This window comes from Hetaerina americana, unplaced genomic scaffold, assembly GCF_022747635.1.
Source record: "Hetaerina americana unplaced genomic scaffold, ioHetAmer1.1.p SCAF_2, whole genome shotgun sequence".
NCBI lineage: Eukaryota > Metazoa > Arthropoda > Insecta > Odonata > Calopterygidae > Hetaerina > Hetaerina americana.
The window spans coordinates 79865573-79937661 of NW_027286763.1; the positions used below are offsets into that span (position 1 = coordinate 79865573).

Here is a 72089-nt window from a genome sequence, read left to right on the forward strand (position 1 = left end):
GGGAATATTACCCGCACCCTTAAGGGGTAAGAGAGTGTGGAAGAGGGGAAAACATTACCGCTCAAAACCCTACTTTCCAAAACACGTTTCCTTCCAGCAACCCTCTTCCCCCCGTTCCCTCCCTCTTTCGACACTCATTCCTCCACACTTCTTCGCGTCCCGTCCGACTTCCACGCCTTTCGTTCATTATAATTTTTGCAAATTCCCGCGGATGATCAAAACGCGACAACCCCATGCACACCACCCCTTTAAAAAAACAACAAAACACACCATATACACGCCGCGGCACGCTCCGTGTTGGAGCGAGGCATGTGTGAGATGTAGATGAGATAAAAAAGTAAGAGGTTTTAGCAATTAGAAACATTTTTTTTCCTCTAGTTGAATAGATTTCAAAGGGACGCACACGCGCCACACACGAAAACAGAAAACTGCTTTCCGCGCGGCGGACGGCACGACAGTCCCACCCCTCACACAACTGACCACTCCGTGTCCGCCCAGCAGTGAGCCTGCCGTCCACGCCCCCGGAGGACCTGCTTACCCGCAGCGGAGCGAGCGGGGAGGGCCCCGGCCGGAGGGGAAGCCGCGAGGGGACACGAGGACCCAACAACCAGAGGCTCCGGAGGAGTCGCAGCGGAGTGGTCGTGCCCGCCGGGAGGTCGAACCACGAGGACGCGGCGGGCCCTCGCCGGAGGCCGATGGCCACGCTCTCTGACTCCGGTATGCGGAGAATCGGTAAACACACGAGCCCCCCCCCCCCGGCCATTACCCCCTGCCCGTTACATCCACGACACCCCCCCCCCCCTTTCTCTCTCTCCACCAGTGCCCCACCACCTTCACACACAAGCACCAACGGGAGTGGCAGGGGAGATTTCATACGCCCTCCTCCCGCGTAAAGGGGGCAGTCCCCCCTGGATTGATGGTGCATAGTGTTTCCGTGTTGGTGTGGTGTTGGAGCTCTCTATTTTGGGATTACCTTTATGGATTCAGGCTTCATTTCGTGTAAGTGTGTGCATTGATAAGGTAAAGCGTACTTTTCCGCAAAGGTTTATTACTTGATTCTCGGTTGTTTCACCGTGGTCAGGTGTTGATGATATCAATAATGCTTTATATCAATGAAACGTTATGCTAAATAGTAAAATTCAATGGAATAGTACGCTTTCCCCTCCATTGTTATGAATATCTTTTGGGAGTGTACTCTTCCTCCGAGATCGCTATGGCTGTCCGTGAGTGTATTTCTCGGAGCTAGAGCGACACTGACAAGCATGGACATAAAAAATTACAGTGGCATATTTTTAAGGTTCTGTATGGCTATTGCTAGACACGGTTGCAACTCCTTGTCCTTCACTTTCAAATTCAGGCAAACAGCCGGATAAACAATTGGCACATTCAAATTTATTGCTATTTGCTATTACAAACTTCACTATTAGTAGTTATTTTATGTGCATCAGGGGTTAAGGTAGTAAATAACACGCCTGACAATCTGGTCAGAATAATCCATTGCATAGACAACAGGACTCGGTATGCATGCCCGAGGAGATATTTGAATTTGCCACATAAAGGTTGCCCTATGAGTTCATTTATTGTTTCCACACTGTCTCCAATAATGATTACATGTAGGAGATCACTAGTTAAATTCCCGCGGTCGGGGGTAGTTTGCTGCCAACAACTACACGCCTTAGGCCTATTGCTATATTTTATCAGTATTATGTATTTGATTTATATTTTACATATTTTAAATACAATCCTATCGTTGTTTGGATGTATTCCACGTCGATGTTGAAAACCAACGAGTTCATTTTAAAACCGTGTATATATTTTTCTCCTGAAATGTCTGCAAACTCGTCTACGTAGCACCCGGCCGTCAATTCTCTTCCCAAGCTTCGCGGAATGGTCTCAGGCCCAAATATTTGAAATAACTGAAAGCTTATAAACACGCTCTGAACCTCTGCTTTACGTAGATTTATTACTGTTCCATTCAGAAAAATTGAAAAAAATAAATAATATCCATAATTTAGATTTCTACAAGTAAACAATGGAGCTCACACGTTGGCGCATTGAAAAGTTGGCCAAAAAATCCACAACACTGCTTTTCTTCGCAGTGTGTTCGATAGTGATTTTCTCCTCAGGGTGCAGAATTGAGCGATCCTGGCAGGAGTTTCATGCAGCGCCCACCATTGTCACCACCACGCTGAACCCTGGTTTTGATTTTTTCAATACGTTTCTCACTTGCTTTTTCATTTGCCCCCACGAAGAATATTCCCCCGAGAAAAACTTGAGCGCTCCGTTGGAAACATCTTAGAATTGGGGCAGGTGAACGTGGTGAATTTGCGTCCGTGGAAATGTAACGTTTTTTTCTTTACCGAGGAATGTGTTCTGTTTTAATCGGCGTAGGATGGGCGACAGACAATGTGAACGGACGTTTAAGAGGTGACTCAAGCGTTGGTTGACTCGAGTGCCGAAGCTGACGCCGACTGGCGCCGACTGCCAACAGCCTCGAGTGTAGGCGTCGCTTTACGTAAAGATAACATTTGTAGGAAATGGCCTGGTCAATGATATCACATAAAAAATCCGGGACGAATCAAATTGACAATTCGGGTAAATTTTTTCTTAATCTAATAGTTGGGCAAATGGCCTTGCCACATTGACACACCGGTTCCCGTTTTATCACCGAAGTTATGGAACGTTGGGCCCGGAAGGAGTTAGAACGGGTGGATTCCATATCTATATTACCGTCCTCTTGTCCCCTGTCTGTATGTGGCGAGCATGTGTTGAGCATAGTTTGGTACAGTAGATGAAGAAGTTTAAGTACCCGGATCTCCTGTGGAAGACTCTCCCAAATCGACAGTATTCAACCCTCTTTTTGTTTGCCAAGAGGACAGCGAAACAAGATGCATCATGAATAGCGTTAACAGGTGCATATATTGTAGATTGAGTCGCGCTGTTGTGGAATCAGAACACTGCCCAAGCTTTCACCCGTGTATTTCACCTAATACGATACTTTCATGTGTGAAGATGGTTGGAAAATTTCCTAGCACTTTCGGACGTGAACTCGTTTAGTTTTCATTGAAAACAATTCATTGAAGTTGAACCATGTTCAGCTGGAACGACCACAAATGCTGTTTTTTTAGTGTGATGTATTTCCCTTTGACGCCTTGCCCAGCTGCGAAGGGAATCAATGAGAGCACTTGGCCGAGTGTAAAAAATCAGTGCCATCAATCCTTTGAGTGTTAATCAAATTAGAGGCCGCGGACCGCCGGAGCACAGCGAGGACTTGACCAAGCCTGAACTCCCTCCAAGGCGCTTTCGTGTGTAAATTATTGTTTTCATCCAATCGATTCTGTCGGTAAAAGTTTTATTTTTATTCGTCCAAAGTTTGTCATATCAATGATGAGACGAAGGTGTTGAAATTTGATATAAACCGACACATTCATTCTTCAGCAGAAGTTCGTAAGTAATTGAAAACCAATGAAAACTCAGTCTTAGAAAGCAAATGCACATTATGGGAATGTTTTGTTTATAATATCTGCAGAAATTCTTCGTGGTTTTACACTTCAACATGATTTCAATAGTTCAGTTGTGTAATAAATTATCAGAAACTTGTTTTTTCCAAAAGGGAGCTCTGAGTGATTTTTTTTAGTTTCTTGAATATTTGTTCTCTCAGTGTTTCATTTATATATCAAATGTTCAACTACAACCTATCACTTTTGCATATAACGAAAGTTACTTAGTTACAAGGAAAGAATTAAAATGTATGTACTTTACGCTGAACATTTTGGGATAATACTAATTTCCATGCGTACTTTTTAGTGCATGAACGTCTTTCTATCTTGTTGATGTTTTATACCCTTCCATTTTAGTGTTCGCGAAATTTAATTAGTTTTTTTATAACGGCCACTGTTTTTGTTCTATCTTTTTGGGACAAGTGCAGTGCCCTGTAATGAATCCCGATATGCATTGCAGGATGTAGTATGCGGTTTGTTATTATCTTTGCAGTTTATGATGTAAATTGAATATTATATTGGAGTGAGGAATGGTTACCCCACTTAGTTTTTGTTATTCAAGTGGTAAATTAATTGAAGCAAGTGCATATTCTGCCAAGACAATTTAAATGAACTAATTTTCAAATTTAAATGAAAGGGAAATAATTCCTCTTAATCCTTATAAATGCATATATGCACGCACTGTCAGATATATGTACTTCGATCCATATGTTTATGGGAACTACAGTTGAGGTTTAATGATAGGGAATTAAAGTGGAATTTCTTTCAGGAAATAACAGTGTGCGGCGAAATCATTAAGACAATCATTAAGACAAGTGATCAAACAATAGTGAGTCATACAGCTAAGGAGTAGCAGTTATTACTGAGTATTGAGAGGAAAAATGCGAAGAGTGCAGGATGTAAATTAACCACAAAAAAGTAAAAGTAATGATATTCTCCAGAAGTACGGAATCTAAGTTAAATATTTAAAAAGGGGGGAATAAACTAGAGTAGGTGGAGCACTTTATTGTATTTGAGAAGTATTTTATAGGAGGGCATAGTAGAGGCGTCATTGGGAGAAGAAACTCATTAGAGAAAGATGTATTTACAACAAGAAGAGAATCGCTGATGAGTACACTGAGTAAAGATGTGGATAAAAGAATAGTTAAGACTTCAACATGCATCGTAGCGCTGTATACATATGAAACCCGATCTTTAAGGCTAGGTGTAGGGGATGAGCATATACAGGGGTTAGTCTGTAGAGGGGTTTTTTGGGATGTAGATATAGCGGAGAATGGAGAAAATAAGTTGTTCAGAAAGGAAGACAAACATAAAAAAATTAAATAGAGTGGGAAAAGAAAGCAAGTTACTATGGAAAATCTGGAAAACCTGAAAAAGTGGATGATGAATATTAAAATTTGCTGGGATGTTGAAGGCCATCACGGAAGGGTAAGCTAGGTAGAGGAAGGAAGATAGTAGTCTTCCCATCTTCATACTGTCTAAAAAGGATAAAAGTAAGTGGAAGCTACGTAAAACTGAAGAAAGAAACAAAGCAGGGCAAAGAAAGAGGAAGCTCTCCTGATACTTATAAGTTAATAGTCGTTGGGGAACGCTTAAAACCTAGCTTTAAGTAGAATACATCGAAGGAGTACATTTATATTCGTGACGATATCACTTAAGAAACGATGATTGTTTTCACACAAAATATATTAGACATACTTTTTGTTATGAGCGTTTCAAAAACGTGTTTTCCCTGCATATTTTTATGATTGACCAAAGGATTTTTTATAATCTGGGCTATCAGAGTTTATTTTATACAGAAAAAATATTTCGGTAGCCTTCTCAAAAAGGAGTCCAATAAGCGATTATGGTGGCAGATTAAAGTGTTGGAGAATTTTGAGTGAAATAAATATCGTTTTATCACATAGATCTCATTGATTTTTAAAAGGGAATCAAATCCGCTGACTGGATTTCCTTTTGAAAGAATTAAATGGAGTACATTATTTATGATTCATACACTCGGGCACTTGTCGTAAGATTGGCCACCTTTGCCCGGTTTTGTAAGTATCGCACTTTTAATGTATTTGCGCAGATTTATAATTGCCATGCAATGCGGTAATTTCAATCTTAATTTGGAAAAAAAATATTTAAGGTCAAGTTTAATGATAATAATGCCAAAGTTTTCGGATTTGAAACAGAGGATTATGAATCGTATATTATAATTTTCTTCTTCCACATTTACTTTTTTTCTTTGTAAAAGAAATATGATGCATACTTGTATTAAACTACTCAAGTAATCAACCGAACGGTTAAAAGAAGTGTTTAGTATATTTCCTTCCCATTGTTCTTTCCTCACAGCCAGAATCGCCGTGCTACTCTGAATTTAGGCCGCAGAAATGAATTTTAAATAGCGCGGTACGAGAAACCGGAGACATGGCAGGCAACGCACTAAGTTTCGAGGTACTAAGTTCAACTCGAAATAAGTTAAAATCCTAGACTTCTATCGATTTAGGTGATGACATTGAAGTAAATCAGTATATGTCCAGCTTGTATGAAAGCTCAATACATTAAAATTTCATATATTAAATTGCTTTAAATATATTTTCATCTTACAAAGCAATATTTACTTAATTAATAATGAAGCAGAATCAGTAGCAGGTCGGATTAGGAAAACAACTATATTTTCACGCGTGGATTTTTTTATTCAAATAATAGTGATATATTGATTTTATTTTATCAATTGTGTCTTCGCGAAAAGAAAAACGATCAAAAAGATTTCTTGTTGTAGCGGACGCAGAGTGATGAGAAACTATTATTTTGGCTCCCTGTTTCGGAAATTAAAGGTCATCCCGAAATAGCACTTCAATGGCACTTCGTTCAAGTGGGTAATGAGGAATACTAATAGTAGAAAGATGAGCGGGAGTGTAAGAAAGGTGCAGGTTGCGATTTGAAAATCTTAAAATCGAATTAGTATATTCACTGAAAGGGTCCCGGACCAGTAATGGCTGATTGTAAATATCTTCTCTGCAGCACTCGTTCTGGAAAAATCACGTAAGTGCCTTGTACTCGTTCAAAACAATATACTGTTCTGTTATTAACTGTTTGAGATATTTACTACTAAGTTTGAGAAATGACATGCTAATGAGTTTACCTATACAATCTAAAGCTCGCCCCCAGAAGTTCGTGTAGCGAAGATTAATTCCTTAATTCAAAATATGCCAAATTTTGGGAAGGTTGGGTTGATCTTCGGACCTGATGAATTCATGGCTCCGTATTCTCAAACTTGGTGTCGTATCAGTTAACTGAATTATATAGTGAGTAGGAGTATTGTTTGGAGGGAAAGGAGAATACAAGGTTGACGTTGATTGCCGCACCTTTCTTTTTGAGGTACATAACCGCAAGCATATTAAAATACCATGTACATTGGAAACAACTAATCTGCATCTATGGTGGAATTTAAGAGCTGTGAGTCCTATGCATTTTTATGTGATCATGCCATTAGTTCATTCTGAAATATTATACAAACATAGATAAATAAAATATACATATGCGTGGTATAGTATTTATTGTCTATTGCTAAATTAATTGCTTCTTCTATTTTTATTCGCCTCGTGGTTTGATAAAATTTTACTTATTTTTTTCCGAATAATATTTGAAAGAATGCCACTAATTCTGTAGTTTGCTGGATTTATTGTTACCACATGTTGTCAATTGAAACGTTAAATATGGACCACTTTCCTTTTCAGATGACACGATGGATGATATTGACAGTGTCCTCACTGTGGCTGATGTGGCAGACCTTCTACGTGGACAGTTTGCCATTATTTCAGGTACATTTTTCCTAATGTTTTATCAATTTGTTTTCTTCTTAAAAGATCCATGTTGGTGTCAAGGTGATTAATAATAGTGATATTTACATGGAGCGTACTTTCTTTCTTCAGGTGGAAAATCAAAAGAGGGCCGGCCAATTATAACATTTCCTGATCTGGGAAATTTCTGTAGTCTTGCCGATGAAGGGTATCAAAAGCTGATTCTCTATCTTACATCTGTTCCCTCGTAAGTTTACAATGGAAATTTTGGGTTATGTTCCATTAGATGTTACTGAAAAAAGCGAGCTGCATCACATTCATGGAATTAGTGCTACGGTCTTTTTAGTTAGTTATTTCATTATCCAGCTTTAATAATTGACACCAAGGCTCAGTAACTTGCTAAAAATGTAGTTGGTGTAACTGATACATTCTCACATGTTGTCCTTGAGTCACAAATGTCAAGTTCAAGCTAAATCACAAATTGATATTCTTGACACTTTAAACAAAGTTTTAATTCCCATTAGCTACTTTCCATGCCGAGTTCCAAGCCATTTAATTATGAGAGAGGATAAAGTTTTCTGCCATGTAACTATTGCCTTTAGTGGCTCATTGAGAAGGACTTCATAGAGAATGTTATGCTTAGGGAGGCTGTAAAGTTGCCTTCCACATTTGGACTGATATGATTATTAAGTGCCTGTATTTGAAGCAACTGTTTTACATTTTTTTACCCAGTCCATATGATATAATCAGTGTGTCTAAAATCTCATGTCAGTGCCCATAAATATTCCATTGATCATGAAGCCTCTTATACTTTTATGGAATGTCAGAACATTTATATATGTACCAGTGTGCATACATGTTTTTATCGTAGACCAATGACAATCTTTGACCATAGTTATAATTTTTAAATGAGTTGATAGGTTCTTTAGGATGGCGATGTGGTATTAAATGTGTATCTAGAGAATAACATACTTATAACTAATGAACTTTTTGTCACTTATGGAAAAAAATATTTATCCAGGTTAGATGAGGCAGATGTTGGGTTTGTCTTAGTAATTGATAGAAGAAATGATAAGTGGAATTCTGTGAAGACCGTTTTACTTAAACTTTCGGTAAGAGTTAATATTCTTTGACAATGCACTTGCTCAATTTCTCAATGTTTTCCATTTTCACTGATACAGTTCTTCTTTTTGTAGGGGTTCTTTCCTGGTATCATTCATGTAGCATATGTTCTAAGACCTGCAGGTTTCTTGCAGAAAGCAATATCTGAAGTTAGCAGTAAACTTTTCCGTGAGGAGTTCAGGTTTAAGGTTGGTATATCTATGCCTTGTATATTCAATTGTTTCGGTGTTATTAATTACAGATTCAGGTGTGATGAGGTGTAACTGTTCCATAATGACAGAGAAGAAGAGTAATACAATTTTCCACTTAATAATCACTCTTAACTCGTAATTAAGTGGAAAATGGAAATATTCTTTGTCTCTGTTCTTGTGTTCCAATGTTCTTTATTGCTCCAGAAACTTTTAAAAAGTGATAGATTTATTAATGTTAAAGTTTTAATTATACCTGCAGTTGCGATGATGATAACGGTACTAGTCCAATTTGTATGTCAATTGTATGTCCATTGTATGATACCCTACCTCATTACTGGTTAATTTCACCTTCCGTAACCCATGTAATTTTTATTTAAATAATTTTAATTATTCATGAAAGTTTTGGTGCGATCACATATCACACTGCTAAAAAAATTAGATTAATTCTGAAACAGACTGATCAAAATCTTCAAAAATTAATTATAAATTATGTTAATGGCAATTATAGTAATTGAAAGAACTCTAATACTCTTGTCATGCCATAAATCTTGCATGATATGATGCAATTTTAGGCTGCGGCATTATTATAATCTGTTAAAGGTACATATAATGTCTATCTTGAGATTGATGAATCATTACATGTTTATTTATTCAATTTATTATAATTTTTAAATATAATTTATATTATAGGTTGTTGTTTGTGATTGCATTGAGGAACTTCATGAGTATATTGAAAAGAATCAACTCACCAAGGATTTAGATGGCTGCATCCCATATAACCATGAAGAATGGATTGAGCAAAGAGTGGTGAGTGTTTTAATTTTGTTGTAGACACTGAAGATATGGAAAATCCGCAGTGAAAACCCTGGTGAATCCAGTGGGGTTATAAAAGCTACTTTAGTCATTCAACTTGCCAAGAGCCTGTTTCTGTTTATTTTTAAATTGTTCTTATATATGGATAACAATGACAGCTTTGGTTGCCTCCCTGAATGGCTGTTACTTAAACTCAGTCTGTTGATTAGCAGTAAAATTCTTTTGCTGGTTCTCCTCTAAAGATGAACTCTATGGCAACAATTGTATGCAGATGAGCAACTGACCATAACATGTTTATTCCTTGTCTAATTAGTTTTCTCTGTGGGCCATTGTCAAGAGTGTGTTTAATATAATGGGTAATATCTTAAAGTTTTTGACATATTCAGAAACTATTTAAAAATAAGGATGAACTTTGAGTTCATTTAGTTAATAGTTGATGATCACGGGTGACCACTTAAACCAATACGGATACTCATTTTTTTAATATTACTGTCCGTATTTGCAAAATAATGGATCCTTTCCCATGATAAAAGGATTTCAAAACCTTAAATTAATGCTAATAATTTATTAACTCATTCGTTAGCACCAAATATTTAAATTAAGTGATAGTGGTACTTATTCATACAAAAGAAAATGAAAATCATTTACGATTTGGTGTAGCTCTTGGAGGGATAATTAAACTTTTTGACTGTTTGCATTGTACATCGTTTTGTACTCCATTGATGCTTATCAGGTTTGTGATGAGTAGAGATGCCCAATGACATTGACAGTTTCCTCAGCAATCGTGCTGGCTTCTTCAGGGCAGCAGAGCAGAAGTTAAGGGGCTTTTGATACCCAATGGCATTGGACAATATCAGTATGTAACAGCTTGTGTTCTGAGGTGTGAATTTCATGCACTTAGGGCATAGTATGTTAGTGCTAGATGAGCTGGACCCTCACCTATCAAATATGGATTGATCACTGTGGTTTTATAGTATATCCTATCAACATTTTTAAACTACAGTTCTGTCCCTTTCTTGATGTTTATAGTAAATCATTTTGTACAGGAATTATGGTAAATGTTCTGAGGACATTTCAGAAGTTGTGATGTCGTACCACTTGGGTAATTGCTTTTACAGAATAATTAATTTGGCAGCTTTTGATAGTTTTGATGATATTTCAATCTTAAGACGGGTTTATTGTAACCATCCATTCTTTATTCAGTGTTTATTCCCTCACATCCTGATAGAGCTTCTGTTTTACGTTCTTCTTAATTTGTCCTTGTACTTGTTTCTTACTCTTCCTCATGGGATCTTCCCTTCAAGTTTCCCCTATATTATGTATCTCACTAATCCATTTTGCCTCAAGGTATGTCCAACACATCTAGTTCTTCTTTGCTCTAAAGTGTTCCTAATGGTCCTTTCCTTTTCTGTTCTTCTATATACTTTCTCATTCATCTGTTTGTCTGTCCATATAATCTTCAGTATTCTCCTCTAACATCATCTTCCAAAGGCTTCCAATCTTTGCTGGTCAGCTTCACCATTTTTCCATGTCTCTGATCTGTAGAGCGCCATGTTTCATACCTATGTCTTGATGAACAGCTTTCTTGTTTGCACCCTCAGGTTCTTTGAACATGGCAGTAACCCCTTCTTTAAGAGTTTCTTCCTGCTTTCTGATTGCCTGATTGTTTTAGAAGGGACACATTATTCTTATGTCATTCTAGTCCATTCTAAGCACTTCTGTTGTCTTGAGCATCTTGTCTCTTTTGATGATGTCGAAGGAACGCAATGTTCCTCCTCAAATTCCATGAATTCTCCCAATAATTGCTCGTACATACCAATTTTTATTTTCATCGGAGTGTTGTATACATTCATGATAAATGACCGTCTGTCTTCAAATAAATGGTGAAGCTTCACCCCAATGAGTACACTTATTCTCCAATGGACATCACATGAGTAATATCCATACTAAAAAGAAAGACTCGTACTTTTCCACAGATTTTATTATACGGTACAATGCATTTCACCGACTTGCTGCATCATCAGGTACAAATTTGCAAAACAGACAGAGCAAGAATATATACCCTCAGGACTGAGTGGGGGCAGGGAGGGTTGGAAGGACCTGAGAGGGGTGGGGGCTCGCAGGTGCGTTGATGGGTTGTTTTGACCATTTCCAGGCCAGTTTCTCGGAGAGGAGTGGGGAGGGGTATGGGTACAATTGCTCATTACAAAGTGTCGTGTTGGGGTTTACCAAGTGCCTTCTTATCTCTAATTGCTCGAGAGCGTCCACTTTTAATCCTTTTGGGAGTGTGTGTAATATCTCTGGGACAAAGTCACTGCTGTCGAATTCTAGTAAATGCTTGGCGAAGAGAGAGTTGTTATTCTGATTTTTGTGACACCTTGCGTGTTCCTTGAGTCGTAACTTGATATTCCTGCCGGTCTTACCGACATAAACGCTGTTGCAATCCTCGCATTTCAGTTTATGAATGCCTGATTTGAGAAGGCTATCCTGGGTGTCTTTTCCATTGGCTAGAAGTTTGGAGAGGGTTATGGGTGGGTAGAAGGCTGCTTTGAGTGAGGTGGGTAGGCAGTTGGAAATCCTATATGAAAGATCTCCCAGAAATGGCATCGAGCACCACTTAAAATCTTTAGATACTGCGGGCTGTGATACGAAAATGCTTTTTATGGCCATTGCTTTTTGTTTTTTCCGTAGTAATGTGTCAACTAGTTTGGGGTTGTAACCATTGTTGGTAACTATATTAGTGATATTCACGAGTTCAATGTTGAAGTTTTTGGGGGAAAGGGGAATGTGTAGGAGGCGGTGGATCATGGAGTGGAGGACTGCGTGTTTGTGAGAAAAGTGGTGTGCGGAATCATTAGAAATTATGTGGTCTGTATATGTGGGTTTCCTATAAATTGCAAATTCGTGTCTATTATCCCTAATTGTGATTGTCAAGTCGAGGAAGTTGATGGTGCCGTTGACGTCTTTTTCCATGGAGAAGGAGATATTCCGATGAAGAGTGTTTAGGAAATTAAGGAAGGAGTCTAACTGTCGGTTGGTTCTGGTCCTCACAAACACACAGCCCTCCACTCCATGATCCACCACCTCCTACACATTCCCCTTTCCCCCAAAAACTTCAACATTGAACTCGTGAATATCACTAATATAGTTACCAACAATGGTTACAACCCCAAACTAGTTGACACATTACTACGGAAAAAACAAAAAGCAATGGCCATAAAAAGCATTTTCGTATCACAGCCCGCAGTATCTAAAGATTTTAAGTGGTGCTCGATCCCATTTCTGGGTGATCTTTCATATAGGATTTCCAACTGCCTACCCACCTCACTCAAAGCAGCCTTCTACCCACCCATAACCCTCTCCAAACTTCTAGCCAATGGAAAAGACACCCAGGATAGCCTTCTCAAATCAGGCATTCATAAACTGAAATGCGAGGATTGCAACAGCGTTTATGTCGGTAAGACCGGCAGGAATATCAAGTTACGACTCAAGGAACACGCAAGGTGTCACAAAAATCAGAATAACAACTCTCTCTTCGCCAAGCATTTACTAGAATTCGACCACAGCAATGACTTTGTCCCAGAGATATTACACACACTCCCAAAAGGATTAAAAATGGACGCTCTCGAGCAATTAGAGATAAGAAGGCACTTGGTAAACCCCAACACGACACTTTGTAATGAGCAATTGTACCCATACCCCTCCCCACTCCTCTCCGAGAAACTGGCCTGGAAATGGTCAAAACAACCCATCAACGCACCTGCGAGCCCCCACCCCTCTCAGGTCCTTCCAACCCTCCCTGCCCCCACTCAGTCCTGAGGGTATATATTCTTGCTCTGTCTGTTTTGCAAATTTGTACCTGATGATGCAGCAAGTCGGTGAAACGCGTTGTACCGTATAATAAAATCTGTGGAAAAGTACGAGTCTTTCTTTTTAGTATGGATATTAAATACTTCCACAAAGTGAAGCTTGAAACAATAGAATATAATCACATGAGCAAAGTTAGAATTTTTTTAAGAGTAAAAGGGCATTTCATGATCCCCATTCCTTGCTACTCTTTCTTATTTTCATTTATCACATATGAAGTAAGTAAATCCTTAAAAAAGCATAGGAATATTCAATATCTCACTTATAGTCATTGACAGTTAATTGCCTTTGTGATATATTCCTCTATAGCTATTCCAGATAGATATTATTCCTCTGCACTTGACCCACTAAATTCTGACAAATGAAAGTTTATGAATTACTCACACCTTGCCTATTCATCAACAATAAATCTTGAAGTGTTATGGCCACAGTTCTAATTTATTGAATATGGTTAGAAAGTCTACATAGGACCCTTTCTACTGTTTTAAATGGGAAGGCAAGTCCCAATATTCTGTTATCAGCTTGTATAAATTTTCAACTTCTGTCAATAAGAGTTGTCTTGTAAGGTGAATTTAATTTTGTGCACCTTGATTACTTATCCAGGCATTGGAGAAATTTTCAAATAATACACATGAAGTGTCAACCAACCTGGATGACTTCACCCGTCGCCTTCAGGAGACAGCATTCCCAAATGACGTTGACTCTACTGAGGAACTGCTGGAGATGCAGGTGATTGCTATTGGAAATTGACATTGCTTTAAAGTTAATTGTCCTTAAAAGATGCTTTCAGAACCAACAGTTTTTAAAATAATTTTATATAACTTGTACTCAGTGTTATTTTTCTGTTTGGTAGTTTTTGTCACCATTGCAAGGATTCTCCTTGTAAGGATATGATCCTAAATCCTGATGATGTGATTTATTCTAAAATATCAGAATGGCTAATGCTAAGAATGATATGAGGCAACTTTGAAAAGTAACAGCCAATTGACTGTAAATGGCATAAACTTCAAACGTGATAGTTAGTTTTAACTGGTCTATTAGGCATGTAGCCACCATATTGTCATGATTGCATTGTTGTTTGCTTTAGCATTGTGTATTTGGGAAGATGGTGCAAATTTTAATGATGAACAGAAGAATGACAGATGTAGTATCCAGAATGACAGTCTTGTTGAGTGTGTTAATGAGAATGAGAGAAAATTGTCAATTTATGATTACTGGTACTTCCATATAATTTCCAGAAGTTTTGATGGCAGCATTGTTCAAAATTGTTGCTGACACTCTTGGGTAACATAAACTGTCTGCGTGATGGGTGCCATAAATGTTGGCAAGTGCTCACAATAACAAGAGATTCAAAGGAATCCCCAACTAACTGTGAAGTAAAATAAAAGTGGACCCAGGAAACCATTGGTCAAATGGGTCCAAAAATTAAAAAAATTAAAAATTAAATAACAAGAGAATGACGTCTGATCATACTACTTGGCACTGTTTTAATGAGGAGAGAGGCAATTGTTTTGTGGATTTTGTATTTCAATACAGTTCAAGAACTGTCTTGTGTCTCAACTATTCATGGAAATCAAAGCGTTGAAAATCCCAATGCAATATTGGCTAAAATCCTTGGAGGTAGAATTTACATGGAGGGTTTGAGGAAGCTTGTTTCAGGATATCAGAAGCGATTGGAACAAAATGGTGGCAATTTGAAAAAATGAAACTAATTTTGTATTTAATTAAGTATTTGGAAACAATAATACATTTTTATTGTTTTCAATTATTCTTTTTCTTTACTTGCTAGCCCTAGTTATCGAAATGCAAGGTGTAATAATAATAGGAATTGGCAGAATAAGTTAGCCCCAGTTTTATAATGTCTCATTAAGTCTAATCGTTGGTTAATGTGAGTGTTATAATGTGTAGATTGCCCAAAAATCTGATTTAATAAACAAATAAGAGTGCTCATGAGTGAATGTGTGCATTTTAACCAGAGTAACATTGCCTGTCAATTATTTATTTGGTTAAAGGTCAGTTTTGAACATAACTAGCAGTCATAAAACTGAGTTTTGGCCTTAACTGGAGGTTAAAGTTAACGTTCAGTCTAATGAGACATTTTAAAACCTGTCATTATTGTTGACCATTGTATGCTGTGCCAGACTTAATTTACTGAAAGTGTGCATGCATTGAATAGTTGTAAATGATTCATTACTGATGGAAGTTTGAACTTGATGACTTCTTAGTCATTGAGTTACTTTAACCACTTATTTCATTTCAGGGTCGTGAGTATCGTGTTTTGAAGGATGAGATTCTAGGAGCTGCACGCCATGGGGAAACGCTTTTAACTCAGCTCCGAGGGTGCACTACTGTGCCCAATTCATGCAATACACTTCCCAATCATTCTGAAGATGCCTTGCCTGTGGAACAGCCTGGGTTTGAGGCTTACAGGACATGCCCGGATCGTTTGCTCAATGTTACTGCTGTTGAAAGGTACTTTAATGAATGGTAATAATAGAATATTACTGAATAGCTCCAGATACTTAGATACTGATGGCTTTCCCAGTTTCTTTGGAGTAATATTATAAGTTAAAAAAATTATATATTTTTCTTCCTTTCTAAAGCATTGATAATGCGACAGATGCAATTATTTCGGGATTAACATAATTTGGAGAAAATAGGTGCTCAGATAACAAAAAATGATTGATAAACTTATTAATCTGATTGGAAATTGGCATGTTAAGTTATGTAGAAGTGTCCATGGAGACATTCAAAGCTGTTTGTGTTGGTTTCTGCAGGACCGGCGATTGAAGCATTGGAAAAAAGAAGTTTCCCATTGAGTGGGAAACTTCTTTTGTGGACCTTGCTTCTGTTGATAACCTTGACAAATGTGGAGGTGCCTCATTGAGTTATCATGAAAAGGTTTTGCCCTTTTCTTCATAAATCACTCCCTTGTCACAGAATATCAAATGTTTTGATGGCTTTTCTGTTGTATTCATTCATATGAAATACATATGTATAGGCATGAATATTTGACCAAATAAGTATTTGAATGCATTGAAAGTATACCTAATGTTCTTTCACATTGATTTGAACTCCGTAGACCTAATGTGCTATTTGTTATAGTGTTACTTAAATTACATCATTTAATTGATTGAAAATTTAGCTTAGTATAAATATTTGCCCATAATATATGTTACATTTTTAATTTTGACCATAGAAAAAAAAGATAAGGTAACATGAACCCTATTTATCAAAAATATCGATTATTTAGGATTAAATGATTGACAATGGCATTGTGTTAGCATTTTAAACTCAGGAGAATGACACAAAACCAGTGGCCCAGTAAACTGGGGAGCGTGGTGAACTTTGATGTCTCCATCTTGCAGAATAGTATTATACTCATAGGATCAGTGCAATGAGGACATTAATAAAGACGGCACATGCACATTGCAGAAATTTTCAGTGAAAACTCATAAATTATAGGATTGCTTTGCAGTACATCCTTTTATAACTGGGTTTATCCAAAATATGGTGACCACAGGTGAATTTGTATGATAATATTATTTATATTCCTTGGTAATTCCTACACAGTGATATGACTTTTGATTTGTGTATGTTTCATTTTATCTGCTTTTAAAATACACTGATGCATAGGGAATAATCCTAGTGCTACAATACATTGGTCGACTGGACCAGATTGGGAAGCTAAGAGAAACCGACTTCAGAACCATTCTGTTTAAGAAATCATTTTTCCCTTACACAGTTCTATACCATGTAAGTAGGAAATGCGACGTATGAGAAATTGAACTTCCCAAATGCAGAAGTCACCATTCAACAATCAATCTAATGGCTGGTTACCTAACACCCCCTGCTCCTTACATTTGTGGTAGCTTAAAGAGTAAGAATCATAAGTAAATGAAGAAAACCTTTTCTTGTTCATTCATTATTAAATCATATTGTTTGTATTAGTTTATGGGTTGATGTAGGAATGTTTGTTAGACAGAGATATCTGGTAGCAGGCATGGAGGGAAGAAGCAAATGAAATCAGGGTACAATGTACAAAAGTTATGATAACTTATGGTGTATTGTTTATGCATTTGGAAATCTTTGCATAAAGTTAGTTCATTGAAGTAATAATGAAAGCTTAAAACTTATTGCACTGGCACTATTTGTTACATTCTATTCTATTGAGGGATTTAATGAGGGAATAACTCACAATGCCCATTGCTAGTTCTCCGATGATAAGTCACTAGGTGTAAATTGAAGTATGAATTTTTATCGTAACTTTTCTGGTACACAGTGCATGTGCACATCATCTGAGCCCATGGTAGTGGAATCACTTATCCACTTATCGGTTCCATTTTAAATGTGAAAGATGGTGGTATTTTGGTTCATTTTTATAATGTGCTATTGCAGTCATTCATTACAAGTCAAACCTTCAATCTAAACTGCTGAAGGTGTTGGGTTTTATTAATGCACCTTTTATTATTTATTCTAGAAGGATAATATTTCTGATTTTATAAATTGAATTTTTCAATTTTCCTCAAGAAAATCATAAACTGCTCATTTTATACAGGGCTAGAATCTGAATATTCATTTCAATCCTGTGTTTGTTTACACCAGTATTTCATTATAATACATTCTATGGTCTTAGGTGATTGATCTTGCAGCATGTTCATGGGGTTATATTAATTCATAATGTTTTGATGTGCTAGTTTCTTACTTATTTGTCTAATATATGCAAATTTTAAATGTGCTTGCAAAGTTATTTCTAAAAACTCAAATCGCCTGATAAAAATCATAGTTTAATGTGGAATTCATATCCCAAGGGCATAAGAGAAACATCAGTTTTCATGTATAGTTTTTCAAATCTTTCTTTTTGCCATTACAGTTCATAGTAACTTTAAGTATAGTCTTCATAGTTCTTTAACTAACAGGTTTTAATAGTAGTTATTAGGATTTTAGTTTACATATGTTAAGAGTATGGTTTAAATTAGCCCACAAACTGCTCCCAAAACAAAAATATGGTCAACATAATATAGTGCTTTCATCATTCATGTATGATATTTACTTGCAATCATTAGAATCATTTACATCATATAAATGAAAAGTGCCACTTAAATATGTAATTAAATGCAATACACTATAAAATTTGAAACTTTTTGTTTGATAATTGCCATATTTTCATTACTAATATTAATTTTGACAGTCTTGTGGTTTGTAACCATTTTTGCAGGTCATTGGTTTAAATAATTATACTGTTTGTGATGGTGATTATTAAATTTGTCTTAGAATTTAAAATGATTCAAAAACAGTAAGAAATAAGAGGAATGTATGTGCCAATAGTATGCTGCATGGGAATTCCCTGCACTGTTGGCGCAGATTAAATGATCAGCTTGGCAGCATTTTCTCTGAACACCGAGTAGCTATTAGGAAGATAGATGCAAATCTTGTTCACAGTTGACGTAGTAGTAATTTGAGGAATGTCAAAACATGAACTTTAAATGTGTCAGATAGGCTGCACGAGTGTACTTCTGTAGAAAACATTAATTTAATTTATTAAGGCCGTGCATGCTTTGTAAAGGTTAACTTCTTACTTTTTTTAAAATCATAGGTTAAGCTTCCATAAAGTTTTAGCTGCCACAAATAAGCTTCATTTGCTCTTCGTAATTACTCACGCGCTGTAAATATCATGGCACCTTATACACATTCATTTTCTCTGCCTTTATTATTGTCAACCAAATTAGATTGCTGGTCCAACTGGAGGAGACTGAAAGAACATTTGATGACTTTTGGAGCATTCACTCAACAAGGCTGAGGCAATGCCTTGAACTTCGAAAATTTGAGTATGATTTTCGTGAGCTTCAGGTAGGATTTATTTCCAGTTCCCCATAGTCTGTATGATTCACTCATTCTTATTCCTTCTGATCGATTGCACTGGCTTTGCTTATTGAAAAAGTTGTGCATTCTAATGCATTAAGGTTGTTACTTATTGCACTGAAATTATTTTAAAGGGTACAATACTGTCACAGTTGAACTCCTCTAAACTCCATTTCTAACAACCTGGCTGATTCATTGATCCAGGTTTTGTAGAACGTGAAAGTCTTCAGGATGTAGGGATATCTCATCCTGGTATATATGATATGCATAATACCACTGAATAAGGGTGTAAAATGCTTCAACAAATTGAAATTATTGGAGCTATTAAGGAGCAGTCATAGCCAGCTGCAATTGTTAGTTTTAACCCCCGCTAATAGTGGATGCATATTCCTCTTTCAATCAGAAATTCAATGAACCTCTAATGAAATTAATAGCATATAATTTGGTGGTATAAAGTAAATTTTTAGTTCACCACTACCACTGGGGAAATTTTTCAATCATTCAGGACCCTTCGAGCTGTGATTCTCGGTTTGACTTTTATACTTAAACTGCCTCAAATTAGCTCAAATATATATATTCATTTTATATGTACTCAAAATTTAAATTGTGACAACTTCAGCATGGGAGACAGATGTTTATTTAAGAAATGTGTAAATGTTCATCCCAAGGTCTTCACCTCCAAGGACTGAAACTTGATTAGGAAATTTTCTTAAGGAAATACTTGGGAAACTGATGTAATATTTTGGAGACAAACATTGTGTAAACCCATATTGCAGTCATTTTTGAAGAACAAGTTCAGAGATTGTGGCAGTGATTGCTGTAATGATGCCTCTCATATTATTGATTAGCATGATAATTTTCAGGGATAATGGTGATAATGGGATTTGCAACCCTTGCTCGGATCCTTTAAGGGATTGTTTCATCCATTCCTGAACATTAAAAAAAGTGGTCATCGAATCAGTTCACATGCCATCTTACCATAATAAGCAATGGCTATGGTCCCAGGAATGGCTCTCGGTCAAATCAATGCAGCACAGTATGACATAAACATGAAATTGTTTCAAATATCTCAAATCATTGATAGTACAACTTCATAGACTCATAATTTTGGTTTGGTGTTATAATGTACTTAAGAATTCACCCAGTATTAGAAATAAATAGAGCAATCAGAATCTATTTAGATAAAAAACATTTCTTACATGCTATCCAATGGAGAGGCACTTAATTGAGCTTGAGAAAACAGTATGGGAAGAAGTCACATTTATAAAATGAATGGGGTGGTTTTAGCTTCCCATTATTGATGTTGCTTTAGTTGAAGGCAAAGCAACTGTCAAGCCTCCATTCACTAATATTTGATACAAATAGGTACACAAATTGCTCTAAATGGAGGAAAATAATGAAGGTAGGTTAATAAATGTGTAACTTGAAATAAATTATGGCTGCAGCAATTGTTTGCCAGGTCCGTGAGTAGTCATTGTTTAAATGTTCCTTGAAATTTCATGCAAAAAATGCTGTTTGATGCATACTTAATCCTTTAAAAGTTAAAAACTTGTTGAGTATCTTTGATTTAGAGGATTTTTTAGGAGTTGCTTTGGATGAATTGACAATATTTAGGATAGGATACCTTAAATTTGGATTACAGGGGTTCAACTGTACTTCTGTGTAACCAATATTTCTTCTTTTTCAATTGCCATTGCGTAGTTGTCATGTTTTTGGTGACAATTAGCAAATGCATTTTGAAAAAATCATGCTTTTTGTGGAGTGTGTATTGTGTGTTGATTATTACTTAATGGGTTTTCATAAGTCCTTTTCATATGCATACATAGTTATGCATTTTTTTACTTAGGCTTTTAAATGCAATAGCAAAATGTTTAACTCGTGCCTCTCCACTATTTGTTACAATTATGCTCTTTGGTCTTGTGCAGAAGTATCAATTCAGGCCAGCTTCATTATTTTGTCATAAATCGTATTGCACTGTCAATATACTTCCATTCGTTTTGCATGGCAATTATTTTAGAGTCATATAATATGAAAGTTGTGTATCACAGGTTCATATATGTATTCTTGAAGTATACTTATGCTTAAAGCCTTGCTTTACAACATTATAGTTCATTGGCTGTGTATGTTTTTGAATTTATTGACTTCACTGTTGTACATACTTATGTGTCCTGCTTATGTACAAATTGCTATGTTGCAGAAATAATTGTCTAGTTTAGGGACTAGATAATTTCATTGAGCTCAAAAAGCAAATTTGTATCCAATGAAAAATTTTTATGCCAACTATAGTATGTGGAAAATGTGGACAATTTTATTTAGCTACCATATTCCATTGCCAAATCAAATCTAGAAGGATGAAGTAGTTATTTAAAAGTTAAAATACAGTGGAACCTTGCAAAATCAACACCTTAAATTGTGATTAATTTGCATAGCGAGCAAAATATTTTTTTAAGTGACTTGCTTAATGAAGCGAGTTTTTGCATAACAAGTGACAAGGAAAGGGTAATTCCTGGAATTATTGTGTGCCTGCTGCTTCAGTTTGTGTGTTTTTTCACTCTTTCTGCCAGCATCTTAGTGTTGCTAGTGGTCACACATTTTTCTAAACTTGTGTTCTGACATAATTGGTGATTTTTTTATGCAAAGTTTAATTATGTGTGTGTGCATAATCTTTTCAAAATCTCCGGGAAGAAAAATCCACAAGAAAACTGCTCTAAGAGAATAAAAATAACCATAGAAATGAAAAGTATAATCATTTAAAAGCTAGAACAAGGTGTGAGGTTGGCTGATCTAGCATGCGTATACAGTTGGTTGATGTCAATGATTTGCCCTATCCTCAGGAATAAAATTAAGAAGATAGATGCTTAAAAGGGAGTGACAGGAATATCTACGCAAAGGTTAAGTATTCTCAACAATGTTGAAAGGTTGCTTCCCATATGGATAAACAAAAAGCAATTCCAGGGTGATGCTATTCAGGAGAACATTATATGTGAAAGGGTGGAAGGTGGTTTTTGCTGACTTTGTCAAAAAGATTCAAGGGTCATCAATTGCCAAAGAAGAAGTGTTTGAGGAAAGCCATGGGCGGTTCAAGAAGTATAAGAGAAGAATCGGCATCCACAGCATATGTGCATGGTGAAGCAGCCAGTTGCAAATCAAAAGCAGCAGTGAATTTCATTGGTGACTTCAAGAACCTTGTAGACTTTAAGGGTTATTTCCCTACCACACCAGATTTTTAATTTTGATGAAATGGGTCTCTTCTGGAAATAGATGCCAAAATCAACCTATTTAATAGCAGAGGCAAATTGATTAATTGGCCATAAGACAAAGACAGACTGCCTCACATTGCTATTTTGTGCCAATGCAAGTAGCGATATGAAAATTAAATCCTTGCAAGTTTACCATTCAGAAACTGTATGAGCCTTCAGGAAATGTAAATTCCTGAAGAGCAGCTATTTTATAACTGGGCATCGCACCCCAGCATCAAAGAAAAAAATGTGATTCATATGATAGTAATGGAAAAACATTTGTTCATTTTAGCTTGAGCATACGAGGGGGGACCCAAAAGTAATGGAAATTGGGTTGCAGTGGGGAGCGAGAGTGGGGGAAGCCTTTGTTTGGCCGGTCGTACGTCAGACTCACTCCACCTGCATCAGTATGTGCAGCGCCATCGCTGTGACTGGATCGGTCCGTCCGTGAGAGCTATTTCAGTGAATCAACTTTTTTTCATTTCGGCAAAAAATGTGGTGGCAGTTAATCAAGAGCAACGTGCTGCAGTGAAATTTTGTTTCCTGTCGGGGAAATTGGCAATGGAAACTATTGTAATGGTCAAGACTGCTTATGGGGAAGCTGCCCTAAGCAAAACCAGGGTCTACTTGTGGTTTACACGTTTTAAAAATGGTGAAATGTCAATTGAAGACCAACCCCATTCAGGCTGCCCTTCAACGTCCAGAACTGACGAAAACGTAGCGTATCAATGCCCTCATTCGTGAAGACCGTTGCCGAACCATTGATCAACTCTATGAGATGTCTGGAGTTCATGAAGTTCAATTTAGAGGATTCTAGAGCAGATCTTTGGCACACAGGCAACTGGTTCTTCCATCATGACAACTCTCAGGCTCATACCACCCTCTCCATGATGCATGATGAGTTTTTAACAAAAAACGGCATGACATCAATTGTCCACCCCCCCCTATTCACCGGATTTAGCTCACTGTGACTTCATTTTTTTCCCCAGACTCAAAAGGGACATGAAAGGAAAGCGTTTTGACACTGTGGAGGAGGTAAAACAAAAATCGCTAGAAGGCCTAGAGGACATTGCGATAAATGAATTTCAGAAATGTTTCGAACATTGGAAGCATCGTTTGGAGAAGTGAATTGTGGTCAATGGGGAATACTTTGAAGGTGAACAAAATTTAATGTAAATATATTGAGAACTAGGGAATCAATAGCAACATTCGTGTTATTTTTGGGTCTCCCCTCGTGTAGACAAGGTTGAACCAGTTGGGTGTTGTTAAACGTGTTGGCCAAATCAATGCAGTTGGTCTAAGTTTAATGATTGAGTCTTGGAAGTCATTTAATTAGAATTCATAAATTTTGAATGAATGAAATGATATGAATAGAAGTTTTCCTCTGAAGCTCTGAAATATTTAGAAATAGAAGGCAAGGGATTCAAAATCAACTATAAAAAAATTTCCATGGATTTAAAATTATTCCATGAGTCAGTCGTTAAATATGAAAGTAGTAATGCTTGCATTGCAATAGCAATGTAATGCACCAGATCAGAGAATAGTTTAGTGAAACAAGAGGAAGGTCAAGAAAATTGAAGAAAATCATTCTAAATATGTGTATCTAATTATCATATAAATGTGCATTTAACATTTTGTTTTAATTGTCATAAATTTTTATCTAAAAATCATGGAATCATATGCTGATTAGGAGTAATGAGGCAATCAGTAATGTAATATCAGGGAAATGTGAGAGATGTATGAATATAACAAAAGAAATAAGAGCTGTATGCTTGAAATAAGTGTATGTATTGTCAATGTCAATGGAGTGTTCCTTTTCTATGGAATTCCTTTAGAAACAGTAATACCATAATTAGAATATCATTGCTTGGATAAGCTGTCCCAGAAAACCTTCATTCCCTACTGAATGTTCACTTGAGGAACATATTTACAAATGAAATTTTGAAGTTTTTGGCCTATCCCAATGCAGTTGATAAGAGACCAGAAGCTCTAAAACATAAAATTAATGCAAAAATACATGTTTTTTATTTCTATAAACTGGCGGAGGGCCAGTGGTTGAATCAAAGATTACCTAAAGGCAGTTCATGGAAATAGAGACCTTATATGCATAGATACTCTTCTTTGCTAAGTTCTTATCCTCAGTTGAGAGCAATGATAAAGTTTGTCAGTACATTAGGTTTGGAGGGAGATACACTGTCCATCACAAAAAATTGAGCAAATGCCAGGCTAAATTTTCTTAAATTTGCGGACAGTAAATGATGTTAAATTTTTGATTAATTTTCATGCATTATACTGGGAATTTGATAGGTTTAGAACTGCTTAACTGATGAGTTTTCAGATTGCAAAAAATCAGACGAAGATGCTTTTGTTTATAGCTTTCAGTTGAAAGCTACAAGTATACTTCCAGTATGCAATGAAATGATTAAACTGCCTGTGAAATATGATTTGTTCAGTTTTTTTTATAAAAAGCTTGTCTTGATGTAAAATTATTGGGCTCTTTGAATGGTGCTTAAAATTGCTAACTATCACATCCTGTGTGTGGGAAACTTGAGTGCTTGAAATAAACATTACTGTTGAACCTTCTCCTTAAATTTTTATGAATATTTGACTTGATTTCATGGATACATTGCTGATTTGCTTGTTGTTTTTATTTGGGATACATTGATGTTAGCTTATCACATGAGTAAGAATTTTTTGTTGCAATAATTATTTTAGGCAAGCCTTGATGCTGCTGCTCGTCAGTTAGCGGAGACCACTGAGGTTGGGGAATCAGTTGTAAAGGTTGAAGGTCTATTACGCGAGGCTTCACTTTTGGAAGGACGCATCACGGTGAGCTCCCATATTCCTTCCTCTCATTTGGGACAAACCTCCTTACAGGTGAATTTGGAAACAAATTAGAATCTAATATGGGTGATGCCTCTTGGGATTATGTTTCTCTCTTTCATCGTTTGTGTGCCTCAGTGGAGCCAGGCGGAGGGAGGGTCTTTGCTCAAAATGTGTCATGAGTATACAGATTCTTTAGATGTCTTTTGTATGCCATCAACATGCTTAAGTGTTTATCATAAGCGTAATCATGGGTGGATGGATGACGAAAATTTCTTTTATCACTATTGCTGTAAGAGGAGCAAAATGTGTTGTGCTACTTTGTAGTGATAACATTTTGATATATTCCTTAAAAGTTCATTTAAATTGTGTTTCTGATTAATTTTTTCATCACAACGTACTCATATTTTCACTGAAGGTAAGATCTTGGATGAAAAAAGCCAGAGCATCTTATGTTTTACAAAATTATATTTCGCCATAAAAATAGCTATGTGGGCATGTATCTAATGCCATTTGTAATTACTCTGCTTGCATGCCGAATTGCTGTTGGCTTGAAGTCCTTGTACTTTTAGCTTGACTACTCAATGTGGCTTGCAGCTTGTGAAGGTAACAGTGTATTGCCAATTGATACATTTATTAAGACATTGAATTTTCATATTGCATATGTTAATAGCTCATTCGGTAGGATGATGAGCATCTCAGAGTGTCCTGATATTTGTATTTTGGAAAGTTGTGTGCCATTGAATTTGAAGAAGTTAGCCCATGTTCTTTTGCGTGCCAGACTGGTAAAAATTTCTTTGAAATAATGAAATAAGGACAGTTTGCACTTTTCCACAGTTTATTTAACGTACGACGCGTTTCAACTCACAGAGTCATCATCAGGTACAAGTACAGTCAGGTACATCAGTTTGTACCTGATGATGACTCTGTGAGTTGAAACGCGTCGTACGTTAAATAAACTGTGGAAAAGTGCAAACTGTCCATTATTTCATTATGATGAACTTCCACGACCTCAAGCCTGAATCTGTTGAAAAAATTTCTTTTTTTGCCAAAGAGGGGATGAAAGATTATTGGATTACCCCTGGCTAGGCTATCATAATAAGTGGGGTGAGGAGCATAGCCTTCGGCTATTCAGGCATCAACTTAGTTTTTACAGAAAAGCACTCTCGTGTGTGTCTTCAATGGAGGCTTTTGTAAACAGATATTCTTGCCATTATTTTTAACTGTGACTTTGTTTTTCATCTCAATCATCAGAGTTCAGGATTCTGGGGAATTAAAGTGTATCGCAGATTACATAGTGAAATGAGGTACACATTTTTCTTCAGGAAGGATTTTTTCCCACATATTGTGACCTATAATACTAAACATGGCTCTAGCAAAAATGTAGTTGGCAAAAAATGTGAAGAAATTCCTTTTCAACTTTTCCATCATCCTTTGTATCTGTAACATCTTGCCTAGTGTTACAATATAACTGCTGACTAAGATAATTGTTGTAGACTGCAGGAATTGGCTGGCAAGTAATCACAGTAAATTGTAAAAATATAATAATAGTGGTACTTACTCATTTATAACCTGGATTTTATCTTCTAAAAATATATTTTTTTCTTGCTGATGTAAATTTTTTAATTTCATTTTATAATTAATATTTTTTAAATTAACTGCAAAGGTTTTATTCTTTTGTTATATTTTGATTGCATTTAATGATGCTCTTATTATTCTTAGACCATGGCTATAGAAACAAACTTGCTTTTGACAGAAGAGGATGCAGTAATATGTGTTTTTTTACCTGATCTATAATTTAATTAAGCTAACAATATAATGTTGGGTTTGATTTGCTTATCCATTGAAGGAAGACTGTTGAGGGAATAGGGGATGAAGAACTAGTGAATGCAAGTCCCAGAGCTATCTGGAAAGTAGTACTCATTGGGGAATTGAAAAATAACCAGTACATATTTTCTTGAAAAACCACTTTATCTGTGTTAAACTATTTTTCTACACAGTCACCATGAGAATGTCTACTTATATCATAAGGTGAGATGAGTATTCCAGCTTCATATTCCTCTGTTGTGTCTATTTAGAATAGTAGTCATCCCTTCTTTCAGTTCTTTAGTAACTTTTCAGTACCTCAAACATATTTTCTCATACTTGAGATGGTCTTTGAAAATTTCCTGAATAGCTGCATGAAACATTGAGGAACTGTTAACTGATTTCAATAAGTGTAATGAACGTTATTCTTAATGAATTTGTCAACTGAACTCAGCAGTTCATTCGTAATGACTGATGGGTGTTCCAAAAGCTCATCATTATGGATGCTCTCAATTCCCAAGTTGAAGTTTAGACACCAATGCCAAACAGACAACTCATCAATAACATTGCCTCCATAAACCTCTTTTAATTGATTGTGAATATCACATGGTCACACTTTTCTTGCATTGAGAAATCTGATCACAGCCCCAACTTGACAAGTGGAGACAGTTTCAATTTACTAAAGAATTGATAAACACTCACAGAAGCAAACAAAACAATGGCTGAATTGTGGAACTTCACACAGGGTGAGTAGACAAACAATTGAAGGCATTTGATATTGAGTGGTGGCTACTTGCATTGCAAATGCTCCACACAACATGAACTGCTACTACTTTCCAGACAACCCTTGTACTTAGGTTTTGCCAAGGATTTTGGTTGTTAAATGACAAGTGGAGGGTCTGTAGAAATGTTATCATGAGTTTTATGAAGCTATAGGAAATTATGCCACTGTAACTTTAAGTGGAGTATTTTACACGCAAATGAAAGAATAATGCAGTGAAAAAAATCATTTGTCTAGACTTTAACCTGGATCTCTCTCTAATCCTCTCCCTAGATATCTCTCTAATCTAGAGATTCAGGTTTGTACTCTGGTCTAGGGATTGCTTTCTTTTACTGTGAAATTCTCGGACTTATTATAATGGTTTTCAGTTTTGGTATCTGGATTTGGTAAGCATTTTATGCTTAGGACCATTTGGTAAGGAAGAATTTCCATTCCTGGAGTAGCAAATGTTTTTGTGTTAATATAAGTGTATCATATTTTATTCACTCTGTCTTTGGAGGGGGAAATATATATATTTTTTAATTATTAGAAAGTATATCAGCTATACCAAATCCATGTAGGCAGTCATGTGGTTTATGTGGCTTGAACAACTGGTCTCGGTTTGGCCAGTGAATGCTCCCTCATTAAGCTTATTTTAATCTCCACACCTTAATGCATTCCAAGATGTACATCAGGCCTTTGTTCCTTGAAAATGCATTGTTAAATTAATTGTTGTTATGAAAGAGATATTTATACATTTATTCATATTATAAAATGATTAATGTGTTCCTAGAAAATTGCTAACCCCCGTACACATTTTTATGCATGCTTTTGAAATTTCTCAGAGTATCATGAGCTGTATAATAACTATTACAGAATACGTTTTGCTCAAGTAAATGTTTTCCCTCTGCCGCTTACTAAATTACCTATGTTGCTAATTCTCAATCAGATTTTAATGTTGTGGTTTTTGATATGATGTTGTAGTGCATTTGGAACACAGAGTTCGCTACGTAAGGTGCTGAAACAAGGTGAAGAAGAGACTGCATCACAAACGTGAACATGTTAAACCTTAAAGTTGGCTGTGTAGTAATTTACCATGGACTCGGGTTGTTCTGCTGAAATAATAATGAGATTTGGTAACTTCCCAATCTGCTTCACATGAGCTAGGTCATACTCCTACAATGTGTATAATTTCATCTTTAGGAATGATTTCAAAGAAACTTAAAAACTTCTATCCTTTGTTTACCTTGGTCTCCCCTTATCAAGTAACCTGGGGTGAATTAAAGTGAGAATATTTGTTTCGACATTTACACTGAAATTGAAACTCTTTCACTTTTTCTGAGGGAGTTTCATTTACTCCATGGCTCAAATCAGTAACAGGGGATGTGCTGCATTTTTATTCTTAAAAATCAAGTCTGTGGTATTCATGTTAATGTGTTGATAACAGAACATATTTAAAGGATCATTTATCTCTCATATGGTTCCACCATATATACAGTATATACTCACTCGTAAGTGAGGAAAGATAGTAAAATATTAGCATGATGTGAATTGCAAGGAGTGAACCCAAAATTTTTTATAAATTATACAGTGAAGGAGCATGGAAATCAGAGTGAGATAAATCAGTTTTTCATTCATCTGCATGAATGGGTATAATGGAATTTCATTCTGTTTTTGTCTCAATTTTTAATTCGGTGCATTCAGCTCAGTCATTTCTATTAATTGATATTATATGATTTCTATAATCCATGAAAGATGAGTGTTGGTATAAATTATTATAACTAAATTTTCTCTATAATATTGCTTTAATTGAGATTTGTGCAGGAGAACACTGTGTAAATAATGTCAACCTTGTTTACTGTTTTATATACGTGGGCCGCACCATGTTACTTTTTTTAATTTTTGACTCCTGGTTATTGCTAAGTGAGTAATTTGTTTTCAATCTTGTATTTTATACTAATAAATGCATTATTTTTTAACTACCTATTTCATGAAATAATGAAATCATACTTAAATCGACTACTTGTGTCATCATGCTCTGTGGGGTGTGTAGGTTGTATCATGTTAGGCTATATGAGGTTTAAATGGACAAAGAGAAAAACAGATTTTTTAAAATAAATTAGAAACATGCTTTGCGTATATCTCTAAGAATTTCGCATGTTGTTGTAGGGGTATCAGAGGGAGGGCATGCATTAAAGGGATGAGTATCTAAAACATCCAAATCCATACATCTGAAACCTATTTTGAATGATATTGTATCTTAGTTTTTTCGAGTTCATCAACTATCATAGTTAATTACGAATGAAGGAGCTGAATTGCATTTGCCTTTTTTTAAAGCATTATAATAGCACATAAATCTTTAAATAATTTTTAAAGGAATTTACAGGAAAAATATGAGAAAATGTTTCATTAATTTTATTTCTAAATTTTGATTACACAAACCTTCAACTTTTTAATATCGCTCCCATTTAACATGAAGATACAAACGTGGAAAGTATATGCTTGATAATTCCTGAGTACTATGTTCTTGTTTTGATAATGTTGGTAACACTGAAGTCACGTGCATATATCATTTTGGCCCCAATTCAAGAGTGCACAAATTATACGATGGTGTATATTTTTAAACTATCATGTAAGATAAATATTGTTAATTATAAGGGAAGTATGTGGTAAATTTGATGTGAATAATTCAGAGTAATTTCATCAGTTTATATGTGAACACCATATAATGATTCCTCAAGATAATAACCACAGGTGGCATTCTGGGATTATTAGTTCCTTAGAGCTCTAGAATAAGGAGCTGCAATTATATGGTCCTCACCACCTTATTTTAAGATCCTTGAAGAAAATACCTGTCTTTGCAGGCCAATCCATTACTTCAAGATACAGGAATAAAAAAAATAACATTATAATTTGTACCTACCCACTTCAGTCACCATATTTTTAATTATTAATATTAAAAACAGTAGTTATGAAAACTCTAAAATGACCTCATGTAACAATAAAAAATGTGTGCACATACACACACATTTGTGTGTATATTTTTTTGTTAATCATACAGGTGCATGCATTTAAATTGAGCATGCTGCCAGATTCATTATTATGGCATTGGTCTCAGATGCATCAGATATCACCATCATCCTCATAATGAGTCGAAGTCTTGTTTTCTTCGCAGAGGGAACTGGACAGGGCGGGGGAGGTATGTGCTCAAGGAGAGGCTCTGGTTGCTGGGAACCATTATGCACATGACTCCATTCTGCCTAAGTGTTTGGAGCTGGAGCGGATGGCATCAGATGTGTCCGAACGACTGGAAAAAAGACTTCGGTTACTCAGGAAATGCTTGGATCTTCAGGAGAGGGTGGAGAAGGTGAGTTCTTGGGATCTGTCCTACTTGTGAAAATCTCTCTTTTGTTAAAAACCCAGGCATTAAGCTTCAATGACCTAATTGTTAACTGCATTTTTATGGAGTTCAACAGATATAGGTATTATTCTAGGTATTAATTTGGTGTATATTGGTGAGCAACTGCATTGTGTGCTGGCTATTCTCAAGCCCATGTTTGGCTGCATGACAACTTAAAACAAGAATTGCATTTGGAGTATTTGTGAACAAAGCAGGATGTGCCCTCATGTAATCATATTGGTTTAAATATTTTTAATCTTCCACATGTAATATCAATACTGATGGCAGTTATCATGTCACGGCACACAGTTGACTAGTAGAAGAGTGGAGATATATGTCTCTTTTGGTTTTAACTGTTAACTTGAAATATGAAAGCCTGGATTTGATGAAATTAATATTGATAGATGTTGTCATTCTGTGATTGTAAACACTTAAAAGGGAATAATTTTTTGTTAAGCTAAGGGTTAAAGTTGATATTGGTATTTTTGCTAATCATACTTTAAACATAGATGAAATCTATAAAGATGCTATACAGTAATATTAGCTGTGTCACTTGCTGAACTGCACATAAATATGAACATTTTCAAGTGTAAAAATCATTTTTCTTTCCCAAAGATTCGAATCCAGAATCTCTCAATTCGTGGTCAAATGATTTCGCCAGTTAAGCTACTGAGGTTGTATTGGTTCAAACTTGAATGCATTTGTTTATGAGTTTCAAGCATTTTTTTCTGACTGATAACACTTATTTTTTAGAATGTTGTGGGTACCTATTTGATCTTTTCATCGTTTCAGGCCAATGATTGGTGCTCAAAGGGAGTTCACTTACTTGCTTCAATGAGAATTGAGAAATGCTCATCTCCTGAGTTTGCGGAGCAAACTCTGAGTGATTTAGAGAATTTCCTTGCATCATATGAGGGAAAAGTTGTGCCTAAAAGGTCTTCTTCTAGCTGTTCTGATTTAGACCAAAATTCTCCTTGGGGACTCTTTGCTGATGTTGTCACACCAGAAACCAAGGCCCTGGTTCAGCAGGTAGAATGTATTTTATGATTGAATTTTCTACCTTCAGTACTGTTTTTGGATGGTATATAATACATTTACATGCTCTTTTAGGAATAAATTGATTGGGCAAACAGTTCACCAGTACAAAGTGCTAAGATCTTATCTTAATAACTTTCTTGGTGGAATACATACTTTCTGTGAATTCATGATGGTATTACAATGAAACATTGCTTTCATTACCAGGGGTTTACATTTTCCTTTAATGTATTTCATTTTTTTGGGGGAATTAGTGCAATCTACTGTGAAATTATTTATTCATTTAATAAGGAAAGACATTGTGCTTGAAATATAATATGATAATGAGTCTAGACCAATACCATAATGGTAAAATGTGGTGTATATATAAAACTGCTGAAGTGGCATTTTTAAGGAATTTTGCTGCTCCACTTGGAATAGTTTCATTGGCAGTCCAGAAAAGAAGACTGCCAAGATATTGGCAGCCTCCTTTTCACAAAACTAAAAATGGGGCCTTTATTGATTTCTGTTCTCAAAACAAACATTGTTTTCACTTTCATTGAAAGTTTTTCATATAACTTTACTTCCACTAACTTTTTTCCTGACCACCTTTTATCCCTTGGTGTAGTTTCCTTAACCCTTTTGACTTTATGACCTGTTCAATTGTTCATGCAATGTCCCCCAAAGTTAAATGTCACATTCAAGATATGAAGCAATTGTTGTAATCCACACTTGATAGTAATAATATAAATAATAATTGTTATTGGTTCCAGCATTACTGGTTTACATATATAGAATGAGGCATGGAAATATCACTCACACACCATATATACACAAAGCATGAGATTATTACAGAAACATACATTACAAATATATGACTTCATTGGTGGAATAAAATTTCCTGCTTAGGCAATGAAAATATTTTCTCACACAAAAAGATTCACTCGCAAATATTTAAAGGAATACCAGAAGCCATAAAATAGGGAGTCTGTAGGGAGTATTATACTCTCAAACAAATGTGTGATGAAACTTTTACTTAGTCAACTAGTGTTTGAGGGGTTTATCTTTTTGGGAACTTTGTTTCACTGTATCTGAAGCCTAACTCAAGTAGGTGTAGGAATTTTTGTGAGGCTACTTGCACAAGTAAATAATATGTATAATCCAAGACATTTTTCATTGGAAAATACTTTGATTCCCAGAATTTGTGAAAAATTCACTCGATTGTCCATTTATGATTGGACCATAAAAAGTCAATTGTTCAGATTTTGGAAGTTTTAAAGTTTATAAAGAACAAAAAACTTGTGAAAAGCCTCAATATAGGTATTTTTTGCTGCTCCAGTGAGGCATGGTGAACTATATTAAACTAGGATACATGATACTTGTAAAAAATAGTATAGTGTTGAAAGTTTTGAAACTCATCGAATAAGAAGTCAAATGAATAGCTTACTTCAATATTCTTTTCTTTTAATCTTCTTATTGTCTTCTAGTTCTAAACATTCCTTTGTTTGATAATTGTTCCTGTTATAATTGAAATAAATTAAAAATATTATTGCAGGACTCACTCGTTAAAATATATTGGCATAACTTCAGAAGGTCACTTTTTGCACGTGTGCATTTCATTTTCAAAACATTCAGTTATCTTTTCAGATATTTTGAACGAATCTTATGCATTTCAGGTAGTACAAAGAATAGAAGATGTTCATTTGATGTGTGAGAAACGGAGAGTCAGCCTGCAAAGGCTCTCTGAAAAGCCCCCACCCCGGCCTGTGCAAACAGTGACCCCAGAGCCTGGGGTACCCCTACAGCAGCCCACACCCCCCTCTTGGACTGAAGATGGCCATCTTCATGGAGGGAAGGATCAACGCTTGCAACTGTGTACAAAGGTTGGTTGGTGCAATGGGTTGCTTTCGGGATGTGGGTTTGGGATTCGAGGATTCCTGTTGACAGGGAACCTTTTGAAATTTTTCACCTTTGTAAGGAAATCATATTTATACATTGAATAAAAAATTTTCAGATGGATTATTCAAATTATGCTAATATTTTATTAGCTTAGTGGTGTATAGTTTCAGGTTGCCATCCTAAGGGTAAAGAATGGAATCCTTGAAATTCTTAGATCTTGGGTTATTATTTTTGGTTTAATATTCTTTTTACTCTGTTTATAAGAAATAATAATATTGATGCAAGTGTCATTTTGGTACTTAAGAGTGGAGAAAGTGCATCAGAATTCCACAGCATTATGTAATTGTTTATTGGGACCATCCAAAACTACTTGTAATCAGTAGACTGTGATGACTGGACTTTCTGTCTGTAGTGAATTGGATATCTGAATTGTATTTCTGTATAAATTGAATTTGGTCACTATAAGCCATAAGTTGAAATAATAAGGAACAACTTCTTTGTACTCCTTTTTATCATTATGGAATGATGGTTTTCAAGTTGATACAAGAACAATTTGTGATTGCCTTGTATATCTTTCATTCAGGATGGTGCCGATGGAGATATAGAGCCCGTATTAGTTGAGTTCGACAATGCTCAACCCAACAACAATGGATTGGACTCTTCATCTGGAGCCGAAGTGCCATCGCCACCACCATCCTCTTCAGCTACCTCTGTAGATGGCGGTGGATCGAATAATTCTGCCCGTAAATGCAACAGGATTTTGGCTGAACTCCTTGATACTGAGAGAATATATGTCTCTGAGTTGGCTTCTATTTTAAAGGTATTTATCCAATGTCTAAGTTTTCTTAGGAAATACTTGATCCATTATCTGATAGATACCTCATTTTTTAAATTTTATTTGGAATCTTAATTGGGTCATTAAATATACCCAATACATAGTAACAATTTTATATTACTTTTTAAAAATTAATTGCCGATTTAATCTCATTAACCTAGGTTTGCCACTCTCCTTATTGTGGATATGTCCTCATTTTCCATGCATAAATGACTCTACAAGCAATTATTTATGTAATTGTGTGAAATTAGTCGAAAAAGTTTTAAAGTAAAAATTAGCATTTTTTTGGAATTCTCTTTGTGTACTTATTATTGTCAAAAGTAGAGGTAGCTTGACTGCATAATTCTTTCTCTATTAATTTGTATATTTGAATGGAAATAATATTATATTTCCAACATCTTGTGGTTAATATTTGTTAAATTATTCTATTAAAAAATAGGAGGTAAGGTGGTATAGCTGAAGGGTAATTGTGGTGATCAGGGCTCAATGTCTACATGGGGTTGAATAATGTTTTAAAAAATTCATATATCAAGCTTTTACAGCACTACAAGCCTCTCATGTAAAGCACACTATTGGACAAAATATTCCTTCAATTTTTTAATGTAGACATAATGACTTGTACTGAGTGTTTTCAAGTACTATAGTGGATACTTGGTAATATTGTATGGGAGCAGAGTAATTTCCAGTGTCATATTTTGAAGACTTTGGCTTATTTCATTATGATAAGAATTATAAGAACTGTTTCTACTGAAAGTTAAATAATAAGCATTTTGAAACTGTTGTGGTTATTAGTAAAAAGCAGGGAATATGGCGCTTGCACTCGATACCTTCCATTCCCCATAAGGAGTGTGGATTCCTTATGTCTATATTTGTATGATAACACCCTAGAAAACCCTTCATGGACTCTTTCTCTGTAAGGTAACTGGCTTCTTTCAGTTGTGGTCATGCCAGTTATTCTTCTACTGTTAATTCCATTAGTAATTTAGTATTTTTGTTCTGGCGACTTTCATTTTTCTGTCAATGAAACTCCCCACAGTGAATATGACTTTTCTTATCAAAAGTGATTGTGATATACTTTTCCAATTCATTTATTTAGGGCTACAAGGATGAAATGCTGTCTGCTGAGTTACAACCTTTGGTCCCTTCTGCTTTATTTGGGAAGTCAGATGTATTGTTTGGTAATTTAGAAGACCTTCATCGATTTCACTCAGAAATGTTTTTAAGAGACTTGGAAAACTGCATTTCAACTGTTGAGCTTGTTGGATTGTGTTTTGTACAAAGGGTAAGTAGTTAATGAAGCAGTGTTCTGTGTGGTTAGCTATAAGATAAATTGCAGTCCAGGTAACTGGATATTACCATCAGATTCTTTGTAAAAGCCAAGGGTTTTCATTCATAGATCTCATACTTTTTCTTTTGTAGTATTCTTATGTAATTTTACCAGGTTGTGTTATTTCCGGTAGTTTTTTAACGGAGTTGCATTTAGCATGTGAAGTAAAGTCTCAATATTTGCAGCTGGTATTGTAGATTCTAGATATTGATTGATTCACCAGTGGGCACGAGGTTTCTGATACATTTGTGTTCCTTATTTCTTCAACAGAGAGAAGCATTCCATCGTCTTTATAGTCATTACTGTCAGAACATTCCTCGTTCTGAAGCACTCCGGCATGCTGTTGGAGAACAAAACCCATTTTTTGTAGAATGTAGACGTCGTCTTGGGCACAGGCTACCTTTAGGAGCATATCTACTCAAGCCTGTTCAAAGGGTGACCAAATATCAGCTTCTTCTAAAGGTACGTTTAACTGTTCATAAACGTTTGTCTGCCATGTGGCAGTGCTCTCTCTTCTTAAAAGAGCGTTCCAGTTAATGCCGCTTGATTGAAATTTTTAAATTTTATATGCTTTAATTTTGTAAGTTTTCCAATTGAGACGAAAAATGAGATCACTTAGAAAAATTTAATTATTTCTAGTCTTTTTTCACATTTTCATTAACTCGAATGCATAATTTTAATACAAACAAGGAGAAGAACATGTTCTTTCTGTTTTATTGGCTGAAAAAAAGCTGGACTCTAACATGCTCACTTGTAATCATTTTACAAAGGACCTGTTGCGCCACACTGCAGACTGCAATTCAGATGCAGAGGAAGGAGAAATAGTTAGTCAGTACAAAGGCCACAATGAAATTCGAGAAGCTCTTGATTGTATGTTGGCAGTGTTGAAGTGTGTTAATGATAGCATGCATCAGATTTCTATCACAGGATTTTGGGTAAGTTGACTTGTGGTATGATCATGGGAGTAAAAATTATAATAATCCTAGCCTTGTAACTCATTCATTATTAATGTGTCAACATTTCTTGTTGCATATTTTTTAAGAGGCTGTTTAAGGTTCATATTCATGAAGTATATTCAGTAGCTGCTCTCATGTTGCATCTGTGGGTGAAATTCAGTGTCAGTAGTTTAGGAAGGATGAATGATGTGTTCTACCATATAAATGGTTAGTTACATCAACTGTGTAGTATGTGCTTATCTGTGGCAAGGACGAAGGGGAGACAGAAGATGGACAAGATTCATCCATTAAGGATACTAATAAAGAATTCAATGATTGGTTGTTAAGCCATGGATCCTGAAAAATGTCAAATTTGTCATTATCGCCATTTCAGAACTTAAATGAGTGCCTTCTAGAGCAAGTGGAGAAATAGTACATGCTAGAGTGGTCTGGAAAGTAATTTTAGACAAATGCGTACTGTTGCATTGCCAATGCACTGTGTGGCCAGTAAAGCCGTAGGGTGGGTGCCTGTATCAATATAGGCAAGATTGACTGTGATGGAAAGGTTTGTTGCCTTATGTAAAACCTTATCCTGATTATTGATTGAGTGACTAGCACTTCAGCTATTCATAAATACTGTGCAGAGCTGTGGAAGCAATGCAGCTCATGATTATTCTTGATTGGCATTCCTTCATTGGTGTAAAGATGACATAGGTCAAGGTGTAGCAAAGACATTTTAAGGCAGTGAACCTCACAGCATCATTGCCAACTCCCCAGTTGTAATCCCAGTTATTTTGGGTGCCTATGGTGCCATGGCCATGTGCCAGGTTTCTTACATTGCACATTGATATTTGCCTACCCCCTGCCGACTCAATCAAAATGTAACATAATTTTTTTAACGCCATGTTAAGACCAAACTGAAGCTCTTGGCACTGGTGCAGTAGGGTCATTTTGTAAGGAAGATCCCAAGTTTCTAAAATAGGCGAAAGGATAGCTGGTGTTGACACATCCCTTCCTGGAGGAGATGGACTATGTTGCATGGTCACTTGTGGGTCAGGAAAATTAGCTGTTGGGAGGTCATAGGAAGAGGATAACAAGCAATGTTAAACATTATGACCAAATGAGTTTATTATTGTTTCTCTTATCGATTTCTCTTCAGTCACTTGTCCATGTCTCCCCTAATCCCCTTGTTACCATTCCTTCAATGCCCACTCTCCCCGTGCTATGCAAATCAGTGCCTCAAACCTTAAAATGATGATGTAGTTGGCATTGTTTTAGAGTAAATAACAATTTTTTTGTATCTCATCCTTATGAGCTGAAAATATTCTCTTCTTGGAGGTTGTTCTTTACTTGTGGTCTCTAATGGTAGTTCTTTTGGGGGAATAGGGGAGTCTTGCGGAGCAGGGGGAGTTGCTTCTTCAGGGAGAGTTTGCGGTGTGGGCTGAGGGTGGTGCAAGGCGCAAGAGGGATCGGTTAAGAGACCTCCGCCTCAAGCCCATGAGGCGCTACCTCTTTCTCTATGAAAGGTCACTGCTTTTCTGCAAGAAGGTGGGTGGTGGGAGGAGGGGGCCAAAGGATGAGCCCACATATCACTTCAAAAGGCATCTCGAGGTGAGTGAAACAAAAAAACATGTTTTCTCCTCATCATGCATAATTTATTTTTGGATTTTTTGGAATGATGCAGTGGGATTTAATGGCCTGGATTTTTGACTTAATTCTTTTTAAGCCTTTTACATTTTAATACAGTGGCATCTTGCTTAGCAAGAAAAAATATAATAAAAATGAAATAATAAAAAATTACTCAATTAACAAAATGACTTTGCATAACAAGTGATGGTTAAAGGGTTATTCCTGGAATTATTGTGTACCTCCTGCTTCAGTTAGTGTTTTTTGCGCTCGTTCCGCTAGCATCATAGTGTCGCCAGTGATCACACCATTTTCTAATCTTGTGTTCAGATGTATTATTTGTGATTTTTGTATACAATTTTTATTAATATTTAATGATAGCCTTTTTAAAATCTCCTTGAAGAAAAATTTGCAAGAAAACAGCCATTAGAGAATAAGTATAACTGTAACAATTAAAAGTAAAATCATAGAAAAGCAAGAACAAGGTGCGAGCGTGGCTGATCTAGCATGGGTATACAGCCGGTTGACATCAATGATTTGCACTATCCTCCAGAATAAGGATAAAATTAAGGAGATAGATGCTTCAAAGGGAGTGACAAGAATATCTATGCAACAGTTAAGTATTCTCAACGATGTTCAAAGGTTGCCTCTCATATGGATAAACAAAAAGCAATGGCAAGGCGATGCTATTAATGAGAAGATTATTTATGAAAAGGTGATAGGTGATTTTTGCTGACTTCGTTAAAAAGATTCCAGGGTCATTAATGGCCAAACTAGAAGTGTTCGAGGGAAGGGGTGGGTGGTTCAAGAAGTTTAGGAGAAGAGCCAGTATGCACAGCATTGTGTGAGGTATGGTGAAGCAGCGAGCTCCAACTCAAATGCAGCGAAGAACTTCATCAGTGACTTCAAGAAGCTTGTAGATTATGTGGGTTACGCGCCATATCTGATTTTTGGTTGTGACAAGATGGGTCATATTTTTTAAAAAGTTATTTTTGTGAGCAAAATTTTGATGTGTTGACATAAAAAAAAGTCTCTTGACAGATTTCTAGAAAAAAATAAATAAGAATGTATCATAAATAATAAACTAATTATTTCGATTCTTTTTTGTTTTCTAGAGAAAAGAAAAGAAGTAAATTCATGACCCTAAAATTGTACACATAGTTCTCTTTGAATAAACCTTTTACGTAATTAATTTTTTTTTGCATGGAATGCATTATCATATTTTACATTGATTTATTTGTGAAAAATGTTCATTAAACGAGTGTTCCACTTAATGAGAAAGATACCAGAATGAATAATGCTCGTTGTACGAGGTTCCAGTGTATAAATAGGGACTTCTTATGAAAAAGAAACAGAAGTAAAACTGTTTTTAATTCAGCTTTCTCACACACCCGCTCAGGAAATATACCAACTAGCCAGTGCAATAAATCTCTCATTACTCTAAGCAGTGTGACTATTATCTTAAGAATGCATTATATGCTCTGTCATACACAGCAACTAATGTTTAATGTAACCATACTGTAAGAATAGAAACAAGGATGCAAAATTTATACCTTCTTTCATCATCAACATTGTGACATTTTCATCATTTAGCTACTTACCTCAGAACTCTCTTATCATTGAACATAATTTTTTACCAATACCTATCTCATCTTTATGAATAGAAGTCACCAAGAAGGCCATAACTTGGTGGAGCAACTAAGCAGTTTTTTTTTGCCTTGTGATTCAACTATTGGTTGAAACTGGTCATTTACCTTAAGCAGTGGGTAGAAAATAGATAAGGACATTTTATTACATAAAGACCTAATATATTTAATCTGTGCCAAATTTATTTGGCAAATAATGTGAGGCTGTTTGAAGTAAACTAAGGATTTACTCTAAAAAAGAAAATATTTCGTGTTTGCCTGTTGCAGATGTCCCGAATAGGGCTGACGGAGAGTGTTCGTGGCTGGAAGGGTGGTGGAGGCGATGAGCGAAAGTTTGAAGTTTGGGTGGAGGGAAGGCGGGAGGTGTACGTCATACAGGCATCATCACGAGCACAGAAGGAGGCATGGGTGAGGGCCCTGAAGCGCCTCCTCCTCTCTCAACTGCACTTCTTGCGTGGGGAGAGCATGCGTCGGCATTCGGGTATTCAACCGCTCACAGCCCCCCCGCATGTGGGGGCGAAGGATGGCACTCCAAACGGCACGTTTGGAGAGGGTGGTGACCAGAGGTGAGGCTTCCGTCTCTGCAATCCTAATTCTCAAACAGTGTGAAAAGTAATACTTAGTGGGGACAGTGGTATTAGTGCATGCTTGAAGCACTTCTGAATTTAAGTTGTCTCTCCATCAATCGTCATGTGACAGGCAAGAATCTTAAATATTCATAGTGGGCTTTATAAATATTTATTTATTTCACATTAATCACAGCAGTTTGGCCTTTAAATTGAACTTTTAAAAATGATGTGAAAGTAGAAACAATTACAAAGACCCAATCCCTAGCTGGAGAAAAACCCACCTAGGCGTAAATCAAGCTATGGGTTGACAGGTAAGGTGTTACCCCCCACTGCCACCAGGGTTGGCAAATATATTGGCAGTTTGTGTCCAGAGTCATTTCAAAAACTAATTGAATATGTTTAAACAAATCTCCCTTGTTGGCAAGCACCTTTAGTTTTTCCCATAGGATGTGACTTGACACCATTCTAAAAAATCTATCAGTCAAATCTGTATTAACACTGCATTGCTGTTGCTTGCAATTCACCAAAATTTTTCATATGTGATAGATTTTTAAAGTCAAAATCTAAGGTGTGAGGTACTTATTCCCTTGCCAAAGGATCTGTTTAGCATATAGTTCTAGATTTCAATTGCCCATCAAATTTCATGGTTATATTTTGCATTTGTAAAGGATTATGAGCTTACATTTTGTGCTGGGGATATCATGTTAGCTAACCTAATTAAAAACTCTTGTGCATCAGAAAATATTGCAAACTTGGCATTCCAATTTGGTGTACCAAGAAGAAACTAGCTTTTGTTAGTTACTTGAATGATTATGGGTAAAATTGATAAGAGCTGCCCTGTTTTAAATCAAACTAGTGCAATCCCTGTTTAAGATATGACTATTAAAAAAATATTCATATAAACATGTAGCTATCATTAAAAAAATTTATCTATTGAGCTAACAGTAAAATTGTCCTGAGGATAGAAGTGGGCTTAAGTCCGTATCTGAGGAAACCTTGATTTATTTTTTAATTCTAATGTATACATGTATTCTTGCAAAGAAAAATTTCAATTTACTGATATATTTAATGCGGTTACATTCCTTAATAGCGGGAATTACAACATCCATTCAAAATATGTATGATTACATTCCACGTCCTCACTTGCTGTTGAAGACTATGCAATCATATTGAAGTTCTCATGTCTCAGGTTGATATCTTATTTAACCATCATTTGCATTTCAGGCCTCTGCATCATACTTTCTCATGGGAGCATCATGCATCTGAAGATGAACCAGATATGGAAACTGAAGTCACTCGACAAGTAAGATCATAAACATTTTTCCTTTTCATGCTAGTCTGGGCTGTAAATTTTCAATGGAATCGTTTGAACATTCCAATTTGCATTACTACATGTTATAATCTATGCTTAAATTGAATTATACAGGTTTGATTTAATGGAAATATCACTTGAAATAATGGTGATACATTACGCTCTGTTATGACTAAATTTATAAACTTTAGGCCTTCAACATGGTTATTTCATCAGAACTTGTTGATAAATTCAGAAATTTTGGCAGAGTCCTTGACTTGGAATTAGGCATTGTCATTGATTATGGACGGCATTATTTTTTAGCTTCAAAGCGCATGTGATTTGTAGATGATAGAAAATGCAAGTTCTTCATGCTCTGTTTAAGTAGCATGATCAAATGAAAACTTAGATTATGGATTTTGTGAATTTTGTTATTATCAATTATTGTGCACTTGGTTGATCATGATTGAGGATCTCAAAATGTGTAAAACCAAAATACTCATTTACGTTTGCATACTGTTTTAAATTGTGGTGAATTTTCTATTTTTGATTGTAAAAATAAGAAGGAAGGCTATGCTCTTTAAGTTTCATTCTGTTTGTAGAATAAAACCAAATAGCATTTCCTGATTCATCATCTAAAATAAAATTAAAATAAATATTTTGCATTCATTAAGACATGGGTGAATGAATGGTGTTTACCCTTATTCTGAAATAGGTCCGTCTGCTGAGCTGTGATGGTGAGCGTCGTGTTCGGAAGTTGACCGATGGTGATGGTGAAGATGAGAGTGGCTGGTGGAGTTCTGACTGTAGCAACAGTGAAGATGATGAGGACCCTTTCCCAGAAGCATCTGAGGTTGGTGGATAATACCTGCTCATCAATTGATTCCATGTTTATGACTATATAGAAATTTGCATTTGAGTAGTCATCAACATGGAATGTTCACTGTAGATTCATATTTTAAAATTTATTTTTCATCAAAAATCAATTTACTGAATTAATATAACTTCTCTACCTTTTTTTTTATCTGAGCCTTGCTACAGAAGTGATTTGATCAGAGAATATCTACTTGAAGACGTGGAGTTGATCTACCAGATAAATTGCTTTTCAGATCAGGAAATTCAAACTCCACTTTAATATATGATTAGATAAATAATCCTAATGTAGTGTAGACTCATAGGTTGTTGTTTCTAGGAAACTTTTATGTTTATTATTATGTACTTTTAAGTGTAGGAACTATTTTGTTTGAGAAGTAATATTGGTTTTGCATGGTTAATTACTCTCTATGGTACATTTTCCTCTTTCGATAGTAGGTTCAGAAAATATGGAGTGTATAATCAGTTTCTTTGACCTCCTCTAACTTTGTTAATTTTATCAAACTTTATGTCATTAATGCCAGGTCATTTTCATTTGATAACTGTAAACCATTTCAATAATGAATGTCTTTCAAAATGGGCGTAACCATACTTATACTTACATATGTATACTTCTCCAAAATAAGAACATTATCAAAAATCAAGGTGCTGGCCCATATTTGGGTTTTTTTTGTTCTAGGAAATGAGTAGATATTGAGTCATCATGCTAATCAACCTGATGGTTGGTTTTCACAGGTGAGGGCAAAGCTCACTTCAAACTAAGCCTCAGCACTAACTTTTATGGGTTATTCGGCACCCCTTTCTTTGCCAAGGACCACCAATTGTTGATTAGTTTTTTCTCTTTTTTCATAAGTTTATTTCTAAATCTCAACCTTAGCACTGCTTTTTTATTTATTCATAATATATCAAAAATATACAGCAGTCATAGATACTTGAAATATGGCACTGAAGTCAAACAATTTCATGAATGAGAATAAGCCTAGCAATCACATTCAATTGATCAAATGAAAGAATAAGAGATAGATGAAAACATCCATGACAAATAAATTAAGCCCTTTGGGAACTGGAGTCATGATACAGAGAAAAAGACAGTACAAATTGTTCTCATTTTGGCCTGTAACTTCATATTTCTAGTGAATGTTGTTATTGTCCTGATACTTTCTGCTGACTTATTTAATCCACTGTGAATTGGTAAACAAATGCTAATGCGAGCTGCACCCATACCCCAGCATTCCTTCTATCTCTGCTAGGCAGGCGCCTCAGCTTGTGGTTCTGTATAAATGTCATTAAACTTTAACCCTGGAAGGGACACAGTAATCATACTAGAAACTATGTCTGAAAATAAAAGCAATGACATCTAAAAATGTAGGACAAGAATTTATTATTTACTGCCTGCATCAGCTCATTTCCACTGGCTCCCCATGTATCTCTTGTGTAAATCTGTCCAACCAACACTACCCTGTAGTTCTGTGGAAGCTGAAAGTTGTGCTCTGTGCCTGGCCATCTCCATGCCATCTTGAGACCCTCTGGTCAATTTCACTGCTGATATCACCATTTTAAGTTGTGTGTTACAAAGTCATCTTCACTACTATTTTCTGAGGAATTGACTCTTAAACTATCAGATCATGGAGAAATATTCTAGTGCCTCGAGCACTTAAGTCTCTATGATGCCACACCTATGAAGGCACATTTATACATTGAATGATGGTGTTATATTTCCCACCATAAGCCAAGCCAAATGGAGAGTGTGTTCGACCTTGCCCACAGCAAGCTTCGATTTAAAAATTAAGCCGATACTTGAAAATATATATTTTTGGAGGCACCACATTTTAAACTGACCCCAAAATATTGAAGGTTGCAAAATGTGGAAATTGTAACATTTTATCCAACAGAGTATTTGTGTCTCAAAATTGAAAACCACCAATCAATGGACCTGGTTTAATCAGTGTTAAGGAAGGTTGAAATTCACACATTCAGGGTGTGGGGGATTTTTCCTTGCCCTGTGTCACAATTTAGTTTCTTGCAAAGTTCTAGTGATCAGAAAATCACATCGCTTGAATTTTCATTGCAGTTATCCATAGGCTGGGATTCACCTGGGATTTAATTTTGGAATCCTCCAGTCAGCAGTCCAGTGACCCACATCTGTCAGATTCAGCATGACAGAATCATGGACATTGAAAGTGTGTCACTCTGGTCACCTTTGTCATTGATCCAAGTATTATACAGATTATGCAAGATATGCACAAAATATTACATGGAAATAGTAATGCCATTTTTATTTTAATGGATTTTAACGAGAGAACACTGCACAAAGTGGCTGAAAAATGAGCCTGTGTGCACATATGATCAACCATAAATTAGTAGCAGTTATGTTCAAGCTCATGAAAATTTTAGGTAAATATACCAAGTCATTCAATTACTAAAAATGCTTGAATGATGAATATAAAATTACTCCAGTAAGAATTATGAGAAAAGAAAAAAGTATTGATGCATTTAAAAAAAACGGCATAGCTGCCCTCAGTTTAATTATTTTGCCATAATATTTTAGGCACTGGTATAGAAATATTGTTCCGCAAAGTTTGGGAGTGACAATTGTGTGAAAGTTTTCAAAGTCTTTATTTTGGAGCTGTGTCGGATCTTCAACATCATGTTTTTTTGTGTGGCGCACTTCTAGGCAAGGAGAATGGGAGCTCTTGATGAGGGCTAAGGGGAGGCTGATTCATGTCATTTGAATTTGAGGGCCCCTTCTGTGAGTGATGATGATAGAGAATGTCACCCTAGCTCAAGAAGTGAAGTGATCCACTTAACCTTTTTCAATGGAAGTAAGAGGAGGGAATTTGTGAAAAGAAGCATTGTCTTGTATAGTTCTTAATGATGGTTAAAAGAAATTGAAATTATTTGCTGTTCAATGGTCATTCCAAGGCCATTACTTACACCGTTTTCATGGGTTAGGTCAGTCAGTCAATGGAAGTCTGTTGTACATTGGCACATTAATGTATTCATTTTGGTGTTCCTTCACTAAAATCTCACATGGCTGAAGATGAGTCCTTTCAGAACATGATACATATGAACTTAAGTTTCCGCCTTGCTAGATCAGTGTCCTTTGTATGTTAATGCACAAATAAAATATTTTTGTGATTTTACTATTCAATGCAGGATTGGAAGTAATTTTTAAGTCCATTATTTTTTACTCCTTGAGTAATGAAACAATGAGATTCCACTGTACTATGCACTCACTCTAGGTATGCATGCAGCATTGCAAAATAATCTGAACATAGCCAAGTTTGAAGTGCTGATCACCAATACATCATATGGTAGCTAGATTTTGCATTTATTATTTTATTAAAAATGTGGAATTTGTGATGAAGGCCTCATGGTAGAAATTCAGAGGCAAAAAAATAACAATCTCCGCAACATACTCTGTGAATCAAAAGGGCACTCTTGGTAAAAGCATGAAGAAGGCATGGGAAAGCACTGCTCTATAGAAGCTATGGTGTTCTTAGACAACCTCCTACAGATTTGAATTATTTTCTCTTTGCGGATTTTAAAGTAAAAGTAGGCACTTAATATATGAAGGGTTAATTTGAACTCCTTGTTCTGTTGCATGGTAATAATAGTGTTAAGGCAAGTATTATACATTTTTGAGCTCAGGATTTATCATGTCTAATTTCAGGAGTGGCTTATCATGCGATTTGGTTATGATATTAAATTCATGAATCACTCTGGCCAATGTGACTGCAGTAGCCTTAGTTGCACACCTGAAATTTTTAATGGGTCATCTAAGAATGAATTTTGCCAAATATTGCCCAAGTCCTGTTGATTAACCTTAACTCCTGAACTTTGTCCTCCAAAATTGTTTCCTTTCTACTTTTTGGTTCAGTAAAGATTGAAATATCAAAAAGTTCTACTGTTTGTGAACTAAGAGACTACAAAAATGATGTAGCTTGTGCCCGTAACTGAATTTTTTAAATAGTTCTTTCTTTAATCATTAAAAACCCTTTAAAAATGAAATGCCAATGTTCAAATAGACTTCATTATTAAAAGTAACCTTTTAGATTTCGAGGGTGCCAATGAACTTATAGTTTTTCATTGTTATTCTCTGAAGGAGTTCTCTTTTACTGGCAGTAAGATCCTCGGTACATACTTTTCCCATTTTTCATATGAAAATAATGGAAGTAATTCTGTTTTATTGCTGTTGAAAGAAGCAGTTATGAAATAATTATTCACTTAAATTTGTGTTTTAAAAAAATATTTTTTTGTGGAACGCATACCATCCATTTACATTCCGATTGCTTTTTGTTGCTATTTAGCATTCATAGAGATCTAATTCTCCGATTTGGCCCTCAGAGATAAGTGGCTGATGGTCACATGAGTTGGAGGAAAGGTTCTTTACACAGATAAAGGCTCAGTTATTTTGCTAGTTTGTCCTCATACGGCATCTTTACACCTATTTTGTATCTATGATTTGCTGCCTGTGCCTTGCTTGCCTGACATTCATAACTGAGCACTTTTTCTGGTTTGACTCTAGCCGCCAATCCTAACACCACATGGAAATAGCTGAGATCTTTCACTAGAGACTGGTCATTTATCTCCCGCAAACCAACGTGTCAACGCCTAAGAGTCTAACTCTGCTACCAAAAATGGAGGTAAGAGTGATGGCCTATGTTGACCCCTAATACCAGGCTACCTGGCACATGAATTCTGTGGAAGATGGACTTTGCCTGACAGGCAGAGAAGTTCACACTCCTACTCACTGTGTGTATAACCCCTCTGTTGGCTACAACTCTGTCTTTGCTAGGTGGAATATTATACCTGATGCTGTAAACTGTGTCAAGTCTTTTTTTCAATTACTAATCCACTCTTCATATATCCAGGCATGCTGGAGAATGCTTGTTAAATGGTTCACATAATCTCAATTTTTCTCTTGATTATTTGTGTTGTTAATGTATGTTGTAAGGCAAGAGGAGTCATTTTGATTTGGTCAAAGGGGATTTTGTGTGTGTGTCCTTAAATCAATCTCAAAAGAGGCAAAAAAATAATAGAATGCTAAAAACTTGCTGCTGTGAGATTTTTTTTGGCTGTGATTGTACCGTTGTCTTTTAGTTTTGCTCATTCTAGTGATGGCAGACTTGTCATTTCTAAATTGAAACAATTTATTTCCTCTTGCTTACAACCATGGAAGAATGCTTTGATGTTTAATCAATGATCGTCTGTGTATGTATGTATGTATTGTCAATTTTCTCCTCTGCTAACAAAATGGTAATATCTATGTTCCCTCTTAAGCATTCGTTTAACATTGTTATGAATGAACCCTCTCACAGCTTGCTTGCCAATGCTGAAGAGAAATCCTTAATATGATGTAGGTATAATTCCACTCATCTTACATGTTTATTCACTCCCAAATGTTGCTATGCTTTATATTTATTTCAAACGTGTTGCACCAATTGAAGGAATTTTTATTTTTTCAAATCTCTTTTCCATCACTGAAAACCCTTTACATCAAACTTGAGCAGTATAATTAGCATGGGACAATTTGTGTGTGTATTTTATTAACACTTAGGCATCACAGGCATGTCATGGCATCTCATATTTTACTTCCAAATTGTATCTTCTTAAGGGCGTGGTCTCGCAGAGGTATGCTGCACTGGCTGACTACTGTGCAGTGGGTGGGTCCGAGGTGTCCATGAGAGAGGGGGACATTGTGCAGCTGCTGAAAGTGGGCTGTGCAGGCTGGTGGTATGTTCGAATTCTAGGTAAGTGGCTTTGATGTGTGTGTTCCCACTCTCATCTTTATACTGATGTATTTTTGCTGGTGTATAGGACACATTTTTTTCTCCCCAAAATATTGCTCTAAATAGTGTTTAATTGGTCGGTTATCAAAACTATGAGTTTAAATTTGTGTCTAAAACTTCTGGCAAAACAGAAGCTGTGAAAATAAAATCGAAAATTGTAACATCATTTACGAAATGTGGGATTATTAAAACATTTGATAATATAGAGGATTGTTAATTATGCAAAAACTTATTTACTAAAGAAGAGGTTTCAAGTGATTCTTCATTTATCTCCGGAGATAAATTTCTGGGATTTGAGATTGGTGATGAAAAGGTGGCACCTAGGTTCAAGTTTCCCTAGTTTAATTGTTATGGGCATAAGTAACTATAAAATTAGTAAAATAAATCATTATGGAAATTCATGAATAAATGTAAACAATTTTTTTCTAAAAAGCCAGTGGAAAAGATCTTATACCATGGTAAAACCTATACGTTGGCAAATATGTTACAGAATTGTGTTGTCACTAATAACAATGCATAACTAATATATTGTATAATTGTTACCTATCTGTAATAATTAGTGAACAGGAGATTAACAATTCTTATAAATCAGCCATTGCCCATAATAGCATGTAATGCTGTCCATCACTTGAAATTCATCTTCTAATCTAAACACTCTCATATACCTCAGCATATCACCTCTCCCTGCAAAATTTGCTGATATATCCTCCTGAAACAATAAAGCAGGGATGTCTCCATGAAAGGGGGTTAGTTTCGGTTTGGATTATGCATATGTTGTGATCTTTAAAATCTTCTTGGAGAGTCATGGGATTCCAATTTGTGGAAGACATTAAAAGACTTGTGTTTTTGTTTGTCCACAAAGACAGTACAATAAAACCTTACACAGATATCTTCATGCTGAAGAATTTTTTGTATCAAGGTTTCACTTTAATGAGGTTGATGTGAACTTAAAATGAAATTATGCCTTTTTTTGGAAAAAATGGACTTCACATTTTAAACTGTAAACATATGATTGTTAACTTCTTTTGAGACTTACTTTGAAAATCCATATTTTCATGAACGTTTCTATTGAAGATGGTATAGTGGAATCTCAGTATATTGAGAGCTTATAATCCCTTAAAAAATCTCTCTGTATAGAATTATCATTATTACCAATGGCGATTTTGCAATCACTAATTAGCTAATTCCTATGACTTTCAGAATATTAAAGCCATTACGTTGGCTATGTTTTCAATGGTATAAGGATACAGGTTGGCATTTATGAAGTGCAGTTAAAGGAAAACTGAGCACCTGCTGCAATGTGACCGTGGAGTGGTTTTATTCAAAATTAATGATCAAAATCATTGATACATTTAGCCCACTGGGAGATGAAACGATCAATTTCAGTTTTGTAGAAAGGCATAGGTCACTGCTGAGTCCACAGCTACACCCACTCTTGCCCTTCCTTGTTTGAATAGAAGCAATGTCCACAAATGTCTTTCATTAAGTTGCCAAGAATGTAAAAATAACAATGTGAAATATCCAGGCTGTATGGAGGATGTTGAAGTGTTCCTGTATGAATGTCGATCCACCTGAAGGCTTTCCCAGATAAGGTCATCAATCCACCATTTAACATCCGGGGTAAAGGTTTGATGTGCCTTTTCTTGGTACGCACCATCTTACGCGCCTCATGCTGTCTCATGTGAGCCCTTCTCGAAATCTCCTATGCCGCTTGTGCACACTTGTCAGGGACATTGTGTTCACATCACAGCAGCAGACATGCGATGATGAATTTTGCATACTCCAACACTCTCAGCCACCAGAAAACACACCTCTCCCCTCTTCTTTACTTGCTTCCACTTCTACAGCTGGACTAATAGATAGACAGGGGTCTTTTTTTTGGGTTAAATTGAGATCTAATGGTCCCTTCTTTCATTTAACCCATGACAAGCGCACTAAACCAATCCACGCACCGATAAGGACATAACCCAACAACTGCGTCCACCTGTGAGTTTTCACTCCGTCGTTTTCCTACCACAGCAATGGCAGTATTGATACGTAGCAACAGTATTGCCACCTTTCATGCAGGCTGTTTTTTATGGTGCGTGTTCAGTTTTCATTTGACTGCCCCTCATATATCACTGGTGGTATCTCATACAGCAGATAACATGTTAAAGAATATTCCATTGATTCCAGGCCTAGTGTAATGTCTAGCTTGCATAAACGAAATGTTTTCAGTTATTATCATGGTTGGATTAGGTCTTAGGTTTAGATGCATGGGCCTCACGGAATAAATAGTTACACCGGACACTTCTAGCTTAGACATTGCTTTCTGGAATTGGTTTTCAGAAGATTTTTGTAACCTTTGCGAGTGGAAAAAACCTATTTTATATCCTGAGTAGCACTGTGTACATTTCTCCATAACAGAAATACCGAAACCCTCAGGGGAAGCATGATTCTGCAGAATTTCAGCCTTGCACAATAAAATGATGCCTTTCTCGTTAATTCTTGCTGTAATTCGAAATTTTTTGCATAATGCATATTCATGAGGTGATGAGTGTGCAGCTATCAAACATATAATGCAGAAAAATTAATTTAAGTGAGTAAAATGTTTAAATAAGTGTGTGTGATAAATTATCCTTTTACTATGTCACATGAATAAAAATTGGGTTAGACTTAATGGATTCCATTTTGTTTTATCTAGAATATTGAGAAACCATGGGTTACAACAACTTGTACTATGGTTTATAGGGATTGCCAATCTGTATAGCCATGCCCCTTTTTCATGTGATGAAATTATTTGATTTGCAGTGGGTTGACTGTGCATTATTTGTTGAATAGAGCAGGAAGAGTGAGATGATTATTTGTGTTTCTCTCTCTCTCTCAGGATGTCGGCATGAGGGGTGGGCCCCCTCAGCATACTTGGAACTGGTCTCTGGAGCCTCGGCACGTGCAGCCCGCTCATCCCTGGGAGCAGATGGTGCAGAGTCCCTCCCCAATGCCACTGGTGCTCCACGATGAGAGGGCTCTGTGGAACCTTTCATCGGTTTGAACTTCAGCCTTCATTTCTCAGGATACAAGGATGGTCGGCAGTGAAAGTACTGTGGATTGTGGTCCAGTGCACTCCTCAGCCTCCACTTCCCTAATTTTCCAACCTTGGTGTCGTGCTATGGAACAGTATGTAAATAATATACAGTGTACATGAGTGTGTCGGGGTTTAAGAGTGCAATTGTTAACCATTAAGAAGGGATGTACGTATAAATATATATTTAATATATATATATATATATATGTATTTGGTCTCCACAGGAAGGTTTGACCACAGTCTGGCTTACATGTTGTTAAGGAATAAGTACAAGTTGTTGCACACATCACCAAAATGTCATGGAACCATTGAGTGTGAAGTTCTTTGAAGAGTGCATTGTTGGGACCTGAAGTCCATTTACTGTTAATGAGAGCCTCTTTGACTTGAACTAATGAGTCGTTCAAGTCTCTGTTTCGGTTTCTTATCATAATTCCTTTTTCACTCTGAACTCTTTGCTATAACTCCAAGTTTTTTTTCTTTGCCATTGTGCCATGAAGTTGAATTTCATTGTAGCCCAGGTGTGTGGCCCTCGTGTATTCAGTTTGGAGACTCTTTGAGAGGTCTTGAGCGCACAATCAGAGGAGGAAGGATGCTTCATAATCAAAAGTCAGTCAGTACCATGGTTTAGCTGTGTCTTTTATCTGAAATGAACTTATTACCAGTGCGTAATTCAGTGGAATCACAGAACCATGATGGACTGAAAACCTTCCACTTCTTTCCCATTGATAAAAACACCAATGCTCTAGGCACCCTGTGTGAGCATTGTGGCAAATACCCACGGTCTTCAAATCCATGCAGTACAATAATTTTTAGCATTATTCGTAGCATGGTAAATGTGGGCCAAGAGCTAACTATGTATCATGTAATGTTTTTTTTTTCATTACCCATGGTCCACATGTGCCATTAAATAATAATGGAGATCGTATGGTATGTATTGTTGGTTAAGTTTTGGTCAGTATTTATTTAGAATGTGCTGTTTTCTAATATTAGCATTCATTCTTGTTTTGTTTTGTCTTGCAAACATGAAGTATTTTTCAATTGAATTGTTTTTTATCAGTGATAATCTTGCATGGGTGCATATGTGTTGTTTTGTTGCTTTAATATTTTAATCTCTTTTAACAAACCAATAAAAGAATCAGCATATGGGCCTCCAACAGTGTTATTGATTAAGACAAAATTTATTACTGGGAACTAACAGTTATTTTAGAGGGTATTTAATTGCAGTTAAAAATGAAAATTCAGCGTCTAGTCAAGGAAGAAGGAATGACCAAGGGTTGGGTTACCCTTTAAGGTGTTCAATGTCTGAAATGACAAAAAACTAATATGATTGCATACAAATTCAAAGGCTAAAAGTAATTGGCTTGATTTTGATGATGTGTTGCATTTGAGATTTATATCAGCTGAGGTAGGTTTGTTTTTTTAATTTTTTTTTAAGCTTAAAGCCCTTTTTGATGGCAAAATATCCTTTTTTACTGATAGCATTCAAACTAGATAGACATTGTCACAGTTATTAAGTGTGCCACTCAATCAGCTCCAAACAAATATGCCAAAAAATTGTTGTAAATTTTCTGGGATTAATGGGTAGTTTTCCCTTCACAGGATACCTATTGTTACTCCTGTTTGTGGAGAACTATATTTGTTGGCTTTCCTTGTACAAAACAGAAAACATGTAAAATACTGACTTGTAACAAACTGCTTCAATTGGCTGTAGTATTTCACCATATTCTTGCACAAAAATCAGCTTTCTCTCTTCTTTCAATATTATTTAAAATTTTTGTACATACTTGAAACTAACGGATCCTTGCCAAATTACACTGTTAGACAATTTTACAGTTGAAGTACTGATTGTTTGTTATATTTTGCATGGAAAAATTTACAGTCAAGCCTTCTTCAACATCCCAACTTCTTAGATTAAAAAATGTCTGTGATTTATTGAAAAAATATAAACTCTAACTGTTAAATCCTAATCAGAGATAAGAAGGAAAAATATTTTTTTCTTTTTCTAAAGACATGAGCATAGTTTTACATCGGCTCACCTTTGTTATTGTAATCCAATCATTAGTTACTGATTTCCTGAAAACCACCTCAGCAAATAAATGTAATGTATAGTAAGTTAAGGAATCCTTTTCTGGAAACAAAAAGAACATTCTCCATCCTCCCTTGTTTAAGATGAAATAATATGCGGACTCTACCCTGACACAAAAAACCAACTTTGACATCATTTACATCATGCTAAAAAACAGTGAAAATGTGTACTCTTTGGTGGAAAACTGGCTGATTGCTGCATTGCAGTAAAGTTTTTCATGGGTATTTTTCAACTTGGCCTCCAAAGGCCATCATTTGAAAATAATTTTACAGTCATTAGAGTCTTAAATCCATTTTCAGCTGTCTTCTTTCTAGTTATGTTCTTTGAAGATCATTAACCATCAACCAGCACGAATATGGTTTAATCACAGCTAACTTTACCCATGCAGTAGCCGTAAAATTGGTGAAAATTATTTCATCCAGACTTTTTGTTCATTACTTAATAGTTTTTTTTTGCCATATCAATATGATTTTGGTAACCATTTGTTTTTAATTCCTCAAATCTCTAGGCTCTTTCCTAACATCATCCCCATATAATTGCTAAAAGTGGTGTCCTGGCAGAACACTTCACTCTAATTGAGCAGGACTTGACTGTAATATTTTCCAATTTATTCTACCTTGTCAGTTATCATGCAATACAAAATGCAATATCCATTCCAAGGGTGATAATTGTGACCGTTACCTTCAGGTATTACGGTTGTAGGAGCAACATTATTTGCAGGTGCTATAACCATTACTCGCACAAGTTGTGGGAAAGCTATAATTTTTCGTCTGCAGTAGCTAAGTCGACTGCTTAACATTTTTTGTAAGGACTGCATCATTGGTAAAAATCTTAAAAGCATTATTTTATTCCACTATAGCTTAAGCTATACTGCTAAAAAGTATGTTTTATTAAGGTCATTTTATATTTTGTAATCTATATCTTTATGCTTGAGGTTGGCTTACTTGTTGTATCCCAGTCTAGCCAAAGATATCTCTTTGGTGATTTCCTAAAATTATTTGTTTTTCCCTACAAATCAACTATTACCAAAATATTAACTTTTTTATCAAAATAATAACTTTGAATTGAAACCTGACTTATCTTCCCTCTATTTGTGATAATTCTTGGTGCCATTCTGATGAAAAATATGGAAAGGCATTGCTTTAAATTTTGTCTAAATAGAAATGCAGCTTTGTCATCAGTGCTGTACAAACACAGAAGCCCCACAATGACTCCATCTGGCGCGGACTGCAGTTTTCCGTGCCCAAAGATAACATTAATGAGTACCCGAGAGAGTTTTCTCCTAGCTCACTGTTAAATAAGTCTGTCAGTGGGAATATCCTCACTGCATTTGAGACTGCCCCTTGTGAGATTTGTCAGTGTAAATTTTACTCGGGAACGATTTTTCATGTATTGATGCAAAGTGAGAACTATAAAATTTTCTTTGAATTTGTGTGGAACTTTCCTTTGTTTTGGCACATTCTTTATACAAATGATGGAATATGAGGAAAAATGTATGCCTTTTAAATCTCTCTCTTTTTTGTATTGTCACCTAAATGAGCTCCATGGAAAGGTATATAGCACAAGACAGAGTTATTCTACTTCCATGTGTCGTCTGTGCACGGTCCACTTTTTCTTGTGGATCAAGGTCAGAAGTAAGATCCTATCGTGGTAGTTTTTATTAATTGATTCCTCCTCACACTTGCCATCATGACCTGAGATGTGTGGCTATTAAAATAGTATGATATTCAGATGTGAATCATGAGTGAGTTAAAAATGGGAATGATTTCCAGTGCTACATGGCAAGTGTGAAATATACATTAACATAGTAGGATTGTGCAATCAACTCACTGAAAGAATGCCTGGTGAATTTTTCTGATCACATACAATGAGCTTAATCGTGTCCTACTCCTAAAAGTGCATTGATGGGCTTAATGTTTTAAAATGAGGGTTTAATTAGAATTAATAATACCAGATTTGTTGAAAAGTTTAGTCTTTTAAGTTGCTACAGCGTTTTTAATTTATTTTACTTATTGTTGATGTTTTAAATGGCAACTCAAAATAAGCTTTCTTCTGTGAACATACATACAAGATAAATACTGGTATGGAATATTAATTTATAATCAATTTCATGACACAGTTTTTTTTGTAGTCTACATGCTTTTTCATAGAGAACATGAAAACTGCTTGCCCATACTACTAACTGTTTATCATGTGATATCACTTCAACTATTTGCCATGCAAAAATAAAAGAATCAGCTACTTATCATTCTGCTTTACATTAATCATAAAAATTGATGAGATCCTTCTGAGTGAGGCAACAACATCCTATCTAGAATCCGTCTACCGAGCACATCATGACTAGTAAGCCAATGCCCTCTTCATCAGTAGTTTACAGTTGTCATAGTCTTCTAGCACATAATAGAGCTATTGATAAGTGGATGGACGTTTTGGAAATGCAAAAACTTCACTATAATTTCACAATTCCTAGTATTTTAAATGCCGCCCTTTTTAACAGCAGTCTTTCTTGCTGGTATCTATCTCAATTTCACACTAAATGTTTCATTCCTGCACATAATCATCCTATGAGAACACTTCTCACGTAAATATATTCTAAATGATTAATTAGCTATGGCATAATATATTAATATAAGCATAATGTACCTTGTGAATGTGTGAAGGTATGTATGTTTCTTGATCACTGATTACTTGATAGAAAGGTCAGGATATATAGAGGGATGACGTCATTCATGGCTCTTTTCCAGCTTATGTAACATAATAGAAGGTGTTTGAGCCACCATTTTTACCATGTGTGTGTAGTTTTTATGGGTTGTCTATGCATTTTAATAGACCGATTGTTCTTCATATGAGTTTAAATTCCAATAAGACTCAGTGATCAGGAAGCATAGAATGAAATTTAAATATTTGCTCTTCTCTTGCTGTTATATTTCAGTATTCAATTGAACTCCTCCAATCTGGCATTCAGTATTTTGACCTCCCCCAATCTAAAATGAGTACCACTAAGGGTTGAATGTTTTCACAATTGTTTCGACAATATTCTCTGGTATAATGTCATGCTCAAATTCCTACACCACCTAATTTTGTGGTGAATAGAAATTTACCTCCTGGGCAGATCCAATTCTCTGGAATACCAATTCCATTAACCTGATGCATACTTTAAGTTTCTAGATTAGAAGAGTTCAACTGGATCAATACATCATTAAATCTTTTTGAGATTAGAAATTATCATGTCCACTAGGAAGAAGCAAGGTAGTTTCCCAATTCCACTGGCACTTTAATATGGCAACATCTCATGTTAGCTGTGCCATGTCTATCCTAGTAACCTTGATGGTTTTGGTCAAATGGTAATATGGTTTAAGTGTGGCGTTTTAGCTTTGGCCTTCATTTAGATTTGGTGTGAATCTTTTCTGAGTTTCACTTTAATGGTTTGTCATTCACATAGAATGTTTTTAGTGATTTCCATTGCTTCCTGGAAAACATTGTATCATAGAGACAGACAAATATGCATCACTGAAATTGATAGACGTCCATGGAGGGACTATATAGACATTCCCAATTCAGAATTTATCAGATGTCTATCCAATCAAACACATTTGAACATGCAATAAATCTTGTGGATAGTACAGTGTCAACTACCCTTTAAAACTCAGTCTTAGGAGTTTTCCAAAATGGTGAGATCATGGTTGGAAACATTTTGAGTATTAAACTGTTAATGATGGCCCAGTTTTATAAAGGTAATATACTTAATGCTATTATGCAAGTGGTGATTATTTGTAATGTAATGTCCTCATTTTGGAAACATTACTTAATGTATTATCATATTTCTTGTCATTTGGGCTCTATATTTGGAACTAGTCAAGAATTTTATAATTTATAGAGTCCTGATTGGAAATAAGAATATGCATTAAAATGGTGTGGTTTTTTTTTTAAAGTGAAATCGTAAGATGTTCAGGTGTCTACGAGTAACGTGTTATATGTATTCAATCGCAATGGTCATTAGTATTTGAATTGTGAAATTTTAGCAGGGTGACAAAACATAAACTGTAATCTGTCTTCACTTGGTGTTTATGTCAATTACTGCCATTTGATGTGAGTTTTTTTTTTTAGAATATCAGGGCTTCCTCAATATAATCTGATCCATAAGTTTAATGCAATGATCGCCAGCACATTCCCAAAAGATTTTCAATCAATGTTCCCAGGTTTTGGATCTTTACAGAAGCGTGCGACAGATTAGAGATGAAATCATTTATCATTTTATTTGTAGTTCATTTTTGTGGAGGATTGTAGGATTTTGTAATGGTTAGGTGGTTTCAATTTAAGGTATAGAATATGTTGTTTCTTTGAGACGTCCTTCGGTGAATTTTTTGTCTGGGATTACCATTGGCAGTTTGTTGCTTGGTGATCATTGGCTTAATTTGAGGCCTTCATATGGTAAATCACATGGGTGATAATTGTTATCAATGAATTTTGCATATATGCTGCTTACACTTCATTGAATCACAAGGGTTATTAAGTCGTGACACCATGCTATGGATCATTATTATTTAGACTAAGGGGTATGAAATGAAACTAAGTGAAGCCTCAGTGCTACTTCATGCTGTCAGTTCAAATGTTGCTTTTTTTGTGAAATCAAAAGCAGACAGCTTGAAGAATGTTAATACATATTCTTCTTGTAAATAACTATATATATATGTATATAGGTGTACTAAATGTGTGTTTACATGTTTTATGTATTCAATTGATATCCACTGAAAGACCTGTTTTCATGGAATTGCTATTAATTACATATTGATAGAAGGTTAACTGGAATTAGATTTCCACTTTTCTCATTCCCAATATTCTTACTCCAATTACCCATCTGTCCCTAGTGGTGCAAATGACTTCAGCTGTCACTTGCCTCATCCTGATAACTACTCATATTAAATGTTAATAAAGTTTGTGATGGAATGATTGTTTTTAATCTGGTTAATTATTTTCTGGGTACTAAGGTTGGCGTCAAACCTATGCTCTACTCTTTTGTTCATTAGTATTCATCTTCTTGATCTGATGAATCTTTCTGACTCTATGAATATGAAACCAATTCCTTGAAAATAGTTGTCTTTTAAATACCTTGTTTGTAAGAGTGTCCTATCTGTAGAATTGCATGGTAATGCGTACTTGTAATTTTGACAGCTGGTGATCTTTGCACCATTCTTGTGATTGTTGTTCACATATTCCAAGGTAATTTACATGACAGACAATGTATCTGGCATTTGCTATTAATCACAAACTCATTTAGTATGAAATGCATTTGTAAACAAAGCTAACAATTTCGGAGGAGCTTTGGAATTTTTTAAATCTTTCTATTAATATTTATGTATTTGTAATGTTTTTAACATGTTTGAAAATAACATTATTTATTACTGTTGAAGGAGATATTTTACCACTATTTATTGTTAAAAATCTAGAGTTTTAATCAAATTATAACTCAAAAATTTTATATTTTTGCATTTAAAGAGCAGAAGTTGTGTTAGGAACAAAATAACAATTCTAGTAACCTAACTTTCTGGATAATAAACTGTAATTCTACTACCAAACAATTCAAGACTGAGCTTTGAAATGTATTGAACTCATACTTAAAACTTTGCATGGAACAATTATGTCGTTCATGTTGAAATATGAACAGTTAACTTTATAATACATGCAGTTCTTCTACCATATTGATTTCAATACCACACCAAATTCATTTCATGTCACTTTGTAACAACGTGACGAATTTTAGTGGCTTTGGATAATGTTATCACAATTCGGGTGCAAATGCCTGAAGTTAGTAGTGTCTAAGTTTTCAAAGTTAACTAACATGCATGAAGATATTTTTCTGCAGTACAAGGAATAAAGGAATCCTATAATCAGAGGTGTGTCATGCCTTCTCTCTTTGACCACTAGCCTGTGAAGGCCCTAAAGGCTTCCTATTTCACGTTGTTGTGGCTTGGCTATCCAATGCTGCTAATATTGGTGTGCAAAGGCAAAGTTCAACATGAGTGAACGTATGGAAATAATTTTTCATTCTCCTTTGTGTAGGCATTTTCCATTTGAAGGGATAGTATTGGTGGCTATGGGAAGCATGACACTTAGGAATGAGATACATTAATCACATGGAAAAGGGCTGTTTGGTTATCTGCTTTTTACCTGTTATCTCATACCAAGTTCCAGAGGGTAATAGTGATTAACCACAATATATATATACATTGTTAATATATTAACATATAAATACCATCATCTGTTGAATTTCCTGATCTTAAATGATCGAATCCGATGTTTATAATTAAAATGAGAAGATTGTTTGTTTTTATTTGTTCTCATTTTTTTTTTAGCATTTTACAAGTCTTATGGCAAATGAGAATTTCTGTTAAAAATGTGTACACATAAATAGTCAATTGGCCACCTACATGAATATAATGACATGTATTACGTGCCCATGTCTTTTCTAGTCATTTTTAAGGTTTTGTATTTACAGTATGTATAGCTGCGATTTCATTAACCACCAGGAAAATAACTTCTCTTCTGAATGCATTGTCCACAATTGGAACAAACCAGTGTAAGAAGTTGACTGTTCTTAACTATAGTGTTATAGCGACACAAAATTTGGAATGTGAATGAATAATGCGTGCACTCATTCCTAATTTTATGTTGTTTACTCATCAGTACTTCTCTTGCAAACATTCATTCCATGTTATGTTCTGTGAGTGCATGAAACATGTGGAAAATCTAACATGTTAGCAAAAATGGTTTGATGTATTGGCACAAACTATTTTCAAAGTAGCTATATATGTTTTCTTATTGTGTTTATGGGTATTATAAAACCTCTGAAAAACAGTTTCAGGAATAAGTTTTTATTCTTATGTTAATGTTTTTTTTAATAGCCCCATGTTTGTTATTTGAATAATCATGTTACCAAAGTCATTATGAAAACTTCAAGGATGGCATCCTGTTAATACAGCATTTAATACAATAAACTGTTGAATTGTAACTTAGGAATATATATATTTTGGACTCAATAAAAAATTTAAATGCATGCATTTGGATTTTCATTGTTTTGCTAAATATTGTCATTTAACTTATTTTATTATAGTAATTTTTGAAGGAATATTCATATATCATGGAGAAGAGATCTCAGATATGTGGGTATTTGTTAATGTAGCCATTTATTCCACTAAAAGTTTACATTGGCATAGAATGATTACATATCGTGATGACAGGTTGATTACTTTAGTCCAACTATATATTTCTCTCAATGATACAATGAGTCTCTGTGTATTTATATTTTTTAAGGCGACATAGAAAGATAATATGATAACATACACTTACCAAAAAAAGTGACACTTTAAATGATTTATGACTGAGAGAAAACTTTCATATATTTCATTACATATTACATTAAGCAGTTCATATTATATATTGATCTCTCTGGGCAAAATTCTGGTAGTAAAGCTTCCCTCTCATTCGATCTCCTGCCGGGGAATACATTGAGACAAAGTACTCAAAGAGAGAAAATAAAGATGCAGTTGAGAAAAGAAATTACAAAGCAAGAGAGGGAAAGTAAAGAATTTGAATAGGAACATGGAATGTGCTTATGATACCTAAGGGATGCAAATTGGAAAATTCAAAGCAAGAAATAAAAAAAAAATGGTCATTCCTCATCTCAAGCCAAGGAAGGAAGGCCGCATGCTTCTCATTTCCTCTCTCCCTTATCTCCTATTCTTACTTGGATCGGACAAACCCATGGTTCCATGCGGCCACCTTTCCCCCTCCCTGAAAGCGCCCGAAAAAATCCCCCTTCACTCGCATCACCCTCCTCCCACGTTCGGCAAGGAATCTAACTGCACGACCCATTAGAAAGGGCCTGCCCTTTCTGCCAGTTCCTCCTGCTCTCTCCATCGGGTAGCCGGCGCAAACAGTCTTTCGACTGTGGCATTCAATCTCACGTTTCACTCGAGACCGTGTGTATCTCAGGAAGGGTTCACGAACATGAAAGGCTTGGATTCACCGAGCAAAGCAAGCAGTAAGTTACCGGCTGCATGGGAAATATTCTCTCATTGGTAATATTCATTATCACCGCCATAAGAACAAGAAATATTTGCTGAGGTGAGGCCCAGTTCCTGGATAAGATGCCTTTTGAAACCCTTCGGTGAGTAGTGCACTTAATCTCCCTCTTTTAATAACGTCAACAATTATCGGTATTGCGGACGTAATAAGAAGTCGAATTGATGCAAACAAAATCTGTTATTCTGTTCTTTCACATTACCAGACTGAAAAGGTCAAAAGGAATAAGAAAGCTTTTTACGCATTTTTTATCGTTAATTATAGGATATGTTTATTGTGTCTTTTATATGTTGATATCCCGCTTTCCTCTCTTCCTCCGCCCGGCTTACAGAAACGATAGCCGAATCTAAACGTATCTTTCATGCAAAATGGTGTTGTTTGTAAATTATTAGCCATCCTAGTCAGATTCAAAGAAACCGCGGGAGATGCCGTAACAGTAACTTTTAACGGAGTCATCCTCTTAATATGCATTTCAATGCAACAATTTCTGAAGGTAAAAATCATTTGCCTAACCGGGATGCGAACCCGGATCCCTTGATGTCCAGTTTCTTGGAATTTGTCAAAGGTAAAAACAGCCTAATTGTTTAAAGTTGGCTTTAACCTAGTGGACTGTGGCGCGACGCGCACGACTACTAATGCCTGTGAAATTGTATGCACGGCATTTCGTCTCTACACCTTGTTCCTAGTAGTAGTTTTTAAGGGAGACGACCGACAGCCGAGGTCATTTGCGCCATAGGGGATGGACAGGAAAGGATGAAGGGTAGGAAGAAACCCGGAGTCGGCATTAGCCTACTCTTTACGAAAGACGCCAAGGGGTCCGCAGCTTAACGTCCCATCCGACGGACGACGTACCCACTCAAAGTGCCCACCACAAAGCACCTCGAGTAGGGATTGAGAAACATCTGCAAAACATTCAACACCGCCGGGATTTGAACCCGGGCCCTCTGGGTGGGAAGCCAGTCCGTTAGCCAACGCACCATCTCGATCCCCATCTTGTTCCTTTAAAGCCCCACAAAATTTCAGAATCCTAGTAGGAGTTAAAAAGTAATACCTCTTATGAATATAATGCTGTTATTCATTGAATTATTCAGTATAAATAATGGCTTTGAGGTGGCCTTCAATGGCTAACTGATTGAAAAGAGAATGACGTTCAGGCTGCTTAAGAATATCGAATTATTTTTTCCATTTAAGCGCCTCCTCAACGTTTTTCAAATCATTGCTCCTTCTTTTAGGTCTGTAGAAAGAGATATGAAAATCCCATGAAATATTTTTCGTGCATTCCATTTTGGCACCCTCCTGCCCTTGTAATACTTTCTGTTTGTGAATGCAAAAACATAATGATTAGACGATGACGATGAATCAACGATGCAATCTCCCTCGGTAAGATGAAAAAACCTACGACGCTTTCTATAAATAAATATATCTATTTGAAAACAACTCAATCGAGACGATTCCTTCCTCTTTCTTAGTATTTATAGGCGATGTAATGGCGGTATTTGCGTTCAGATTACATATCAAATAATAAATAACGAGAAAATGAATGTAAATCTAATTTAATTTCACCTAATTTCTTACATGTACGTCCATAATGATTTTTATTTCTCTCTCTGTCAAACTCATAAGCATACGAGGTCTGTTCAAAAAGTATCGCGAATTTTGAATGTCCGCGAGTTACGTATATTTGATTTACAATTTCCTTGTGGCGTTATGTTGATACTTATGTCTCTCACTATTGCCGAAAAGTTAGGCCATTTTAAATGCTCAGTTAATTGTTGGCCGCTGCTTGTAACCGGCTGCGTAAGAAATGTTCTATCATTGATAATATCAATTGTCACTGCCGCAATTAACGGTTCTTCTCATGATAAACAGAAATATTTAATATTTAAAATAAGAGAGATAGATTTGCATTCTTGGTTGAACCGTTTTCATTATGCCTATATTTTTGTAGGCATTCTTCATAAAAACAAGAGACATTTGCATAGGTGAGGCAGAATTCCTGGCTATGATGTTTTCTTGAAGCCCTGCGGTGAGTAGTACTCTTCGTCTGAGGACCTCATCCAACTATTCTCGGTAATGTGGGCCTAATAAGAATTCGAATTGGTGCACATACAATTTGTTTTTCTGATCTTTTACATTACCAGACGGATAAGGTCCTAAAGAAACAATAAAGCTCTATACGTATTTTTTATCGTTTATTATGGCAAATTTTTTATTGCGTCGTTAATATGTTGATATCCCGCTTTCCTCTCGTCCTCCACCAGGCCGCCAAAAACGATACCCGAATCTAAACAAATCTTTCCGGCGAAGTGCTATTGCTCGTAGGTCTACGTAGAGTCGTAGTTCGTAAGACATCGTATAGAATATCGAATTATTTTTCCTTTTATGCGTACTCCGCATAATGTTTATATCTGATCTACTTTTCAATGTGTGAGGATCTGCACACCATTCACAGTATCTGGCATAACCAGCATGATATATTGTCATGTGCAAGTACCTTCTAGCGGTGTATTATTAATCTTCAACCCAAAAGATCACTGCTCCTTCTTTCAGCTCCGTAGATAGAGGGATGAATATCCCTATCAAATATTTCCCTCAAATCTCGAGGCACGCATGAGTGCCGCATGATTTCGAAAAATAAAAATGTACACATAGTTTCGTAAAGCAATTAACTAAATGTATGTGTTGCAATCAAATTACAAACCAAACATATATGCATTTACATTTAAGAAGCATACATTAATAATTAATATGTTTGAGTTAACAAACGTTGAGTACTTACGTATTGATACTGATCAAGTTTTGAAACACTTTACATCAATATAACAATAGGAGCAATGCTGAACACTGGAAATCCACTGATTATACAACAGCCATTGTATTTATCGCCATGCCATGTAAGAACTGCTATTTTAATTAATAATGCCGTCACTGAAATATTTTTATTAACTGATTTGAGCGAAGAAATTACTGAGAACTACACAAATATTACTTTTATTTTGATTTTTTAATTTAATAGTAAATGTCTAAATAAGCTTCACTAAATTCAGTAACAGTTTCTGTTTTTCCACTATCTTATTACAATAATTTTCCACTATGTTATTCATAGAATTGGGCATTTTTTAAGTAAACTGTTTTGCCCAACGACCCTGGCTTGTTGAATGTTCATCCCACAGTTATTTGCCTTTGGATGACATTGATTAATAGGAGTACATTTCAAAGCACGCAAGGAAAATAAACACATTGGAAATTCAAAGTGTCGTGTTTGATTTGAGAGAAACATAGTTCAAGAAAAGGGCTAAGATTAACAATTAGAAAACTTATTTCCCAATCATCCTTGTTCTATTCAAAATCTTATAGTGGTGATTACAGGTATGCATTAAACTTGGTTGCTGTCCCTTTCGCAGAGAAGCAGCAGAAGAAACAGGAAAATAACGTCGTTGACAAGTTCTCTCCGTGGTTGCTCCAAATTATCCATATACTGCCGCCTTCCTGTCAGCACCCCCTCTTCATTCTCCTCTGTCCCATTCTCGAATACCACATCGGCCTCACCTTCGACCACTTCATCCGATATTCCTTCAATTTCCTTCAAAACCGACAGCCCTAAGACTTCATTCACTTCGCCATTCGCACCTTCATTCTCTTCTTCCAAGCATTCCAGTTTAATATCACTTTTACTCTCGTCTTCCATCATTCCATCCTCCGTTTTGTCAACATTCGTCGACTCCTCCACTCCTTCACCCGCCAAAATCCCGGTCGCACCGACAGCCGACACTTCCGCTCTCTCGGGCATAGCAAATTCGTAAATAACTGCCGTCTCTTCTGCATTCTGCTTCATTCTCGGATTGTAACAGCCTACAATAAAAACAAAAAAAATCTCATTAAAAATTACATCACATGAGAACCAGTTGCCAAAGCTTACGCGTCTTAGTAAGTAGGGCGAGTATCCAGTCTTAAGAAACATTCCCGATCATTGACTAATCTTTTATGCCACCCATTGTCCAAGATTCGCATCTGCAATTAAATTAAAAAATCTCATCTTTCCCTAGCTCTTCTACATGGTTACGATGCGCTAAAATACACAAAAGTTCCCATGAGACTCGTTAAAGTCACCTAGGAAATAATTTCGCAGTCGTTATATTTAAGGCTAACTCATTGATTATAACAAGTAAAAATATATAATTCATTCCTTACACAGAAGTCCTCCCATTTCAAATATTTTACAATTCGCTTTAAAGCTTCAATATTTCTGCTAACGATTGCCGCGAAAAACAATGTTTGTTTTGTAACCAGGACATCGCCATTGTTGAGCATTGTCATTATTGATCCTATTATTAGTTCTTAAAAGTTAATTATGCATTTTCTTGAGGATTGAAGTTAATTTAATATAATTAGTTTCTAACTTGGTTGTAATACGTCCATTATTACTTCCTTGTTGCCGAAATACGTATATGGTTATTTTTTGAGAGATTTCTGTTATAAACCAGTTAAAATTTTCATTTGATTATGCATCTAATTTGAATATGTGAACTTTATAAAAGAAAATATACCGAAAATTAAATATCGACTTGAATTTTGTGCATTTCCCAAGTTTCATTTAAACAAGGGAATACATTCCGAATTTCTACATTACGTCATGTAATTACATTCGTTCATATGACACGAAATGCTGGTTATCAGCATTTTAATTTCTAATAATCTTCTTTATATATTTTCCAAAAATTTCAAACGTTACGTAATATACTATGTATTTACACAGTGCAAATCTAATGTCAGCTCTATCAATTTTATTTATGTAGATAGTTTTATATGCAGATACTAGCTTATGCGGCAATCAGTTTGTGAATATTAAATAAGACTGAAGATCACGCACAGGCCGTTGTTACCTACATTGACCTGTATACCACATATCCCACCCTACCTATGTGTGGAAAGTTTTGCAAAAGGTTGGCTTTTGGTAACACGCATGAACACATTCTTTACACAACGAATACAAGAATGAGACTTAACCTGTCTTATACTGCAGTATTTCTCTTTTACGGATTTAGTGAGAAATCAAATATCTTGTAATTAAGGGGAATAACTAACAAACCAAACTGAGCCCAACGAACTGCAACTGACCTGCGCAAAAGATGGAAGTGTATAGTAAAAGTAAAAGTGAGAGCATACTGTTCTAAATTTGAGAGCATAGAGACCATTATGCTCACACATGCCATTTGTCCACCGACTAGAATATATGGAAACAATTACTACACTTCATTATGGCTTAAGGAGGGACGTAAGGAGAAGAATTGCGTTAGGCAAAGAGGCTTTCACAAGGAGGAGGGATTTGATGACAGGGACGTTGAGTAAGGATGTTAGCAAATGACTTATAAAAACTTTGATATGGAGCGTAGCTATGTACGGCGCGGAAACGTGGTCATTGAAGCAGGAGGATAGACGTAGACTGGAGGCTTTTGAAATGTGGGTGTGGAGAAGAATGGAGAAGGTGAAATGGGCAGAGAAGAAAACGAAGGAGGAAGTATTTGGTATGGTGGGCGAAGAGAGGGGTTTGTTGGGAGAAATCCTGTGGAGGCAGGAAAAGTGGATGAAGGGGGACGACCGGCAGCGGGATGTTGAAGGCTGTGATAGAGGGGAGAATGTTAGGCAAACGAGGAAAGGGAAGGAACAGGATAGGAATGTTGGACGGGATGAAGGGAGGAAGAAAGTACTCGGAGCTGAAGAGGGACCTGATGTAGAGTAGGGTGTAGTGTTTTGCTAGGGGTTACAAATTATTTAATTAGTAATTATGTCCATCCAAAAACCTACCTTAACCGGTAGATTACCTTTAAAAAAAATAAAAGTTCGGATCGAGCGTATTTCAGCATGACACTTCTTGTCGTATAAAAAGCGGGAAATTTGAAGTCGTAATATTGCTTGTCATTTACGGTGAAACTCCGTGAATTCTGATTTTTATTGCTTTGTATCGGGAAAAGCACAATTTTTGCATTCCGGTCTTCGTATCATGCATTGCAATGTTAAGAAGCATGACCGATTGTTTTGGAGGACTAAGTGAAATAATTTCGTAAAAAGAGGTCCCACTTCCAATCTTCTTTCAAAATATATTAACATAATGAATTTGAATTGACTGGGAGTGGACAGGCCCCGGATACCCGGTTTCACGAAATCCAGGGCCGAAGAGGAACATTACTCCCTGGTCCATGCCGGAGTTCTAAAACCGGGTTGTGAACAAGGGTATTCTCCATCCCCCTACCCGCATGAGGGTAAGGCGATTGAAACCAACCAAAGATATTATATAGTCGGTGCAAAAGAGGATTTGAATGCTACCAAAGGCTATCCCAGTGCACTGCATAGTCCGTCGGATGGGACGCAGTTGACTCATCGATCTTCAGAGGTGGGATTGGCAATGCTGCTTCAACTGTGCCCCAACCCTGCCTCCCCCTCCCCTTTGATCGTCCATCCAACCCACCCTCGCCGTTATGTAGAAGCTGTCATGCCCTTATATAATAAACTCAAGAAAAACTAAGGAAATTTTCAGGTTCATACTACCTACTAAGGAATAATAGTTTCCAATACGTTTATCTTACCAAGGCCGTGATGACATTTTCCTTACAGCAATTTATCGCCAATGTAATTGGACCTTGCAAATTATTTTCCGGCGCGCAAGGCATTAACTTCTTCATTGGGCTCCTTTACTTACATTTGTGAAACGGCAAGTATTTGTATAGTCACGGGCTACCAATGAGACCCAGGTCTGGATTCACTGGATGGTAACACGAATGCTCGTTTAATTACGCGGGCGATTTTCTGGACGGGCACGCAATTGCCTTGTTGGCTGGTGGTCTTGGAGACAACTGTACGTATACTCGGCACTAAACTTTCGGCGAGGAAGGGAGCGGTTAACTGCAGGACTCCAGGTCGCTCCAGTGCAGAGAGCCCTGCCAAGATACACGTAATGCGCACTTTCGGAATTGAATCGGGCTAACCATTCCCTCCGCCTCCTTTCTCCCGTCCCAATTCGATATCACTCGCTCTCGTGCGAAGTCTACCCCTAGCCTCCCCCGCCTTCCCCCAAGAGTCCCCCCTTACTTGCCGACGGGCATTTGGGCTCGCCAGTTCGCTTCGAGAGCCGGGATGAGCTAGCCGATCGAAGCGGATGGACTCATCGCTATCCCGCAGTTCGTGCATCCCGCGAGGGCTTATCGTTGAGCTACTCTGGAGGAGACGAAGCGGTCGAAATCACGGGAAGCTGTTTATCATTGGTGAGTGGCAATTCATACCAGCTCACGTTAAAACATACAGTGGTAGATTAGGCTTCTTCATAAACGTTTTCAGTGTATCAAGTTTCTAATTGTCAGGATTCGATTATCTGGATCATAGGGCTTATTTCCAAAATTGACGGTTGCATGTTGGTCTGTATGTAGTCAACCTATAAAAACTACTTTGGAATATGCTGGCGTTTGTGTATGTATACACTGAGCAAAGGGTTGAAGTACCCGGTAAATCCCATCATCAGCTTGGCCCAATTGTCGTTGGTTATTGTCCTTGGGATGTATTAATGATGGTTCTGTGATTGACGTCACTGGGTAACGTACCCGCTTCCCAACCAGAGGGTCCTAGTTTAAATCCTAGAGGCGGCAGGTATTTTTCAGTGGTGTCTCGATCCCTACGATGAAGCTGCTTTGTGGAAAGCACTTTGACTAAGTACACCGTCCGTTGTTTGGGACGTTCAACTGTGGACCTCTTGGCGCCTTTCGTTAAAAGTGGACTACTGCTGATGTCTGGTTTCCCTTCATCCTTCCTCCTTTCTCATCCACCCCTAATCGCGCTAATGTCCTCTGCTTTCGGCCACCTCCCCTAAACTTACTAATATTGTCGATCCCCGGCAATACTGAGGTTGCAGTCTTGGCTTCCAAGTAGCTTCCAATTCCTGTGCGCACACACATTGGAAAACCGATTTGAGACGTCAGATTCTCCGACATTGTAGACGCTCCACAATTTTCAAACCAGATTACTTTCTGGCATACCCATCGCTTGGTATGTGAATCAAAATGGGGAGGGGCTGCAGATACGATTGCGTGTTAAATGGGTAAAAATTCAGGCTGAATTTTGTAGTTGATTCCTTCGTACGCGACGATGGCACCCTAATTAGTATCGCGCTCGCCATCCAAGCACAGAGACAGTGCGTTTAAATCTAGCGTCGGGATTTGCAAGCGACTGGAATGTATTTACCAGGAATCCATATAAGGAGAACAAAGCAACCGTCCCGGCACATTGGAGCGCGGTGAAATTAGCCACAATTGCCGTAATTTTGTCAGTCTTAAAAAAATGCTATTTTGAAATTCCGTTCCCAGCAGAACCGCTTCAGATGAGGTCAATCCTAGGCTGAAATATGTCAAGCTTCCCTCGTCCATTAATCGTGGGCCTAATGAAGGAAAATCGACTGAAAAAATATCCACCCGATTCCAAGGAGAGAAAAGATGGGTAAAATCGGAAAACCTAAGGTTATTCTGGCTCCAAGTAATACAAGTACTTCCCAAGTATTATAAGTATGATGATAAATTATTTATATTTTGTCTTAGCAAGTAGAAATGGTGTAAATGTTGGCACTGAAAGAGAGCCGAGAATATAAGATTACTATGTATTTTCCAAAAAACTTTGCATTTGCGACAATTAATTTCAATGCAGTCATAATCGTTTGGTACCTTGAGATGACACCAGTGTTAAAATAAGACGTGGCAAATAAAAGATTTGTGGGAAATACATCGCCTTCTCCTTTCATCCAATAATAAATTTCCCTGCAACAACCCTGATATCGAGTGTAGTAAATAGGAGAATGTTAGTAAAGTCAGGTGACTGTAGGAATATACAATGGATAAACCATAAACACAGGTATTAACCCGAAGGTCGGTTTGGTAGGTGATGGTAGAGATCACCCATTACTAAGCCCTATACGGCGTGTGAAATTCACACATCAGGGTAGGGGGGCCAGTTCCTTTCCCTGAGGCGGTTATGGTTTCCCAGGAAGACCTGGTACCCGAAAAATCACATAGCTTGGGTGGAGCTGCAGGTGCCCAGAGTGCCTTGCCCGGGAATCGGACCAGGGACCCTCCGGTCAGTAGTTCAACGCTCTACCCACTGGACTGCCGCGACCCACATCCTAGGGATGTTGGGTGGAATGGAGGGAGGTAGAATGAATGTGGAATTGGAAGGATTTATTGTCGTGTGTGATGTCAGGTGTTCATTGACAAGGTTAAGAAGTGAAGTTTATGTATTTTGTCTTTCAGATACCAAATTTAAACTTTTATTTACCTTGAACGAATACATTATCAAAAGTTATTTTTTAGTAATATTGGTGAAATGTTTGACCTTTTATTGTTAAATATTTTACCTAACTAAAAAATCATTCGTTAATTTTAAAATGTCACATTTCTGGTGGTGGCAAAAGATTTTGAGGGACCACTTTTGAGGGATATGTAGTATCTGCCAAATCAAGTGAGTTCATGCACATGGAATTTTTATTAAATTACTAGGAAATATTTCATTTCTATGATACCCAAGGTGCAATTACAGATTGAAATTAGTTTTTTTTTAAGTTGAGTAGCCCATATTGAAAAAATCACTTTTTTGGAAAAATAATCAAAAAGTAGCCAAAGGAGGCAAATTTGTAATTATCCGAGTGATGCAGGACTGCTGATATCTTATTATTTATTGAAAAAAGTAATTTTCTAATTTCATCATTAAATTAGCATTAACTTTTGATGGGAATTTCGGATGCGAATATATCTTCCAGGAGGTGTGGCAGGCATTGCATTAGATAATGCAGTTTAACTCAGCCTGATTCCTGGTGACTTTGGAAAATTCTCAGCTTCGCTGTAATTC

The 72089-nt window shown here is 36.3% G+C and overlaps 1 protein-coding gene across 1 annotated transcript; it reads left to right on the forward strand.

The window, feature by feature from the left end:
* Positions 1–525: 525 nt before the first annotated feature.
* Positions 526–53014, forward strand: LOC139687683 (guanine nucleotide exchange factor DBS). Its single transcript, XM_071584931.1, has 23 exons — positions 526–717; positions 7226–7309; positions 7421–7535; positions 8310–8400; positions 8485–8598; positions 9292–9408; positions 13885–14010; positions 15542–15753; positions 19011–19131; positions 25098–25211; positions 30947–31138; positions 31964–32200; positions 33862–34068; positions 34668–34904; positions 36016–36201; positions 36517–36708; positions 37017–37181; positions 38568–38792; positions 40721–41019; positions 42247–42325; positions 43029–43166; positions 48804–48939; positions 51845–53014. Exons 1-23 carry the CDS (start codon positions 696–698, stop codon positions 51976–51978), a joined length of 3543 nt encoding a protein of 1180 aa, XP_071441032.1. The 5' UTR covers positions 526–695; the 3' UTR covers positions 51979–53014.
* The last annotated feature ends 19075 nt before the right edge of the window (positions 53015–72089 follow it).

Bases quoted from the DNA above. Each gene is read 5' to 3' on its own strand.
- LOC139687683 (XM_071584931.1), top strand. From the start codon at position 696: ATGGCCACGCTCTCTGACTCCG. The intron at 7,310-7,420 runs GTACATTTTTCC...TTCTTTCTTCAG, and splicing joins ACAGTTTGCCATTATTTCAG to GTGGAAAATCAAAAGAGGGC. The intron at 43,167-48,803 runs GTTGGTGGATAA...TATCTTCTTAAG, and splicing joins CTTTCCCAGAAGCATCTGAG to GGCGTGGTCTCGCAGAGGTA.